The sequence below is a fragment of the Eulemur rufifrons genome, chromosome 4 (assembly GCF_041146395.1).
Source record: "Eulemur rufifrons isolate Redbay chromosome 4, OSU_ERuf_1, whole genome shotgun sequence".
NCBI lineage: Eukaryota > Metazoa > Chordata > Mammalia > Primates > Lemuridae > Eulemur > Eulemur rufifrons.
In genome coordinates, this window is record NC_090986.1 from 82,799,370 (window position 1) to 82,869,052 (window position 69,683).

General features: G+C 57.1%; 1 protein-coding gene across 1 annotated transcript; it reads left to right on the plus strand.

Moving 5' to 3' along the window:
- Positions 1 to 14,824: 14,824 nt before the first annotated feature.
- On the plus strand, positions 14,825 to 53,089 carry WNT3A (Wnt family member 3A). Its single transcript, XM_069467478.1, has 4 exons — positions 14,825 to 14,895; positions 27,503 to 27,744; positions 45,749 to 46,014; positions 52,610 to 53,089. Exons 1-4 carry the CDS (start codon positions 14,825 to 14,827, stop codon positions 53,087 to 53,089), a joined length of 1,059 nt encoding a protein of 352 aa, XP_069323579.1.
- Positions 53,090 to 69,683: the final 16,594 nt, after the last annotated feature.

Here is a 69,683-nt window from a genome sequence, read left to right on the forward strand (position 1 = left end):
GCTCCTGGGAAAGAAGGTCTTCCTGTCGGCCAGTGCCCTCTGAACTTGGCGGGGCTAGCTCTGGCACAGCGACCTGGGGCTGAGGGTCTGAGAGAGCACCTCTGGAAGGCTGGGCTGCCGTGGCGGCCGTGAATATCATCACTCAGCGACCTGGTGCAGGACGGAGGCAAATATGAAGGGTCCTTAGAGGGAAAACCGAACAGAAAACTTCCCCCCGCGATGGTCTGGTCACTCCGTGGGCTGGCTGACCCTGCCTCTCTGTGAAGGCCTGGCCAGGCGGGCCACCCACCGTGAGCACACCCTGTCCTGCCAGGTGAGCTCGGGCTGGGTGTGGGGTGGGCAGGAGAACGGGCCTGGGCAGATCACTTCCTCTCTGGGCCTCGGTTTCCCCATCTGAGACCCACCCAACTGCAGTGTGTGGTGGCTTCTTTCTAAGCTGTAATGTCACACTAGGGGTCCCCCAGCCTGTGATTCTGCTTTACCATCGGGTATGACCACTCCTGGGACATGCTCCTGTGGAGAGGGGGTCTCCTTTGTCCCCCTCTGCTCATATCCTGCTGGGCCATCGCCCCCGACCCCCCCAACCCCACACAAAAGGCTGGAAGGCAGCCCAGCCCACCCACGCTGTGGGGGCTTCCGGGGAGGGCCGCCCACCCCACTACTGTGGGCTTCAGTGCAGCCCCCACGGCCTGGGTCCAGCACCCGGGAAATGAGAGGCGGCGGAGGTCGGGGGAGGTAGGGGACAGGAGCCCCAGAGTGATGACATGTTTAAAGGCATGGAGATTGCCTCCAAGAAAAATGATGTGTGAGATTGTAAATGTGTGTCGAAAGGCGCAGCAGGCATTACAAAGCTCCCTTCCACTGGGAGCGGAGCGCCGTCGCTGCTCAGCTCAGCGTGTCCCTGAGGAAGGAGGCAGCTGGCTGGCCGCCAAGAGGCAGAGGGCTCTGGTCCCAGCACTGGACTCCTGGGGCCAATTTGGTGAAGAGGGGCCGGATGAGGATGAGCCACCATTCGTGGACTCAGGAAGGGTCCTGCTTTTTCCTCGGAGGAGAGGGGGCTGTGGGCTCACCGAGTGGCCCCTCCAAACCCCCACTTGAAGCCCTGGACCAGATCCAGTCAGGAACTATCAGAAAGCCTGGTGGCCCTGGGCATGTAGGTGGCCGGACCCAGTGCCCGGTGCAGGGTAACGCCAGAGATACTCTTGACGGTCTGGGAGGGCCACTCATCCCAAATGGCAGGATTCACCCACCCAAGGGCACGTGGCAAGCTAGGGGACCAAACGCCTGTCCCCACCTCCTGATGTTTCCCGCGGAGCCGCATCTGGACAACCTTGGGCACAGCGTGAGGAGGGAAGCATTTTCCAGCGGGGGAGACTGTTCGTGCTCTGGCCGATGGCACAGCAGTCCCCGTGTTTCGGGCTTCAGGCTTTCCTGGTGGAAGGTACATTGTCCCCAAGCACGGCCACCTAGGCCTGAGAAGCCATCCAGGGAGGGGGAGGCAGGTGGGTGGGCAGGACAAGCCGTCACTGGCTCCACGGTCATGTTAACAAGAATCTGTCTCGAGTAACAGAGTCAAGGCCCCCCAATCAGTTCCCAGGCTTGAGCCATTTTGCAGAACCCCTTAAATGAAGGGGAGGCCAGGTCCCCTTGAGGAAGGACCCTGCTACACAGCCCAAACCTTACCTTGTTAATCTTTCTCCCGGCCTTCCACCCGGGTAACTGTGCACTGGGGAAAAGGAACTAATCAAAACCTTTCAGGGACGACAGGACACTTGCTCTGAACTGACCCTGATTCTGGGAAAGTGGCTGCAGGTGGGCGGAGCGCGGTCTTGTGGGGATCAGGTGATCCGTGGAGTTGCGGCTCTGGCAGCCCCTGGAGCCCATCCAGTGGCTGCTCCTCCAGCTCCAGATGCAGAACTGGAATGGACACGCTCAACAGCTGGCAGGATCCCCGAGGGCGCGAGGGAGAGCGGAAGTGGTTAGGGCCAGGCCCTACACACCCAGGGCTCGCGACGCTTTCCAAGGGGCGTGGGCTCTGGGAGGAGTCCCACCGCCGGAAGGGAACCCCTGCCCCGCACACCGCCAGGATCACCCCATGTGAGGAAGGCCGGGGGGCGATGGCCTGGGTTTCAGCAGATCATCAAATTGTACGAGCTCCTGCAGCATCGTCGGGCTGCCCACCTCCCTAGGCCAGGCCCACCTGATGTCTCTTTCAGAATTGGGCCGGTGGGGGCCGTGTGGGACTCGGAGGGCTCTGGACTCTCGCACTCCCAGTGGTGGGGCCCCTCTGCAGAGCCAGGGTGCCCCTGCCAGACGGAACCAGCCTTCATGTCCTTGATGTCACTCTACTGTCCCTGCGAGTAGGCAGGGACAAGAGCTTGTTCCCTGAAGCCTTGAAGGAAAATCAGAAAGCTCTGGGTGCAGGACTCTCAGGGAACTGAGCAAAGCCCCCTCCCCGGGGCTCCTGCTGCAGCCCCACCCTGCACGGCAGCAGGGTCGGGCACCAGGATCAGAGGGGACTCCCACTCCCTCCTCACTCCTGGTACAACTGTCCGGTCCAGCATTGGACCTCAGTCCCTTGCGCCATGGGACAGAGTCAGAGACAGAGAGAGATGGGGAGAGCGAGAATGGATGGGAGAGGGCGATGGAGAGAGAATGAGAGCGGTGATGAATGAGAGGTGGAGAGAGACAAAATGAAGGAGAGAGAGAAGGAATGACAGAGATGGAGAGAGAGGCAGAGAGAGAGAATAAAAGCATGTCTGAAAGAGACAGGGAGAGAGCATGAGTGAGAGAGATTGAGAGGCAGAGAGAGATGTGGAGAGGCAGAGGTATGGAGAGGCAGAGACAGAGAAGGAGCAGACAGGGCGCCCAGGGATGGGTTTGCGGAGGCTCCCTGCTCTCGCTCTGGGAGGCTGCCGGCTGTTACCCGGGCGGGGGAGCTGCTCTCTCGGGTGGTCTGGGAGGAGTGGGGCGAGAGCCCGCTTATTAGGAAACGCTGCCTCCTTGGGAAGGTGTACGAGGCCAGGAAGGGGGTCTCCCTGGGGGAGAAGGCAAGAGCCACTCATGAGTCATTTGAAACAGCCGGACAAAGAGCTCAAGCAGAAGTGATCCCACCCAGACTGCCAGCCGTGGGCAGAATGAGCTCATGGGCTGCGGGGCGTGTGTGTGTGTGTGTGTGTGTGTGTGTGTGTGAGAGAGAGAGAACCCCAGGGCTCCCACCGCCAGGCCTGGGGAAGCTGAGCCCAGCCAAGTAGCCTGTGCAGAGCCCCAGTCACTGCGTGGCCAGGCTGCCCCCTGCAGGCCAGCCAGAGGAGAGGCTGGCAGCCCAGCCAGCAGCCCACCAGAGTCCCCACTCTGTCCCGCCAGCACACACAGCCCTCCTGGGCAGCATGCAGCATGGGGCCTGTCCTGGGACATTTGCCAGATACACGTGGAGCTTTTCATTCAGGGTGGGGCAGCACGTGTCCTCTGTGTGATGCCTGCGGCAGGCCTGTATGGAGTTGGTGCAGAAGACCCCTGGTGTCCTTCACTGGGCTTCCCCCCGTGGTAACGTCTTGCAAATCTGTAGGGCAATACGGCCGCCGGGAAGTGGACGTGGATAGGCTCGATCAACCTTGTTACACACACTCATTTGTGTGTGTGCGTGTGTGTGTGTGTTCTGTGCAATTTCTTCATGCGTGCAGCTTCATGTGGTGTCCACCACCAAGGCTGAGATACTGCACACGTCCATCAGCACAGGCTCCCGCGCGCTGCCATTTCATAGCCACAGTCCAGCCCCAGGAACCTGCTAATCTGCATTCTCTCCCCGTCTTTCTCTCATTTTGGCACTTCAAGGATGCTGTCTATCTACATGGAATTCTACAGTAGGTAACCTTTCGGGATTTGCTTTTTCACTTAGCAATATTCCCACAAAATCGAGTCAAATTGCTGCACGTACGAGTAGTTCGTGACTTTTCGTTGCCGCGTAGTATTCCTCTCTGTGGATGTACCACCGCCTGCTTAACCATCCACCTGCAGGTGCACTCTGGGCTGTTCCCAGTTTCTGGCTATTACAAATGAAACTGTTGTAAGCATTGATGCCCAGGCTTTGTGTGGACATACATTTCATTTCTCTGGGATAAATGCCCCAGAAAGCAAAGGCTGGGTCATATGGTAATTGCACGTTTGGTCTCGTAAGAACTTTGGTAAGTCTTCCAGAGGGTCTGTGCCACCAGGCACATTTTAATTCCCACCAGCAATGAATGAGAGATCCCGTTTCTCTGCATCCTCACCAGCATTTGTGGTTGTCACTGTTTTGTTTTGTTTTTTAACTTTAGCCATTCTGGTAGGCGTACAGTGATGTGCCATTGTGGCTTTAATTTGCATTTCCCTAATGGCTAATGATGTTGAACATTAATGATTTTGGGTTGCCATCTGTGTATCCTCTTTGGGGAAATGTCTGTCTTTTGCCCATTTTCTAACTGGATTTTTCAATGCCAAGTTTTGAAAGCTCTTTACATGTTTTAGGTATAATTCCTTTGCAGATATGCCCGCCAGTCTGCAGCTTGTCTTTTATTCCTCTTAACACGGTCTTTTGCAGAGAAGAACTTTTTCACTTGATGAAGTTCTGTTTTCCTATATTTCCTTTTATGGAACGTGTTTTTGGTATCAAGTTTAAGAACTCTTGACCTAGCCATAGATTCTGAAGTTTTTCTCCTATATTTTATAAAAGGTTTGTAGTTTTACAGTTTACATTTAAGTCCGTGATCCATTTTAATTTATTTTTTGTATAAGGAATGAAATTGTCCAGTTGTTCTGGCACCATTTTTTTTTTTTTTTTTTGAGACAGAGTCTCAACAGTGCAATAGTACAGCCTCTCCCTGGTGCACCTTCCTGGGCTGCGCTTGGCCTCGTGGGAGCCTCACACTCATCTTCCATTCCCACCATCCCGCGCCACAGGCTTCCAAGCCAACAGCTTCCTAGGGGTAGCGTAACCACTTCCAAAATGGCATGAGGTCAAATCTCTGTCATTAACACATACCTACGTATCTCCAAGCAGTTTACTTCTCCCATCAAACCCTGACTGATACCTCCCATCATACCCCTGGGGTGTGATGACTACGATGCTCTCAGGTGTGACTTAGCTTTGCAGCAGGCAAAGGTGCCATTCTAGGGTTAGTTCATTCGAGAGAGGTGCTGGTGTCAGTAGCAATATCACTGTAGCAAGGTGGTCAGGATAAAACTGGTCAATTCCAGGGCTCTGATACAACAGTCCATCCCAGGCAGTCTCTCTCCCCAGCCAGGTGGGACCCCAGGCCCAGAAGCCAGGGTTACACTTGTCATGTGTCTCCCTCCTGAGGACCTGGGTCCAGCCCCCAGCCCCATGTGAAGATGGCAAACGTTCAACAGGGCTGTGCTGATGGAAAACCATTTTGAAGAGAACAAATTATCTGTTTCCAAGAGAAAAATAAAGCCATGCCCTAGCTTATGCCATAAAGAATTTTCAGATGGATTAAAGAGACTTTAAAATCATTGAAATATAGGAGAACTTTTCATTTATTGCTGGGCAAGAAAGCCCTTTGTAAGTGTAAGAAAACTTTGGTAGCTGGGTAGAATGATACAGGTTTTTTTTTTGTTTTTTTTTTTTTTGGTGGCCATCTGGCTATACACTACAGATGTTTTAATTTTGTCAAGGCTTTGACCCAGTCTCCAAACATTTATGCTAGAAAAGTAACAGAGATGCACAAAACATTCTGGACACAGACAGTGATCAAAGCATTATTTATAATAGTAAAAAGTTACCAGCATTATAAATGTCCTCCATGAGAACATCTGCTTTCAAATAATGCTTCCAAGAAAATTTAACTGTTCAAAGACACAAGGGAATATATCTGGTGAAAGAGGGTGGTTTAACCCACACTCAGATTTCTTCTTCCTCCCGAGATCTCACTAAAATAATCATAAATGAATAAAAAAAGATGTAGGGCCCATGGGGACAAGGTGATCAGCAGAGGCTCACAAGAGATTACAACAAATTTTTGAAAGCAGGAAAACAAATAGATAAGGTGATTTGGCAGGGCAGAAAAAGCTCCAGCCAGAAGGCTGGCAGGTTCTCTGGGCAGCACCCTGGGAAAATTCCAAGTGTGCCCAAGGCTGGAATGGGGATGGAGGGAAAAACTAGAAGACGGGTTAAACGCCTATATTGGGAGATGTCTACTTCCAGACAAAATAAAGTAACAGGGACCAGATCTAGCCTCCCTGCCAAAATGACCAAAAAATAAACTAGACAAAATTTATGGAACAACAATTTCCAACATTGGAAAACAGCAGCACAGGACGGCAATCCCTGAGAGGGGAAAAAGTGAGGTGAATCCTGGGAGAGTCCAGCAGGCTGTTCTGGGCTGGGTTGCGACCCTTCGCCACTCCACAGTGTTCATATGTGGGGGCCCTAACCCTCAGGACCTCAGAATGTGACTGCATTTGGAGATGGGGGGGGTCTTTAAAGGGGTGACTAAGTTAAAATGGGGCTGTTAAGGTGGGCCCCAGTCCAATCTGACGGCTGTCCTGAGAGAAAGAGGAAAGTTGGACACACAGAGGGACATAGAGGAAAGGCCACGTGGGGACACAGCAAGACAGTGGCCGTCTGCAAGCCCAGAGGGGAGGCCTCACAAGAAGCCAACCCTGCCAACACCTTGATCTCAAAACTCTGGCCTCCAGAGCTACGAGAAAATAAATGTCTGTTGTTTAAGCCCCCCAGCCTGTGGCATTTTGTTATGACAGCCTGAGCAAACCAATACAGGGGCCAAGCTGGCTGGAGTTCACAGGGAAGAGCGGTCAGAAAGAAGGGAGAAGCTCCAGAGATGCGCAGAGCATCCTCCTCGAGTCTTTAGCTCGGCACTGAGCAGTGTGCGCATGCGAGAAAACTGCCTAGGTCTGGGAAAGAACCACCAGAAATGAACACAGGGGCTTACACAGGACCGGGAGCAGGGCGCTAACATCCGTGTCAGAAAACCTCACAACACACTGGGCATTGGGAAGGACACAGAGGTGGCCACAGGGGCCCTTGACTATAGGTCACTGTGTTCTTGCAGAACAACACTTAAAAGTTGAAAGGGTCAAACTGCATCTCAAAACAAAGCTCAAAAACATTTAAAGAGACAACTACAACAAAACCCAGCACTCAACAGAGTGAAATTCACAGCACCAGACGTCCAATCAAACATAACCAAGCCATGCAAGGCAGAAGAAAACTGTGACATCCACATCTCCCATGGTCTCAGAGATCAAGCTAGGTCACGCAGACCCCTGTACATATGTATCAAGCAGGGCTTGTGGTCACCACCATTCCCATGACATGTGTCATCCCCATGATGTAAAATTCCATTCAGGCCGCAGGGATGCCCAGGGCTTGCTTTCTCCCCCCACAACCTTGCCCAGAAGGGGCACGGTCTCCCGGTGAATGGGGACCCCCGAACGCCACTTTGCTCCAGCATTTCCACATGGTGGCAGTATTGGCCCAGAAGCAGAACTCTGGCAGGTGGCCACTTGAACACAAATGGCCCCTGTCAGCCGCTGTTGCAACAACATTTAACCCTTTTGACGGAAAACCCTGGGGGGTCTAACACCCTCACTTCACAGGGCAGCCAGGATTCCGGACAACTAGTCTCTAGATCCTAACGGTCTATGAGTGGAGTCTAGGATTCTAGAATTCCATAAAGCTGTGATTTTTTTTTTTTCCTCAAATTCTATTTTCTTACAGTTCCAAGACTCTCCATCTATGGCTCTCCTACCTGGAGAATCATAAGATTCCAAGCTCAGAGGGTTCTGCTTATTCATTTGATCTGGGTCCTATGATTTCTATGATCAGGTGATTCCAGCATTTCATGAACATTTCACGTGATTGACCACGATTTACCACGTAGGGAGTGAGTCAGAAGCCAATGGCTCTGCTTCTGTGACTCTTGGATTTGGATTTTTTTTTTTTTTTTTTCATGCAGAGATCCAAAATTCTCCCACACATCACCAGGTCACCTCCAAAGAGAGCAGATTCAGGAATAAAGCAACTGAAGATGAGAATGAGATTGTACATGCCTGCTATGTGGCTGTGGCTGTGCCCCAAAGGAAGAGATGAGGGCTTGGAGTGGGGGGGGGGCGGGGGGGCAGGGTTGGAAGGTGGGAGGGGTCGACTAAGAAAGACACACCTGTTGGAATCCAGACTTGTCTCCAGAGCAACCAAGAGTCGCCACGTGAGCTCAAGAGTTGCCCACCTGAGAACACATCCATAGTTTCGGTTTATGAATGGGTGTTCACTCAGTAAGTCTTTGTTGGCAACCTCTTAGGTGACACCGGAGGCACAGACTGGGCATAGGACAACTCTGAGTTGACAGATATTCTTGAAAGGAAGACAGTGTCAGGGGCAGGGAAGGATTCCTGGAAGCTGGGTTCCAGAGGCCGGGGTCTACCTCACCGGCCCCTCAGTCTTTCCACTTTGCCCTCAGTCTAGTTTCTCCATACAGGAGGGAGCTAACCTAAGTTTCTGAATGCTTCCATCGGATCAAATCTGATAAAAGGCCAAAATGGAATTCTAAGGGGGTAGGTAGTTTGAAGAGGTGACCACTGGAGGAGACAGCCCACCCACAGGGAGGGGAGATATCTTAAGACAGACAATTTGTTCACAAGCCCCCAACCTCTGCAAATACTCTGTCCAGGTCTGGGTCTGGGTGGCTTGAAGCCCACATCCTTCCCATCACCCCTCACGGCCCAGGCTCATGGGTTCTGGACTTGCTCATCACCAGGGACTCCCTTCCACTCTGGTTCACTCCTGGCCTCACCTTTGAAGATCCTGAGCTCCGGGGACATGGTGGGGTTCTCAGAGCCTGAGGGAACCCAGCTGGCTGACCTCTCACACCTCCCTGGGCATCCCACAGGCCACAGCTCAGAAAGCCAAGCACATACCAAGGGCAGGCACGTGTCAGCTCACCCCCCCTCCTCTGCCCTCAAAGACTTGCGTGCACACCATCTCCATCCTGGCACGGTCTCCCACCCAGGGCCTGCAGAAGGACTGGCCTTCTGAATTCGAAATCCTACAACAGGTCTTTGGGTCCTGGAGGGACTTGCTCTTGTGGGAAACACATAGTCCACAAAGAGCACGAGTCTCACAGAGACAAGAACCCAATCCTGTTCTGCCGCAGGGAAGCTGGGGATGGTGGCATCGCCTCACTTGGCCTACTCTGGCATTTCACCAGAACGTGGTGAAGTCTGCTTCCCTCTGGCACACAGCGGCCACCCAAAGCCCCAGTGGTGGTTGCCGCTGTCACTCCGCTCTGAGGGCCTTGAAGAAGCCATCTCATCCAACAACACACCTTTACCATAAGAACCTTCCAGAAAACCAAAGGAAGGTAGAAATTTGACAAGGGATCTAGATGGGAGAGGTGGAGAGACTTTTAAAGTATTAAGACAACTACAAACTGAGAAAGAAAGATATGGACCAACAGCAAGAAGCAGATGAACACGTAACCAGATCAGAGGATGGGGAGAAACACTGAGACCACCCAGTGGGGTGATGTGCGGCCACGAGGGCAGTGACCGGGGAGGCAGAGGGGCCGAGGTGGCTGGCGTGCATGGCAGGGCAGGCAGAGCAGCAGCCCTCGGCTGGTACCTGCCCTGAACAGGGGCCAGACTGCAAGTGAAAGGGCCTGGTCTGAACAAATGCCTGGTAGCAACTAGGAACGGCCATGCAGCCCGCTGGAAATAGAGCCGCAGACACACAAACCACAGAGCAGCCTCCCACGGGAAGACAGCAGCCCCGAGCTGGAGGCGGTGCTTGCAAAGGCCCTGCCAGGACACACCCATATCACCGATGCCCATGGAGACAGATGTGCTGATGGCACCACGGAAGTAATACTTCACACAGTCCCTGAGCTGACTGACACCAACAAAGGTGGCCACATCATTTTCCTTGAGTTAGTTCTGCTGCAGGGCTGGTCGATTTGGAGCTGAAGTTCCCAAACTGTGTTCCAAAGCACCCTGGGGTGCCCGAGGAATTTGCAGGCCAGACACCTAACTGGCTAAAGGTAGCTGAGTTTCAGCTTGGATGGTACTATATTCTTTCAAAGATATCATACCTTTATGAAGCTGGGTTTGGGGGCCATTGCTCCTAGGATCAAAAGCAAGTACAGGTGACACTTGGGATTTTGACTGCCAACCTCCCCATAGTCAAAAAGCCAAGCATAACTTTTGACTCCCCCCAAATTTTTTTTTTTTTTGAGACAGAGTCTCGCTCTGTTGCCCGGGCTAGAGTGAGTGCCGTGGCATCAGTCTAGCTCACAGCAACCTCAAACTCCTGGGCTTAAGCGATCCTACTGCCTCAGCCTCCCGAGTAGCTGGGACTACAGGCATGCGCCACCATGCCCGGCTAATTTTTTTTTGTATATATATATTTTAGTTGTCCATATAATTTCTTTCTATTTTTAGTAGAGACGGGGTCTCGCTCTTGCTCAGGCTGGTCTCGAACTCCTGACCTCGAGCGATCCACCCGCCTCGGCCTCCCAGAGTGCTAGGATTACAGGCGTGAGCCACCGCGCCCGGCCTTCCCCCAAAACTTAACTACTAATAGCCTACTGTTGACTGGAAGCCTTGCTGATAACATAAACAGTTAACACATTTTTGTATGTTATATGTATTATATATTATCTTCTTATAATAAAGTAAGCTAGAGAAAAGAAAATGTTATTAAGAAAATCATTAGGAAGAGAAAATACATTTCCTATTCCTTAAGCAGAAGTGGATCATCATAAAGGTCTTCCTCCTCCCCGTCCTCACACTGAGCAGCCAGAAGAGGAGGAGGAAGAGGAAGGCTTGGTCCTGTGGTCTCAGGTGCGGCAGAGGCGGAAGAAGATCCCCATGTAAGTGGACCCGTGAAGTTCAAACCCATGTTATCTGAAGGTCAGCTGCACTGCGTGGACATCAACATGGAACAAGAAGTGGGGGTGTCCCGAGGGCACGTAACTGCAGTCATTTGAGAATGAAATAAAAATGTTATTTATTTCTTTGAACTGACGTGAATTTTTTCCCAAATAGCTACCAAATATTATAAGTTCTTTGGACCTAATTACTTAACAAACAAAGCCCTTAGGTATTTCTTTTAGCCCTTAGGAGCTAGGGAGAAAAATTACAGGAAGTTTTGAGCTTAAAGGATCCCATCCGGTGTGGAGACAGTGTCCGGAGAGTGACCTCCCACATGGAGGGTCAGGGAAGCTTCTAGAAGGAACTAAGCACTCAGTGGGTCCAGGGTGTGAGGGTGGAGGGAGCTCTTCCTCCTCTGACCCGAGACCCCCACCCTGTCCTGCTGGCTGTCCCCTCTGGTATCCCTCAGCCACGAAGATCCCCGGGCCCCAAACTCTCACCTGCCCAACTCCCTTCCCTGAATTCCTCCAACTTCTTTTTTGCTCAAAGGAGGGAAGAGAAAGAAACACAAGATAAATCTGTTAGTGTCTGAAATCCTGGCTCACCCCACTCATAATAGGGACTTGGACCCGCCATAGAAGGGGAGCTCACTGCCTCGCAAGGCAAACTGTCCATCAGAGACGCATTCTCCCATCCTGCCGCCCTCCTGCCCTCACCCCAAGTAGGGGTCTTCCAAAGGTCCCAGGGCGGGAGGTGCCTTCTCTCCCCTGGGGGCCTGTTCTGGAAGGGACTTGCCCCCAGGGCCCTCCAGCGGGCCGAAAATGATCCTTCGCCAGGACCATCCCCAAATGGGGAGTTTTGTTCCATCACACCCGGGGCTGATCCCTCAAGGCTCAGCTCCAAAGCCACCCCTGTGTCAGCTTCTCCTATGCTCCCTCCCCTGGTGCTGGCTTCTGAGGTCTCACCCACCTGCCTGTCCCGCTGGGTGGGAATATGGGTCTGTGGGAAGATCCCCGGGGACACAGCCAGGGCTCAGTCACCTTGCAGCGTCCACCCCGTGCACACCAAGCACGTGCCCCGTGCTGGTCCCTGTGCCCAGGGCCCAACTCCCCGCCCCCAACTGCCGTGGTCTGTTGGGGACACTGACCACGGCAGGTCGGTCTGGGACAGCCCCTCCGTGTAACGGCAGAGGGCGCTCCCGGGGAGGCCCCTGACCCTCGGCAGCTGCGCGGGACAGCGAGGGACCCGCAGCACCGCAGGTGAAGACGCTCGGGTCGGCCGGGCTCTATCCTGAACGCGGGTCGCGGAACTCCCAGCGTCAAGTTAAGGAGGGAAGGAACCCCGGGCGCTCGGGTGCGATAGAAATCTCCCTCTCCCGCGCGGGGGTGGCTCCAGCCCCCAGCTCCAGGGCTGCCAGCTCGGCCGGGACGGGGCGCCACCTCGCCCTGTGCCATCGGACCCCAGGGGCTCAGAGCGGACTCGGGAGATGGAGTGCGCAGGACTGTCCCCCGCACGTCGCGGTGGGCGTCGGCGGCCTCGGTGTGAGCCTGCCCCGTCCGCGGACGGCCGCAGCCCCTGTCTCCTTACCCGTCTGGGGGTGCCACCCTCACCCTGCCTCCTCTCTGCTCTCCGTTTCATCCCCCCGGCCCGCGCCGGGCGTCCCGGGGCCAAGGATCTCACACGGATCGCAGGGGACCTGGGCGGTCCCCCACACGGCACGCGAGTGCGGAAAGAGCTGGTCCGGAGGCCCCAAGCCCAGCTCCGCCACCCGGCCCGCCCGGGCCCTGCATCCCCGTCCCGAAGGCGCGCTGTGACCCCCTCGGCCTTCAGGGAAAGGGAGCCCTCGCCCGGGAGCCGGCGCGGGGCAGGGGCGGGGGCAGGACCCGGGAGACGGCGCCCACCTGCCCCGGTCGTGGCACCGCCGAGGCCTGTCCTGCCGGTGGGCACCGCCGCCCTCCTTTGTGTGTGTGGAGCCAGCAGCCTGGGGGGGTCTAATCCCGGGGCCCAGAGCTGGGGAGGCGGAGGCTGGGAGAGCCCAGGTTCCCCCCAGTAATGCGATAATTGGGTGGGATTTTCGCTGAGAGAGGGAAAGTCCAGAGGACCAGCCAGCTCCCTCCCCTCCCTCCCCACCCCTGCTTCATTCCAGAAGTCTTCCCTCCTTCCCTGGGAGGGTAGGGGGTGTGGAGGGGCTCGGAGCAGGGGTGGGCAGGCTGGGCATGCGCAGACAGAACTGGATCCCAAGGAAAGGGAGCTTTCCTTCTAAGAGAATGGCTGTCACTCCTCATTCAGGCAGGGGCTCCCCAGGTGACCCCTGGGGACGGCGTCCCCAGCCCCACGGGCTCCCTTTGCAGATGGGGAAACCAAGGCACGGCAGTGGGATGCGGGCTGCCTCCTGTTCTCCAGCCAGCACTAACCCCAAGTGGACGTCCTAGCCCTCCCCTCCCCGGAGAGGCTGCACACAAGTGGCCACAGCCCCGGCCCCCCGGCCTCTCCCGTGCCCCCCCCCCCCACATTCTGCAGGGCACACAATGGGGAGTGGACGGTCCACAGAAGAGACATCATTTCCTAGCCTGCAGTTGTTGTTGCTAGCTCTCGGAAGCTCCCCAGAGCCTGTCCCTGAATTCCACAACGGTGACAAGAATTCCTACCTAAGCTTACCTCACGGTGTTGCTGCGGAGGGGACGGCTGCCGGTGGGGAGGGTGCTTCTTAAAAGTTCCTGTTATCAGGTGCCCCAGGGGGAAGCTGGGGACGCGTCTCCTCCCCAAATTACAAAATTCCCCAGGTGTCTCCCTGGGCTACAAAGGAATATGCAAATGGCTGAGAGCTAGGGAATTGGTCAGTCACCGTGTGTGACCTTGGATAAGTCACTTTCCCTCTCTGGTCTTCCCTTCCCAGCAGGAAAATCATATGCCTTACCTAAAATGTCAGAATTTCCTCCAGCAGGACAGGCTAGGCAGCCCTGGGCAGACGCGGAGATCGGGGGTCCCCGCACCGCCCCCGCGGCTTCAGGGGCGTCCACTGTCTTCTTCCCTAGTGCGGCGTGGGGGAGAAAGTAGAGGGTTAACCCCTGCGTCATGGATAGAGCCCCACTCGTTCCCAGCGGTAACCTGCAGCCTCTGTCCCCAGGGCAGGCCGCGCCCACCCCGGCTCCTCTCTGTCCGCCAGTCTCTCGGGCAGCCCTGGACCCAACCGAGAGGGTTCGGCCGGAGGGACCCGCCTCGGACAGAAGTCCCCCCTGCCATGGACTGGGTGATGGATAGTCCAGCCATCTCGAGGGCAAGAGTCAGAGCGCGCGACAGAGCAGGAACAGGAGCGAGAGGGGGACTTCGAGTCCCACCAGGAGCGCAGAGCGCGCGGGGCTCCAAACCCAGGAGTCCCGAGGGGCGCAGCCCGGGAGCTCCGAGAGGGCGCCTTCAGACCGCGCAGCCCTGGGTCCCCCACAGCCGCACAGCTGCCTGCAGGTCTGGCGCGGCGCCGCGCACACCTGGACACCCACGCCCCCGACAGACCTCGCGCACCCGCGCACCCTTAAGCGCACGAGCACCCTGCACACACCCGCACACCCTCGCGCACCCACAGCCGCAGGAGGGGCCAAAGCCGCCGCCGCTCCAGCTCCCAGGGCCCCGCCCGCCCCCGCCTGCCCCGCCCGGGCCCGGGCCCCGGCGGGCGCCCCCCGCGGCGCTGCCCCGCCCCCGCCGCCCAGCACAGCCCTGGGCCTCGGCCCGCCGCCCGGCCGCCGGCCCACCTGGCGCAGCGCCGCCCTCGGAGGCCGCGCACACCCGCGCACACCCGCGCACCCGCGCACCCCGCGCACCCCGCGCACCCAGCGGCCACAGGAGGGCCCAGCGCCGCCGCCGCGCCAGCTCCCAGGGCCCGGCCCGCCCCGGCGCTCACGCTCTCCGGGTGGACTCCCGGCCCTCCGCGCTCTCCCGCCCGGCGATGGCCCCGCTCGGATACTTCTTATTCCTCTGCAGCCTGAGGCAGGCGCTGGGCAGCTACCCGATCTGGTGGTGAGTGAGCCTACCCGCGGTCGCCCCTGCCCCTGTGCGCCGCCCCACCACCACCGCCCAGCCAACAGACGTCCCCTCCGGCATCGACCCCGCAGTGGCCCGGAGCTCGCGTCCGGCGCCTTCCGCTCGGCGTGCCGCAGGCGGCTGGTTTTCCTGGACGGCTACTTGCGACCTGTTCGGGCCTCGGCCGGGGCGCGAGTGGCAGAGCTTCCGGGGAAATTGATTCCCGGGCCTGGGTTTGGGCGGGGGTGGGGTGACGGTGAAGGTCTCAGCTGCCCCCGGCGTCGGACAGGGCGAGCAGTGGGCTGTGGACAGGCGCGAAGGGGGTCGGCCCGCACTAATGCCAAGGACACAGGCAGCTCGAGGCCGAGGGACAGGCGAGAGTGGAGGACAAGCTGGAGGGAGATTCACCGGAGACTTTCCTTAAGGACCATATCTTACACACACACACACACACACACACACACGCTTTAAAACAAAGTCGGTGAGACAAGACCGAACAGCTCGGAGTAGCGCAGTTACGTAAAGACAGCTGGGACCGGGCGGGGAGTGGCGGAGAGCCGGCGGCAGGGCGCACTGGGGCCAGCTCCCGGCCCTGCACGCCTCCCCGCCGCAGTGAGGGCGCGGGGGTGCCCAGGGGCCCCCCTCTGCAAGCCCCCTGCCTGGATCTGCCTGGCAAGGAGGGGCTGCTCTAGAGAGAGGTAAGGTCAGAGTTAGGCAAGGGGTTTGAGGGCTCCTGAGCGAGGGGCTCTGGGACCCGCGTCCGAGAGACGCGGCACGCTGCGGTGAGACCCTCCTCACTCTGGCAAGCAAGTTCCGCTAAGCAGGAGGAAGAGTTCCCAAGGGCCTCGCGCCTCCACCGGCCAGAGCCTGGGGAAGGGAGAGTCAGGGTGACCCTTCCTCGAGGGTGCGTGGCTCTGCGGAGCCCCCACAGGAAGGAGTCTCCCCAGCCCCGACCTGAGGGCGCGCCGAGGTGTCCGAGGTTAGATGAACGCAAGCTGGAGGAAAGTGGGCGCCGAGAGGCCGGGGCGCACCGCCTCTGGTGGAGACCCGCAGTTGGAGAGAAGCCTCCCGACAAGCATGCACACTCCCCCCGCCCCAGGAACCGTCTCCGACGGCTTGCCTGGAATTATAATAATTACGCCGAGGGGAAGGGGGGAGACAGAGCGAGCCGAAGTACATCTAATCCGATAATAATTTTTCTCTTCGAGATGGTTCAGGAGCGGGGGCTGCCGGGGTAGGGGCGCAGCCGGGCGGGTCGGGGCGGGTCGCGGAGCCTGGGAGAGGCGGGGAGGCGTCGGGGACCGAGTGCTCCGGTTCCCCGGCGGCACCCGCAAGGCGCAGGGTGGCCTACCTGAGCGCCAGCGGGGGCAGCGAGCCCCGGGGCGCGGGGGACCCTGACGCGCGTCCCGCGGGCCGCAGGGAGCCGGGGGCAGCGCGTCCGAGGGAGCACCGAGGGCTGCCAGCTCCGCCAGGCTTCTAATTAGAACCCGCCGCCGCCGCATTCCTGGGCGCAAAAGGAAGCGCCTTCGCCCCCGCGCTCCGCCCTTAAAGGTCACCAGCTTCCTGGCTGCCCGGAGCCCCGGGACCTTTGTCCTTTTGCCCCTGAGGGTCCACCCGCGAGGCGTGTGTACCGCGCTTTCACCTGGACCACAGGTGTTCCATCCTGAATGGACCCCGGGACAGCCTCGGGTACCACCGGGCGTCCCCAGGTGAAGAGGGAAGAAGAGTCCCGCCTCCCTCGACCCCTTCCCGTCAAGAGTCCCCGCAGCCCTGTGGCCTGGGGAGAAGGGGAACCGCACCTAATGCTGACGGGGTGGGTGTGGCAAAGACCACCCTCCACCCGTCCACACCCCACTTTGCTCTGTGGGCTTCTCACACTTAGGGATTCTCTGCGCCGCTAGGTCGGGAGCCGGTGCTCTGCAGACCAGGGGGCTTCCCTCCGGCCTCCTTGATGCCCTTTCTGCCCTCCGCAGACTGGACGGGAGGAGGGGTGTGCTGTCCCCATGGCACAGGCAGGTTAAAGGGGAAGGAGACTGTCACAGAGCCCCCTGGCTTGCCACGTTACACAGCTGGGAAGGGGAAACTTTCTCTCTCCCCACACAGCTTCTGCCTGGCAGAGCTGGGGGCGTCTCCCCCTTTCTCCTGCTCCTCCCTGCCTGGGCCGCCCCCCCCCCCCATTAAGCATCACCCTGTGGGGGGAAGAGAAGGACCTTGGCCCCGGCGGGGTGGGCTCCCTCCGGGGCGCACAGCAGGCCTGTGGGAGGGGGTCTCTTTATAGCTTCTCACCCTCATCCTCAGCCTCCCTAATTGGCCGGTTTGTTCCACCCTCCTTCTCTGTAAAGCAAAGCCGATTGCCCTGTCCCCAAACACATCCCTTGCATAAGAAAGTGAAAGTGGAGACAGGCAACCTCCTCACCTGGAGAAACAAAACCAGGAAACAGCCCAAATTGGGAGTCGAGTCATTAGGCTTTTGAAGTGGGCCTTGGTGGGAGGGTGGAAGGTGTTGCCTCGGCAGCTGGCGGCCCTGCCCGCCACAGCAGCACCCTGTGGGAACGGCCGCCCGGAGGTGTCTTTAACCCACCCTGCCTGCCAGTGCTCCCAGCGGCAGAGAGACACCGGCCTGAGATCAGAAGGGTCCATGGCCACACAGACCTCTGGGAGGGTCTGTTCTGGGCTCCTCCTGTGACAGAGGGAGCTGGGCATGGGGCCGGGAGGGGCAACCGGACCAAGGCCTGGGTACTTGACCAGCCACGGGGCCACGGCCCCCACCCCTGCAGTCCCCTTGTCCCAGCTGAGTTCTGGTAGGATTAGAATTGATGGAAGAGCCGTGAGAACAGAGGACCAGGCCCCTGGCTGAAAGGAGTCCCACGTCTCATGAGACAGTGCTCCCCACGGGCACCAAGCACTCCCTCCTCCTTCCCGGGGTCGGGTTGATGGCATCTTGGAATCTCCCCAGTGCCCTAGCCAGGCCCTAGAGGTCAGCCTGTGTTTCCCCCTCCCCATGGCCCAAGCCAACTGCAGGGCCTGGCGCGACGGAGGCCACCACCACCTCGCAGCCCAGGGCAAGCTCCCGCACCTGCCCGTCCCTGCTGCGCCCATGGGCTCCCCGGGCACAAAGGCTGGGCCAGGGTAGTGCCATGTGGGGCTGTGCGTGGCCTTCTGCCTGCCGCTGGGTCAGCTCCATGGCCTTGGACATGCTTCCTCCCAGGGTCCCCTGGTGTCCCTCCAAGCCGTGTGCCCGAGTCCCTGGGATGGGAGCAATCAGTGAACCCATATCTGTAGGGCCAGCTGCACGTTTCTCTGCTGGGCACATGGGACCCTTCATGGTCTCTCACCAGCCTGCCCGCCCTCCCTCTTGGGCACAACCAGCCTCCTGGGAGTTAGTGCTAACCTTTCTTCCCTCCCTGCTTGGTCTGGAGGGAGACCCTCACCCCCAAAGGCCCTGCTGAGACATCACCTGCCCCCCACTTTCTGCATCCTCCTTGCCTCCCCAGCGTAGGGCACAGGGCACAGCTGTGCCCCGAGGGCCCTCACACTCGTGTCTTGCAGGTCCTGCTTGGCCTCACTGCAGTAGGGAGCGGGGTGGGGGTGGGGAGGGTGGGCGAGAACCCACAGAGGGGGTGCCAGGGAAGGAAAGGGGTCAGGCTGGGGCACTGGACATACCAGGCAGGGAGTGGGCTGTGGCGTGGCTGAGCGGGGGCCGAAAGAGCCCAGCCTGGCAGGGCAGGGACGGACGGCACGACCCTCACTCCCTCCTCTTCCTCCTCCTCCCTTCTCTCCGAACCCATCTGTCTTTTTCTTTCTCTGGGTCTCTGTCTCCATGTTCTGTCTCTCTCAGTCTCAGTCTGTTTCTGTTTCTGCCTCTGTCTCTCTGTCTCCCTCTGTCTCTGTGTCTCTGTCTCTCAGTCTGTCTCTATCTCTCCATCTCTGTCTCTCTCAGTCTCTGTCCCTCTCTGTCTCTATCAGTCTGTCTCTCTCTGTGTCTCTCAGTCTCTGTCTCTCGGTCTCTGTCCCCCTGGGACTGGGGACAGCAGTAACTACCTCATAAAACGAGAGGAGTGGAGACCCCAGGCTGACTCCTTCTGGTGGGGTGGAATCTTGGGGTGCTGGGGGCAACATTGCATCTTCAGAACCCCCAACACCATAGCCTTTCCCAAGGGGCCAGATCAGAAGTGGCCACACGCCCAGCATCTGCAATCGGACGGCCTGTCCCACACGATGACCAGGATCAATATCGGATATCGATCCGCCGCACGCCCTTCCAGGGCGCCAGGCCTGCGCTTGGTGCCCTGGGGGCCCTGTCCGCCCGGGGCTCGGGTTCTCCCGCCAGGTCATTGGGCTGGTTGCCCTTTTCCTTTTTTAAAGATTTTGTTTTCTCTGCATAAACCTCCTAGAGTCCTTTGTAGCAGGAAGAACAGGATGAATAGATACAGTCCCAATGAGTGTGATCTTAGGGGTGGTGACCACTTGGTGACCGCTTCTTCTGCTGAGTCCCTCATGCCAACCTCCGGCCCGCGGGATTGGAAAGCTCCATTCTCCCGGCTCAGACTTGCCGTCTCAGTCCAGAAAACCCGATGGGTACTTCGCAACACGTGGCCGACGGCCCAGAGCCCATCTGTGAACGCTTGGTCGCCTGTCCATGAAGAAATAAGAATGGAAATTGGAAAAAAAGGGTTTTTTTTAAATTTATTTTTATTTACTTATTTTTTTTGAGACAGAGTCTCGCTCTGCTGCCCAGGCCAGAGTGCCGTGGCGTCAGCCTAGCTCACAGCAACCTCAAACTCCTGGGCTCAAGCGATCCTCCTGCCTCAGCCTCCCGAGTAGCTGGGACTACAGGCATGCACCACTATGCCTGGCTAACTTTTTCTATATATATTGTTTTAGCTGTACAAATCATTTCTTTCTATTTTTTAGTAGAGACGGGGTCTCGCTCTTGCTCAGGCTGGTCTCGAACTCCTGACTTCGAGCGATCCTCCTGCCTCGGCCTCCCAGAGTGCTAGGGGGAAAAAAAGTTTAAAAGTGCTTGGTAACCTTACAGCAGTTTGACAGTGGGGCAACACTTTTTGTGTATTTTATAATAATGGATTGGAAGTTAAAAAACAAACCAACCAAGACTGTATTTGCCCCCTTTGGTAGTTGAAGGATTGGAGTGGCGGCTGCGGTGATGGTCAGGGGACCCGCCTGGTGTGTCGCGGTGGTGGCCGGGTGGGGAAGGGGGCTGAGACCTCGGTGCGGCTCCACAGGGGTCGGCTGGGCGCACAGGCTGCAGGTGCCAAGGAGGCAGATCTTGGCTCAGGGTGAGAAAAGGCTTCCTAAGGAGGTGGGCCGGTGCCAGTAGCAGGCCCTGGGAGGAAGTGAGGCTGGCTGAGAGAAAGGGATCCCTTAGACACCACTCACAAGGGACAGCTGGACGGTCCCCAGTCACTCGGGCAGCTGACAGTCCTCCGGTACATCCCACAAAACCCCCAACCCCACAAGGTGCAGTCTGAGGAAACAGAGTTCAGTGTGAGAGCACTGGGCTCAGTCTCGCAGGGAAGGCTTGGGTCCCCGGTACACAGAGGGCCCCGACGTGGCTCTGCCCACCTGGGCTTGCCTCCCGAATCCTGCCGTGTCCCCTCCCACCTCACTCAGCCGGGGCCCAGGCTCCGGCCCGGCGTGGCACAGAGAGGCCGTCAGGCTGTGGAGAACGGCTCCAGCCCTCGCCTGCCGTCTGTTCAAAGGGGGACCTGTCCCGCCCTTTGCGATTAGGCACCTGTGTCGCTGGGGCTGGCCTTCCTCTGGGTCCCCCATTGCCGTTCGGTGAGGTTGTGTCGAGCAAACGAATGAATAAATGAACAAAGAGAACCTCGATGAAAAACAGACCTTGGTCTAAGCAGCCTGAGCTCGGGGGACAGGAGGCCCCGATTCAGTATGTCCTGACAGCCCTGAAGCTGGAGCACAGGGACGCTGCCTCTGCCTCAGTCTCTCTCCCGGCCTCCCCAGGTGACACCCTGGAGGTGTCTCTCACGTTGGTGCTTCCACATTCCTGCCCCGCGGAACGTGCTGCCGCCGCCCAGGAAAAGCTGGCAAAGGCATGGCCGCGGGCACGGGAGCCCCTGCCGCCTGCCAGGACTCGCTCGAAGTATGTGTCAGTAATCCCAGCCCGGCCGGCAGGGCAGGAGGAGGCGCGGCTGGGAGAGCTCCAGGCAGGGCCCTGCAGCCCGAGACGGGGTCGGGAGGCCCCCCCACACTGACACCCGGGAAGGACCTGGGGACCCGAGGTCTTGGGGACGCTGCCTCAGCTCAGGAGGGGCTCCGGCACCTGGCGGTGGTCTTCCTGGCTGCTCCCCTTCCTGGGCGCCCCCCCAAGAGGGCGTGAAGGGAAGCCAGAACCCCGGCTGGGGGTCTCTCAGGCAGGTCTGCACCCTGGACAGCGTTCCAGAGAGGCGAGCTGAGGGGATGTTACCACTGATGGGCGAACACCCCAAGCCCAGGGTCTGAGGACAGAAGGCTCGTCCCTGGCCGCGGTGAAGCCCTGATTTTAGAAGGCAAAGATTCAGGACAGGATGTTTCCTCCAGAGGCTTTGAGAAGGAGAGACCCCCCAACCCAACCAAGACCTTCCGTGTGTGGCAGAGACCCCAGCCGCACACGTCCTTCTCGCCCCCTGGCTCCCACCTCTGTGCTCTGGAAGGAAAAGACGGGGCCCTCGGCCTCAGGAGATGGATCCCCCTGCCCCAGACCCGAGAGGACAGTGCAGGAGGAGGTGAGCAAGTGCCAGGGGGGTCCCGGGAAGGTGGCTGGCTGAGCAAGACGAGGGGCACAGATCCGTCACTAAAGGGGGCAGGCCTGGGCCGTGCCAGCCCCTCTAGGTGGAGCCCTGGGAGCCGCCCCCGTCCGTTCCATCCACTACTGCCCTCCTCTCTCAGAGCTTTGGGAAAAGGTGCAACCACTTCATTTGACAGACGGGGTAAACTGAGGCCCAGGAGGGGAGGGAGAAAGAAGAAACAAACAAGTGAATATCAGAGCTGGAGCTGGAGCCCACATCTTGAATTCCAGGCCCAGCGGATGCCATGGGCTTCAGCACCCCTGCAGGGCCCCTCCCTGCAGAGCCCCCTCTCCCTGCCTGGATATACGCGCACGTGGAGAACTGCTGTTACATCCCCTGCTCGCTGCCGGAGTCCCCGTCTCCCCAAGAAAACATGCAGGCTATGCCCCTGATGCATAATGCTCTGAGTCTGCAGAATTCTACTGCAAAGAGAAACGGAGCCAGGACTGAGAAACCTCAGAGCCTGCCGGCCCCAGGAAGACTTGCAAGGGAATGGTGGAAACGGATCCAGTGGGCTCTCGGGACACCCACGGCGACAGGGGAGAGCTCTGTGCCTGCCTCACCGGGGCCCCTGCCTTCTCCCTGAGCTGCCATCCTCAGGAGTAGCTAATATCCCGCAGTGCCAGCACCCAAGGACAGGGAAATGCACGTGGAACCAAAGAGAGGCCGAGGCCATCGTGATGGGGAGGACAGCGTGGCCCAGGCTGGGAGGGCCTGCCGCCCGCCTCCTAGTCCTGGGCCAGCCTCTTTCCTGGCCTGCATGTCACAGCCAGCGTCTCTGCTGTGTATATCCCTGGCGAGGCGCCCGGCCTTTCAACAGGAGCGAGGGAGGGAGGAAGAAAAACCATTAGCGCTTGCGGGCTGCGGGCGTGGCTCCCACGGGCTCTGGCCACGGGCCGGCTCCGTGGGTCTGGAGACCACTGGGGCACTTTCCAAACTGCATCCACACGTGTTCTGAATCAAAGACCATGAATGGCCTCCCCTTCGAAACAAAGTATTATTGAGGGTAAAAAATAACTAATAGCAATAATGAAAACATGGAAGCAAAGACAAGCCCATGATCTTAGCTACTTTTCCCGTTTTTTGTAAGGATCAAAACAGCTTGTGTTCTGCTTTTTGAAATTTGCTAACCATCTTCTGCATTTCTGGGACCGTCCAGACAGTTCTGTGAGGCTCTGTGGCACTGAAGCGCTATAATCCACCAGCCAGCCGAACCCCGCCGTTGGCCTCTTTCTGCTGAGCGGAAGTTCCCTCCGGAGCTGGGATTCCTGGGGAAAGGCACAAAGCGAGAGATGGTGGGGTAGCTCCGGAGGGCAGGGGTGCATTCCCTGGGGACACTGATTTTGCAGGGCCAGAGGGACACCAGGTGTGACATTCGCCGGGCAGTTAAAATTCTAGCTGCTCAGCCGGGTGGCGGCTGAACATGGGATGTGGACAGTTCCTGGGACACCGGCCCCACCATGGAGCTGGCAGCCGCAGGGGGGGTGGAATGTATTCCTCACCGGGTGAATCACAGGCGCGGTGCGGGCAATGGGTGCAGGAGGGCGGGCGGCCTCAGCCCCTCCCTGGGGACCGGGCAGGGCCCACCCACCGCCCTGAGGCAGGGTCCAGACCTCACTGCAACCCGGACAGATGGCATCCAGGGAGTGAACGGGGATGGGGACATAACTGATTAGAAGCTCCTCCTGTTCCCCACGCTTGCCTGAGCCTGAACCAGGACACCCTGGCCCGTTGTGTGAGTGACCCCAAGGATCGCCCCTCCACCCCAGCAAGCGGGGCCCGGGCAATGATGCCGGGGACATGGTGGAGAAATACCGGCTTCAGCAAGACGCCCTTTCAAGGGCACAGGTGCCAGAGTGGTGGGAGGCAGGTGGAGAGAGAAAGAGGGACGGGCTCTCTGAAGGCCGCGATGAGGACCCGGTGGCAGGCGGCTGTGGCTCTGGCTCGGATCCCGGAGCTTGCGCCGCAAGGTGTCTGAGGTGGTGGCATCCACCTAACGTCCCTTTCTGTCTCTCTGGGCCCAGGACGGTGTTGGGACTCAGAGGAAGCCGAGGAAATCTGTTGTAAGCGGAGGGAAGGGAGATGGCGAATCCTTAACTCCCAGCGGGCGCTGCGTGGCAGGCGGCCGCACCCCGAGGGGCTCCCACAGCTCCCAGCCCTGCAGGCGGCAAGTCTGGGTGGGCTCCCTGTGTTTCCTGCCCGGGGTCTTGCAAGGCCAAGAGGCTGAGGAAGAGCCTGCCGCCGGCCCCATCCAGATCACCAAGGGCCAGTTCCTTGGGGCTGTGTGTAGGCCCAGGTCCCCGAGCACCAGCTGGATGTCGCCGGGGGGTTCTCAGCTCCGGGGCTGCGCTCTGGTCCTCGGTGGTGCCTGTCCTCCTCAGAGCCTGCAGAATCCCCAGGCTTTGGGCCTGGCCGACTTCCGAAAGCACACGTGTGACTGGACGGGCACAGGTCGTCTGCCCTCGGATGTGAAGGGCGCCCGTCACTCGCACAGTCCTGGGCCTCGGGGAGGGGCTTGGGGGCCCATCAGAATTCTGGGCTTGGAGAGGCTCAGGGGACAGAACGCGGGGTGAGGCAGGGAACAGTCTCCTCACCCGGCGAGCGGCCACCGCCGCCTTCTCCGCTCACCCCGCCCGGCCGCCGGCCAGCAAGCCCGGGTGCAGCCGGCGCACCTGGCGTCACACGGGTGCTCCTGAGCCGCCTCCGGTCACAGCTCCCACCTGGCGTTTTGAAAGACGACAGGAACATCACCTGTGTCCACCGGCCCCTGCCAGCAGTGGGGCTGTGCCCTGTCCAGGAGTGGAGGGGACACACTGAAGCAGCAGCCGTAGTTTCTGGGACGTTGTCGCTGGGAGAAACTCTCGCCTCGGTATCGGTTGGTGTGGAGATGACACAATGTGGTCTCTGCTCTCAGGATACCCAGAAACTGCCGTGTGGCGGGAGCATGAAACACACACACTCACGTGCTAGAAGCTCGGCGCAGCTGTGTGTCAGCCTCCTGCTTCCTCGGAACCATGGCTTTCCTCTCCGCTCTGTCCCTTGTAACAATTTCTTTCTGCTTCCCTTGTCCCAGGGAGGGTGACCCAGGAGGGTGTGGGAGGAAGAGGCTATGGGTCATGGTTTTCCAACCATTCATACATTCTGGGGCACCTAAGTTCTCCTTGGATGAGAAATTTGGATCTTGGAGGCTTTCTGGGGACGAAATGGGGGGAGGATAGTACATGCCCAGTTTGGCCTTTTTTTTTTTTTTTTTTTGAGACAGGGTCTCATTCTGTTACCCAGGCTGCAGTGCAGTGGTGTCATCACAGCTCACAGCAGCCTCAACTCCTGGGCTCAAGCGATCCTCCTGCCTCAGCCTCCTGAGTAGCTGGGACTACAACCACACACCACCATGCCCAGCTAATTTTTTTGTAGAGATGGGGTCTTGCTGTGTTGCCCAGGCTGGTCTCAGACTCCTGGCCTTATGCGACCCTCCTGCCTCAGCCTCCCAAAATGTTGGGATTACAGGAGTGAGCCACCGTACCCAGCCTGGACTTTTTATATGATTTTCTTTAAATAACCCAAGTGATTCTTCAAGGCCCCGCTCCCTCACCCAGCAGCGTGCCCCAGCTTTCTGCCCTCCCCGGGCAGGGCCCGCATGGTGCATTGCCAGGCCTTCTAGGGGGCCAGGCTCTCTGTCAGATGGAGAAACGGTTCAGGAAGCAATTCCAGGAACTCGAGAGGTGCTGGGGTCTGGAGAACGCAGGGGAAGCCCACCGCCCGCCCCAGTCCAGGAGGGCGCGGGCAGCAGGGACCCAGTCAGAGCTGCGGGAGAAGGGGAGCCGCACCTGGGCCGGCCATGCTCTCCCAGGGCCGCAAGCCAGGGCCTGCCCAGGAGGAGGGCGGGGCAGGGGACAGAGCCCGCTGACTCAGCATCGCCCCAGGAAGGAGGCTGGGCAAGGATGCGCCCGAGACCCCTCTCCGCTTTCCCCAGAGGCCACCCCACTGTGCCCCACAGGCAGGGAGGGAACCGAGGTGTCCCCTGGCTCTGAGCTCTCTGTGGAGGTTGTAGGGTTCTGGGGGTGGGCAGAGAGCCCTCTGCCTCTGCCCCCACCACAGACAGCCCCCAGAACGGATCCCTTGGAACTGGCCACGTCCCCTGAGGCAGTTCCTATTCACAGACAGAGACTCCTCTTTTTCTTTCTATCTGAACAGACTCCTTTGCTTTCCACTCATTCTAAGTCTCAAGTAAACAAACACATTCAACACATGGCGTTTTCCTTCCTATGGACAGACACCTTTGCCCCTCGCCAGCTGTGACCTGGGACCAGCCCTGCTCAGATGCACTCCCAGACCCAGCTGTGATGCTCAGATCTTTGTCCCCACGACATTCCAACCGGAAAATTTTCAAACACACATAAATGATGCAGCACTTGGACAGCAAATCCCCGCGGACCCACAACTCACACCTGGGGTGACCAACTGGTCCCGGCTTAAACACAGAAGCCCCAGCAGGGCACAGTGGCTGCACCTGTGGTCCCAGCCACTGGGGAGGCTGAGGTGGGAGGATCGCTTGGGCCCTGGAGCTCGAGGCTGCAGTGAGCTATGATGACACCACGGCACTCTAGCCTGGGTGACAGAGTGAGACTCTGTCTCTAAATAAATAAGTAAATACATTGATGTGCGATTTTGTACAGAAAAATGCAGGAGCCTAGGAGTGTGGTTCAGTTCGTTTTGATGTGAAACGCCAACAGCCCAATTAAACACAAAAACACTTGGGCCCATTGGAGCAGGGTGGCCCTGCGGAACCTCCCCGATGACGGGAACATTTCCTGCCTATCGGTCCTCTATGGGGTAGCCACGGCTCACACCCGAAGTGTGGAGCAGGGCTGGTGCCGCCAAGAGACTGTCTCTTACAGTTTTGGTATTGTAATTACTTTAAAACTTAACTACACTAATTTCACAGGCACAGGTAGAGGGCTGATGCCTTTTGCAAAAGCAGAGTGCAGCCTGGGAGCTGTTCCCTCCCCACCTGCAAAAACGAGGAAGCGAGGCAGCTGCTGTCCCGACTCTTCCCCGCAGGCATGAGTTTTGCCTGGCCTGGGTCTCACGTGGAGGGTGGCGGAGGGCCCTGTCTCGGCATCCCGCGGCTGGGACCCGTACCCCCCACTGTGGATCTGCGTCCCATTTTTCTTAACCTCCGTGCAGTGTGGCACGGCAGAGGCAAAGCACTGTTGCTCCTCCACTCTCCTATGGACGGATGCGTGGGTAGCTTCCAAGTTCTCGCCCTCACGTCTGAAGCCCGGGGAAGATTCTGGAACATGTCTTACCGTGGACCTGTGTGCTGCTGTCTCTGGGGTAGACAGCCAAAACCGTGCTCTTGGGCTCTCGTGGTGGGTAAGAGTCCGGCAGTGATTTTTGCCCCCGGGTTGTGCCCACCACGCCAGGAACCCCAGATCCAGTGCGTCTATCCTCGGGGCGCCCCCTTCACCTGTGCCAGCCCTGCGGTCCCCAAGTTCTTGGGTCTCTGAGCTCACAGTGGCTTCCGGCGCAGCCCCTGCGCGAGCAGGTTCCCTGCAGCCCAGCAGAGCGGGAGCCTGGGGCTGTCCCACTTCATGCTGCAAATCTTGACAGTTTGTGTTTTGAGCCAAGCATCGGGTACAGGGGAGAGCAGAGTTCGGCCTCTTGTTAAAATCGGGTTTCCTTCCGGGTGGAAGCCCCACCTTGCCCCTCTGAATGCACTCGAGTCCCTAAAGCAACGGGTCTGTCCACCCGCCCTGGGCAGGGCTGGCGCGTCACTGTCTCACCCTCCCCTGCAGGTCCCTGGCCGTCGGGCCCCAGTACTCCTCCCTGGGCACCCAGCCCATCCTGTGCGCCAGCATCCCGGGCCTGGTACCCAAGCAGCTGCGCTTCTGCCGGAACTACGTGGAGATCATGCCCAGCGTGGCCGAGGGCATCAAGATGGGCATCCAGGAGTGCCAGCACCAGTTCCGCGGCCGCCGCTGGAACTGCACCACCGTCAACAACAGCCTGGCCATCTTCGGGCCCGTGCTGGACAAAGGTACGGGAGGGGCCGAGCAGGAGGGTGCGGGGAATGCGTCTCCTTCTGCCTCTGCCCAGCCTTCCGTCTGCCGGGAGGCTGCAGGTGGCACCCCAAGCAGGGGGGCGTCACCGAGCGGCCTTCCCCAGCCCACCCAAGGTGGGGGATGTCTGGAGCTTGGGGTGACTTGGCCCCGTGGGATCATTTGGGGATCCTGCCTCCTTCCCCTCCCCCAAAAGGAAAGTGGACGACAGTCCTAGGATGCTCAGACCGAGGCTGGTCTGGACGGCTTCTTGCCAGAGCCAGGGTCTTGCAGAGAAAATTCAAACCTGAAAAACACCACGAGAACGGAGAGGTTTGGAGGCCTCTCAGGGAGAGACAGGGAGACAGAGACAGAGAGAGAGATGGAGAGACAGAGAAAAAGAAGAGAGACACAAAGAGAGACTGAGAGACAGAGAAAGAAATACTGAGAGAGACACAGAGACAGAGAGAGACACAGAAAGATAGAGACAGAGAAAGACTAAGAGAGACAGAGATACTGAGAGAGACACAGAGACAGAGACACAAAGATACAGAGACAGAGACAGATTGCCATACACAGAATGGCAATCTTAGCGCCTTTGTTAAAGAAAAATTGAGGTGAAATTCACACAACACAAAAGTAGCCATTTGAAAGCACACAGTCCCGTAGCATTTGTGCATTCACAGAATGGCACAACCATCGCCACTGTCTGGTTCCAAAATATTCTCGTCCCCCGAGGAGACCCGTACCCATGAAGCCGTCACTCCCCTCCCCCTGCAGCCCCTGGCGGCACCGCTCTGCTATCTACGCCTGTGGCTTTGCCTTCTGGGGACATTTAGTGGGAATGGAACCACTCATGATGTGTCCTTTTGCGTCTGGCTTCTCTTACTGGCCACACTGTCGAGGGCCGTGGATGCTGTCGTGGTTCCAACACCTCATGCCCTCTGCCGGCTGAATAACGTTCCACTGTGGGACGGGCCACATGTGCCTATCCATGCTTCAGGCGATGCACACGCACGTTTTCCCACCTCTCAGCCACGGTGCATATGCTGCCATGAATGTTCTTGGGCGAGCGTGTGTTTAGACACCTGTTTTCAAGTCTTTGGGGGTGAATATCCAGGAGTGGAATTGCTGGGTGGCAGGGTGATTCTGTGTTTAGCTTTCTGAGGAGCCGTCACACGGCCTCCCACCGTGGCAGCACCACTGTACATTCCCACCAGCAGTGTACGAGGGTTCCAGTTTCTCCACATACTGTATTTCTCCATGTACTATTTTCTGTTTTGTTTTGTTTTAAATTTTAGCCATCCCGTGGTGTGTGAAGTGGTACCTCCTTGTGGTTTTAATTTGCATTTCCCTGATGGCTAAGGATGGTGAATATCTTTTCATGGGCTTTTTGGCCATTTGTATATCTTCTTTGAAATGTCTCCAAGTCCTTTGCCCATTTTTAAAATTGGATTACTTGTCTTTTGTTGTTGTTGAGTTGTAAGAGTTCCTTAGAAATTCTGGATACTAGATACTTACCACACATGTGATCTGCAAATATTTTCTTCCATTGTGTAGGTTCTCTTTTCGCTTTTGTGAGAATGTCCTTTGATACACAAAAGTTTTTAATTTCGGTGAAGTCCAATCTTTTTAGATGTCATATTGAAGTAAACACCACCCTATCTAAAGTTGCAAAGATTTGCACCTATGTTTTCTTCTAAGAGTTTAATAGTTTTTCTCTTACATTTAGGTGTTTGATCTATTTTGAGTTCATCTTTGTATATGGTGTGGGGTTGGGATCAAACCACATTCTGTTGCATGTGCAAATCCAGTTATTCCAGTACATCTGTTGAAAAGACTATGCTTCTTCCCATTGAATGGTCTTGGCACCCTTGTTGAAAATCAGTTGGCCATAGATGTGTGTGTTTATTTCTGGACTCTCAATTTCATTCTATTGGGCTATATGTCTACCCTTTTGCCAATACCACACTATTTAGATTGTTGCAATTTTGCAGTATGTTTTGAAATTGGGAAGACTGGGTCTTCCAACTTTGTTTTTTCCTTTCAAGATTGTTTTTGCTATTGGGGGTCCCTTGCAACTTTATATAAATTTTAGGATCAGCTTTTCCATTACTGCCAAAAAGAAAAGCTATTAGGATTTTGATGGGGATTGCATTGCTTCTGTAGGTTGCTTTAGAAAGTATTGCCACCTTAATATTAAGTCTTCTAATATAGGAACATAGAATGTCTTTCCGTTTATTTAGGTCTTCTTTAATGTCTTTCAGCAATGTTTTGTAGTTTTCAGGATATGAGTCTTGTACCTCCTTGGTTAATGTATTCCTAAGTACTTTTTTCTTTTTGATGCTATTATACAATAAACCTGGGAAGACCACGGTGCTGGGGGAAGGCTGCTTGGGCAGAGGCAGGGAAGCTCATGTTGAGAAAGTCCTGCCCAGGACTCTGCAGTCCTGGGGGTGCTGGGCCTCATCCCCAACGTGATGATCTTAGGAGGTGGGGCCTCTGGAAGGTGATGAAGTCATGAGGGTGGAGCCTCATGGATGGAATTAGTGTCCTTATGAAAGGGACCCCAGAGAGACCCTCACCCCTTCTGCCATGTGAGGACCCAGTGAGAAGGCACCACCTGTAAACCAGAACGTGAGGCCTCACCAGACACAGACTCTGCCATGCTGTGAGCTTGGACTTCCAGCCTCCAGAACTGAGCAGTAAATTTCTGCTGTGTATAAGCCGCCCAGGCTATGGTATTGTGCTAAGACAGCCTGCACAGACGAAGACACTCCCTGTCCCCATCTCCAGCCCACTGCTGCCCACCGTCTCCTGGCTGCTTCTCAAACATGGATCATGGTCCAACCTCCGAGGCCTTTGCACTTGCAGGTCCCTCTGCCAGGAGCACCCTTTCCCCTGCTGTCTGTGACTCCCACCCGGTTCCCTTAGGCCTCTGTGCTCACACCTCGAATAATGTGGCAGCCCGCCCAGACCCCCTCGCCAGGCTTCGCAGCCTCCCCCCACCCAGCCTGGTGATACCCGAGGAAGGAAGGAACGGCCTGTTCAGACCCAGCGGCTGGAATGTGAAGGAAGGAAGGAGGGCAGGAGGCCAAGAGAAAGTTTCCAAGGCACAAGTCAGGGGTCCTCGTAGGGAAAGAAGCTGGAGCTGAGGGAAGCCGAGTGGTGGCTTCGCTGTGACCTTGAATGAGAGTCAGCTCACTTCCTGGAACATCAGCGTCCCCATCCATAAAATGGAAGAATAATTGCAGTGTGGCTGACTTCACAGAGCTGTTGGTTGGGGCAACTACATGGCGTGGCTCCCCTGGGGGACGGCCACCTCTGTGCACACAAGCAGTGAGGTCCCAGGGTGGTGTGGCTCATGGAGTGTGTCGGGGATGTGTGTGGGGGCTGTGGTGCACTGTATGTGTGCATGGATGTGTTGTGGTGTAATATGCGTGCATGTGTGTACATGTATATGTGGTTTGGTGTGTGCACATGCATGTGGATGTTGCGTGGTGTTTGTGTACATGTGTATATGACATGTGTGTGCGTGTGTGTGTGTGTGTGTGTGTGGTGTACTTGCCACATGGGCATATATCAGAACTTCCTTTGTTTTTAAAGCTGAGTAATATTCCATTATGGATAAACTACATTTTGTTTATCCATTCTTTTGTTGATGGACATTTGGGTTGTTTTTACTACTTTTTTTTTTTGAGACAGAGTCTTGCACTGTTGCCAGGGCTAGAGTGCAGTGGTGTAATCACAGCTCACTGCAACCTCAGACTCCTGGGCTCAAGTGATCCTCCAGCCTCAGCCTCCCGAGTAGCTGGGACTACAGGTGAACCACCACGCCCGGCTAATTTTTTCTATTTTTAGTAGAGACGGGGTCTCACTCTTGCTCAGGCTAGTCTCAAACTCCTGACCTCAAGCAATCCTCCCGCCTCAGCCTCCCAGAATGCTAGGATTACAGACATGAGCCACTGCACTCAGCCTGTTTTTACATGTTGACTATTAAAAATAATACTGCTTTTTGTGTGGACACGTATTTTCAATTTTCTTAGGTATATACCTAGGAGTAGAATTGGTGAGGGGTAGAGGAACTGCCAAACATTTACAAAGTGGCTGCAACATTTTCCATTGCCACCAGCAGGGTATGAGGGCTCTGATTTCCACATCCTCACATACTTGTTATTTTCTGTTTGTTTGTTTTATTCTAGCCATCCTAGGGGGTATGAAGTGCATTTCCCTGATGGCTAATGATGTTGAGCATCATTTCATGTGTATCCTTTCAGGAGAAGTGTCTATTCAGGTCTTCTGTCTACATTTAATTATTTGTCTTTGTGTTGTTGAGTTGTAAGAGTTCTTTATAAAATCTGCATACAAGTCCCTTATCCAGTATGTGATTTGCAATTACTGTCTCCCATCCTGTCGGTTGTCTTTTCACTCTCTTTATAGCGTCCTATGATGCACAAAAGGTTTTAATTTGGGGGAAGTCCAATCTATTTTTTTTTCCTTGGTTACTTGACTTTTGATACCATATCTAAGAAACAACTGCCTAACCCAAGGTCATAAGGATTTACTCCTATTAATTTCTCTTGTAAGAGTTTTATAGTTTAGCTCTTACATTTAGGCCTTTGATCTATTTTGAGTTAATGTTTGTATATAATGTGAGTCAGAGGTCCAGTCATGTTCTTTTGCATGTGGAAATCCAGTTATTCTAGTACCATCTATTGCAAAAACTATTCTTTCCCCATTGAATGGTCTTGGTACCCTTGTTGAAAATCAACTGGCCCTAAATGAATGGGTTTCTTTCCAGGCTCTCTGTTCTATTCCATTGGTCTATATGCTTGTTTTCATGCCAGTGCCGTACTTTTTTGATTACTGTAGCCTAGTAGTATGTTTTGAAATCAGAAAATGTGAGTCCTCCAGCTTTGTTCTTCTTTTTCAAGGTTATTTTGACTATTTGGAGAGCATTACAGTTCCATATGAATTTTAGGATTAGTCTGTCTATTTCTGAAAAAAAAGGGAGGTGGGTGCTTGGATTTTTAGCAATTGTGTTGAATCTGCTGATCAATCAATTTGGGGAATAGTTTTCTATAAACAATATTATGTCTTCTGATCCATGAACATGGGATATCTTTCCATTTATTTTAATTTCTTCCAAAGACATTTTGTAGTTTTCAGTGTACAAATCTTGCACTTCTTTTGTTAAATGTATTTCCAAGTATTTTATTCTCTCTGATGCTATTGTAAATGGAATTGTTTCATTAATCTCATTTTTGGATTGTTCATTGCTAGTGTGTAGAAACACAACTGATTTTTAATATGGCTCTTGTGTTCTGTCACCTTGCTGAAGTCACCTATCAGTTCTAATAGATTTTTTGCGGATTTGTTAGGGCTTTCTACATGTCAGATAGTTTTACTTTTCCTTCCCAGATGCCTTTTATTTTGTTTCCTTTCTTAATTGCCCTGGCCAGAGCTTCCAGTATCATGTGAATGGGAGAGTTGCAAGCGGCCTTCCCTGTTTTCTTTCTAATCTTAGAGAAACAGATATCAGTCTTTCCCCATTGGGTGTGATGTTAGCTGAGGCCCCCTCTTGTTTTTTGAACTCTATATATCCAGATGTAAAAAATCTGGTTGGCATAAACAAATAGGTTAAATGGAAGAGCTGCATTATTATGTGTCTCTCAATTCTTTGATTTTTTTTTTCAGAGTTGTATGTGCCAAAAACCACACCATGACCTATCATCAAAACATTTTAAAAGTCTGTCAGCACATGACTCTATTAGGTCCTCCTTAAATTTTGTGGAAAACAGGGGATTGGACACACCTGATTTTCAGAAGTCCCAGTTATAATTGATGGCTGCCTCTCTTGATTTCTGGGACGAGCTCCCCAGGGCTGGGCATGCTCCAGGAAGATCCAGGAGTCTCCTAGAATGAGAGCTGGGATCCTCGAGGGTCTCCCAGGGCTCTGGTGTGTGACAGCATCCTTCTATCTCATGCCATTTGTGACACATGTGTGGACAGCACAGCGGTGTGCTCTGGCACACAGCAGGTGCTTAGTAAAGATGTGCTGCGTGAGTGGCCTAGGACAGGAGTGCATGCCTGGGGGGATCCCGGGAGGATTTCCCAGGGTAGGTGGCACTTGGGCTGTATCCTGAAGGATTTTCTTTCCTTCTTTCTTTAAAACACAAGTATCTAGTGCTTCCCAGGCACTAAGTGTTCAACATGCAGTGGTCAGTTGAATCCTAATTACACCCAACGCGGCTGCACTGACCCTGTTTCACAAATGAGGAAACTAAGGCACCATGGCAAAATGGTGACTCCAGCCTTGGCAGCCCGGCTCCAACGTCCGTAGGCAGAGGGCAGGTCAGACCACGGGTGGGGTTGAGGTGGGGGGGTCCCAGGGATTGGGGGGTGAGCAGAAACCCCAGGTGGGGCCCAGCAGTAACATGGCCAGGAGCCTGCAGGGAGGGCAGGTCCTCTGCTCCTCTGTAGGGGGCCCCCTCACTTCCTGAAAGCCACCTGCAGGCTGGAACCTGGACTGTGCAACCTCAGCATCCCAGTTCCTAGGTGGACGCTCTCCAGCACCTGGCATTGCCTGCGCTGGCCCCTCTGCAGAGGTCTGTTCCCCACCCCATCCTACCCACCTCCCCTGGGCTCTCTCTGGCTCCCTCCCCTCCACCTGCTCTCCCCTTTTCCCCTTCTGTTCCAATACTCCCACTTCTTTCCACTGGATGAATGTGGTCTTGGACCCCTCCCACCTCCTCTGGCTGATTTGATTTAAATAGTAAGGGGCAAGCCCCAGCCTCCCCCCCAACTGCCTGCCGGGGGACTCAGAAATGGTTGGAGTCCTGGTGGCCAGGGGAGGAGGAAGGGGCCACCAGGCACCCCAGAGAGAGGCCTGCTCTGCCCCAGCCTGCCCCCGGCCATGCTCTCCGTAATCAATCTGATTGGATTAGGGTCAGGGCAACCCTAATCGTGTCAAAGGTCATCCCAGGCTTTGTGGCAAGGACCACGGGGTGCCTGGCCACCCCTGCTGAGTCGGCCTCGTTGAACAGAGTTTAACATGGCTGGAGCAGAGAGGCCCAGGCTGCTGTGTGTGCGTGCGTGTGAGTGTACTTCTCAGTGTATGCATCGTGTGGGTGCATGTGTGTGCAAGTGCACCTGTATGTGAGTGTGCATGTGTGTATGCATGTGCCTGTGTGCAAGTGTGTGTATGTATGTGCATATATGCACCTACATGTGAGTGTGCATGTGAGTGTGTATGTATGTGCATGTGTGCACGTGTGTGCATACATGCATCTGCATGTGAGTGTGCAAGTGTGTGCCTGTGTGCATGTGTGTGCATACATGCATCTGTATGTGAGGGTGCATGTGTGTATGAAAGTATGTTTGTGTGTTGTGTGTGCACATGTCTCTGCACATGTGTGTGTGTGCACTGTGTGAACATGTGCATGTGGGGCATGTGAGGACATAAAGGAAGGAGCGCATGCTCACACCTCCTGCTTCCAGGCCGATCACCATCCACCTGGCCTGGGGCTGGAGGCCAAGTCCACGGGGCTGAATCTGGGAGAAGCCGCCAGCCCTTGGACCGTGGGGTTTGGCCACAGAAGCTGAGCCCAGGCTCCAAAGAGCTCTCTCCTCTTGGGTCCACAGGTAGCAGGACTCTTCAACCTGCCTGGGGCAGAAAGCATTTGAGGAATTTTGAGTGTGCGGAGACTGGGCATACAGTGCAGCTTATCTGGCCCCTGGGGCAGGCCCCGGGCACCTGGAGGGCCTGCTTTCCCTGCAGAGCTGGAGAGGCCCCCTCTTGACCTCTGGCAAGGTGAGGCTGTGGGAGGACACAGGCACAGAGGTTGGGCAGGGCCAGCCAGCCACGCCTGGGAGGCAGCGATACCAGGAGGACACCTAGCTAGAGGCGAGCACAGTGGACACAGTGGCCCAGCGCCAGGCCACTCGTGGCTTTGCAGGGAACCAGGCTTGCTGGAGGCCAGCTGGGGCCTGTTCTCCTTAGAGAAGTGGACAGGGGCCCTGAGGGGGTGAGGGCCAGAGCCCAGGGACTCCCGATGCTGGAGCCTCCACCTGTGCCCACACACTCAATGCCCTCTGTCCCCCGTGGGCCCCAGTGCCGGGGTCAGGAGCCTCCCCTGTTGCAAGAGGATGCAGCTCCCACGGACACCTCCCAGAGAAGCAGGGCTGGCCTCTCTGCACCCCGGGCGGGTGGGGCCTGCAGGCGCACGGCTGTGCGATGGCCGGGCTCTTTCTGGCCATGGGGTCCCCGTGGAGACCTCACTCACCTGGGTGGCCTCTGCTGCAGCCCCTGACCCCGCCCTGGGCTGAGCTGGGCTGTCGTCCCTCCCCTGTGAACGCCAGGCAGACCCCACTCAAAGCACACGGTGGCCAAAGCCCAGGTCGGTGCCCTAGGACCCCCTGAGCACCAAGGTTAAGGGGCGGCGGGACTTACGGGCTCCAGGTTCTCAGAAAGCGTGTGCCATGTGCTAAGACAAGCCCCCAGGTCTCCCCGACTTCCCTGTTAACCTTGCTGGGTCGGGGAGCCTCGTCCTCTCCCCGCAGCGTCCCGGGAGTCCTCAGGGGGTGGTCCCCCGCCTCCCGCCTGGCACCGGGGTGGTGCGCGCGCGCCAGGACATCGCCCGAGAGGGCAGCTCTTTAGGGGATCGGCGTCCCCAAATCCAGGTTGCGACCCCTGACCGCCCCCCCAGCGGAAAGTGTTGCCGTTTCAGACGCTTTGCGGGGCTGGTGGCGGGCTCCCCTGGCCCGGCGGCCTCCCCTCTCCGGTATATCATTAACTCCCCGCAGCGGGAGGGGGGACCCCGGCCGACGCCCCGCTGCGTCCGGCTGGGAGCACAATATCCCGGCGACGACGACAAGATTAAGCACCAGGGGAAAGCGAAAATGCTGTTGGCGATTCACACGCCCTTCGGGGTGTTGAATTAAAGCGTCTGAATAGGGATTTCCCCTCGCGCCCGATGGCCTGGCGGGCGGCGCATACTTCCAGGTTGCTATGACTGGCCTTCGAGCGCCTAATCACCGACCAGGGGGAAATTCATATAAAATATCGCCGGCCATTGTGGGCCTAACTCGGCGTGACAGTGGCGCACAAAGCCGGATTCCTCCGCCCCAGCTGGTGCGCCCGGCGCCCGACCGCGCGGGCCGCCCGGCGGTGTCAGGGGCCGCGGCCGCCGAGGGGCGCGGGCCGCATTCCGCTCTCAGGTGGCTCCGGGGCCTTTTGTGCAGGACGCCGCCGCCGCGTGATTACCAAATGCCACCGCGACACCCCCTCCCGGCCGCCTGGCTCCTCCGCGGCCTGCACGGGGCCGCGGGAACTGGACGCGGACAGCGCGGTCGCAGGGGAGGCGCCGGGGCGTCGCGCGCCCCCAAACGCACGGCCGCGGTGGAGGCGGGGTGGGGGGCTCCGGCGGAGGAGGCTCGCGTCCCTCTGTCCGGAGGCGGAGGCGGCTTCTCGTCTCCCCCGGCCCAGCCGCAAGGTTGGGGACCCACCCACTGGAAGCCGGGTGAGGAAGGATTGAGTTTGTCCTTTGGCACAGGCGGTGGTCCCCACGTGACTGTGAGGTCGGGAGCGCCCACCGTGACCCACAGGTCCCTGACCCATTTGAGCAGGTGGCCGTGGCCAGGCTCCAAGGCTCAGTCCCCTCCGCAGCCTGCCTTGGTCTCTCACCCGAGGTACGGGGTGGGCAGGCAGGAGACTGGAACACCCAGGGAGGGAGGGTCTGTCTCCCGCGTGGCCTGTGTGTCCCAGGTGTGGCCAGGATGCAGCATGTGAGGGGACCTGCGTTGTCCCAGACCCTCCCAAACTCCCGGAGGCCAGTCTCTGGGCACCAGCAGCTATGACAGGGAGAGGTGCTCCTTGCTGGACACGTCCAGGGGAGGGCTGCGACAGGACTCATAGACCAGGCTAGGGCCTGGCCTGTGGGGCGTGGGATTTGCCCTGCAGACCTGGGCCAGAGAAGCCAGCAGGGGCGACAGCAGCAGCAGGCCCTGCTTCTGGAGCAGAAGGCATTTGCTATGGGTGATGGGGATGCACAAGTTCCAGGTGGGGAGTGAGCAGAGATCCCCTGCTGGGTGGTAGAGCAATGCTGGGGGTGGGGGGTAGCCCAACGGACTGGCCGTCATGGTTGTCCCGTGTGCCCCTGCAGGAGCTGGGGGTGTCAGCACTGCCGCAGGAGAGCTGCAGGAGCTGCAGGGCCTGAGGGGAAGGGCTGGGAGAGTGTGGGCCAGCACCGGGGAGAATGCTGTGCACAAGCAGTGCCCTGAGCTCCAAGGGAAGGTGGTCAGCTGTCCCAGGACAGGGCCAGGGAGGCAGATCCACGCTCCCCCTTCCAGGGCTGAGCCCCAGCCTGGCCACCAGCTGCCAGCAGCCAGGGCCCTGAGCCCCAGCGCCTGCAACCGAGGGACCCACCTTCAGGTAGGTCAGGCTTCAGCGTATCACGGACCCCCACTATGGTCAGCCCCCCTGCTCTCCTGGCAGGATCCTGTCCAGCCCTTACAAAGTCCTGGCCATGTTGTCCGTGGCCTCCCATCTATCTGGTCACAGTCCAGAGGAGGGAGGTCAGAACAGGACGGAGTCTGAGCCTGCGGGCTCTCAGCCTGGGCAATGTAACAGAATCCCATGGGGACCCTTTCACAGATGGAGGTGTGCCCCCCTACCCCACTGAGAACTGCTGAGCCCGAGTCCCCAGGGGGCCCTGCAGAGACGCACTGCCCTCCAGGTGACCATTACTGGGCAGCCCCAGGCCCAGTTCCCTGTTGGGCTTCCCCGAGGTGCCAGCCTGGGTGAGCCCCTACAGAGTTCCCTGCCTCCCCAAGGAGCCCGATTGCCTGGTCTAGTGGTCGCATTGGAACAACAATCCTCTTCCCTGGAACCTTCTCTTAGGGAACCCCTTGGAGGCTGACAGGCATGTCCCAGGAGTCCCAGGCTGTCCCTCTCCCCTCCCCAGTTTCAGCCCTCACAGCCATCCCCTCCCAGGAGAGTGCAGACAGCGTCTGCGCCTTGGCCGTGGGACGTGGGGCTGAACCAGGCGGGTGGACTCCCCACCCCCTCAAGGCTGCAGCCATGGAAACACCCCGTGGAGCTGCAGGAGCCCAGGCTGGTGGGTGTAGGAACCTCTCTTGGGACCCCTCTGTTGGGGCTCTGCTATGTAGCCTGGTGCCCATGGCTGACCCTCTGTGAGCCTTCTTCCTTCCGGGCCTGTTCTCTCATTGGTAGATGAGAGGTTTGCCTGGATCCAGTCTTCCCACTGCTGTCCCCAGGCAGGACAGCACCTTCCGTCTGAGCACACATCCGTCCCTGCTGAAATGGCTTCTTGGGTTACCTCCCAGTGGGAATGTCAGCTCCCTGGGGACAGAGGCTGCAGCCTTCTTGTCTACTTAGAGCACAGTCAGTGCTCAGCAAATAGTGGCCAAAAACCAGCCTCATGGTGAAATATGAAAGGCAAGGACCTTGGAAGGATTTGTGCAAATATGCTTCAGCATATAAGAGTTTTGCAAATACATCTTCCCTGTTTGGTGTTAAAAGGTTCCTCTTCTGAAATTATGATGATAGTTATTTATTATATGTCTTAGCCTCTCTCAACAAAATAAAAACATTTGGCAGTCCTCTGTCAGTCCCCAAATGATCTCTGATACTTGACAAGCCCATGAAATTCAAATCTAGAAACAAGATGTTTGTTAAAATCCCACTAGTCCAAAAGTTCTGAGACCCAGAGAGGTAAACTAACCATCAAAGCCCATCTCATGGTTCCCTGTATCTGAGAACTGCACTGCCCTCAGGGGTGATGGAGCCCTGCTGGGCAGTTCTTCTGCCCTCTGGCAGATGCCCATCTGTCACCACACAGAACTCCCTCAAGTGCCCAGACTCCTTCCATCCATCCACCATCAACCATTCACCCATCCGTCCATCATCCACCCATCCATCCATCAACCCGTCATCCATCCACCCACCCACCCACCCATCCACCATTCATGAACCCATTATCCATCCATCCACCCACTCATCCATCCATCCATCAACCCATCATCCACCATCTACTCATCCATCTGCCATCTATCAACCCATCATCCATCCATCCAACTATCCACCCAGTCATCCAGCCAGACACCAGCCATCATCCACCCATCCCAGGCCTGCCCCAGAGCTAATGTTGGCAAGGCTTGCTGTGTGTCCTTGTCCCCCCTAGTCTTTCTTTCGTGACTTATAAGCTCCCAAAGCCAGGTGGTTCAGCACAGCCAAGGCAAAGAACCTGACTTACAATGCAGAGCCTCCCACTGGAGATAGGGAAGGCTTCTCCTGGTTCATTCTCCTTCCCAGGACAGAGATTGCCTCCTCCTGATGGGGGGTCATCGAGCCCCTCCTTATTTCCCACCAGGAAAGGAAGCTCCTTCAACTTTAGAAAGCCTGGGCTGTTAGAAATTGCATCATATTGAGCAGCAATCCACTTTCTTAAACATTTCTTATCATGGTTCTTGAAAGTGGCTCTTATTCCCAGGTCTGAGCCTAGTGCCTGGCTCATTATAGACTCTCAGATCCTGAATGGATAGATGAAAGATGCATGGATGGATGGATGGATAGATAATGGTTGAATGGATAAATGGTGGATGGATGGATGAATAAGTGGATGGACAGATGGATGGATGGATAATGGATGGATGGATGGTAGATGAATGGATAGATAATGGTTGAATGATTAGATGGTGGATAGATGGATGAATGGGTGGGTGGATGGATGACGGATGGCTGGATGGATAATAGATGGATGGATGGTAGATGAATGGATAGATAATGGTTGAATGGTTAGATGGTGGGTGGATGGATGAATGGGTGGGTGGATGGATGGATAGTAGATGAATGGGTAGATAATGGTTGAATGGATAGATGATGGAAGGATGGATGGATGGGTGGGTGTATGGATGATGGATGGATGGATGATGGATGGATGGATGGGTGGATGGATGAATGAATACAAGGAAGGAAGAAAAGGTAGGTAATTAAGACTTTGCAAGAGCTCAGTAAACAACTGCTAAATGAGACCACAGCAAGTTTCTGGGGAAGCCAGTTTTCCCAGGTGGAAGATACTTCCCTTACAGAACAATTTTGTTATGTGATTTCCTTTCTTCTTCCTTTCCCCACACCTGATCACAGTGTTAGAATAAAAGTCTTGGGCCTGAACAGGGCATCCACACTCCGCCCCAGGCAACTTGGCCAAATTGGCGGCATTTGTCTCCAAGCATCCCATGTTACTGCTGACCGAGAAGATTCTCTTGCTTTCTGGGGTGGCTGGTGCTTCCCACGGGCAGGATGCCTCCCTTCCAGCTCTGTCCCTAGCTGCCTCTGTTGTGTCAACAAAAGCAGAAACCTCTGACAAAGGTGTTGTTTGTGGCAGAGAACTTGGCTGTGATTGAGGCTGGCTGCCAGGAGGCCAGACCGTGGGTGTGAGTCCTGCCTGTGCCTCCCCCACCAGGACCTCACAGGAGCCTCAGCCCCAGCTCCCCCGTAGACAGAGATGAGCGACCCTTGGGCTGCAGGTCACAACCTGATTGTTTCAAACCCCTGTGGAAATCTGATAAAAGCAATGAATTCTCTCTGGAAAGATGCACGCGGCTCCCAGTCATACCCCATCATTTGTGCTCACGATTTTGGGGGGTAATGAACCCCCTAAAACCTGCCCGTGGAACTCTGGGTAGAATCCATCCTACTGGTAGTAAAGCCTCCTGCTGCTGTGGGATGGCCCTGGCCACTCTGGGGGTCTTTCTCCAAGGTTGTCTCAGGGCGTTATTTAACTTTTTAGTTGGGAATAATTTCAGACTTACAGGAACATTGCCTCAGTGGTGCTGGGCCCTTCACCGGCCTCCCACACTGCTGACGTGGTACCTGGCCACGCCACGTCGATCAAAACTAAGCGTGCATTCTATTACCTAACTTCAGACTTAACTCGATGGCACTCGTGTTTCTGCCCATAGCCCTTGTCTGTCCCAGAATCCCATCCAGGTCCGTCTTTGCTCTTGCTCGCCGTACGCCTCGGCCTTCTGGCCTTGTCTGGTCCCTCGAGCCCCTGAGACCTCTGAGAAACGTGCTCAGGCATTTCGTAGATGGCCCTCAATCCGAGTGGGTCCGCTGTCTCCTGATTAGACGCAGGCTACACGTTTTTGGCAAGAACATCTCGAAGGCAATGTGTGTCCTTTGTGGATCAAGAGGCCACCGTGTCTGTGTCATCCCAGGGGTGTTAGCCTCCATCCTAGGTTAAGGCGCTGTTGGCCAGGTTGGTCTGGGGCACAGTTAGGGTTTCCCTTGGTGACTCATTGATTTCTCAGGGACCTGCTTGGAGACCTGGTAGCTGCAGCCTGGAAACAGACTCTGCCAGAACACGCCGGCTCCCAGGTTTCCGGCCTGCTGGTTCTGCCACGGCCTCACCAGCGCAGTGGCAGCTTTCTGGCCTGGTGATCTGAGCATCTCTGTGGAGATGTCTTGTCATCCGGCAGAAGGGGAAACTGAACCCCAACAGGGAGGGAGAACAGCCCAGCTAGCTGGTGACAGAGGCTTTTCTCTCCAGTGGAAGCCCTGAGCCCTTCCCCTCAAGTGTGTCTGGCGGCCCTGGGCTGTTTGCCTGAGTCCTGATAAGCAGAGATCTCCAAGCCCTTGTCCTGGGCAGGGTGTGGAGGCCAGAGAGCCCTGGCTCCAGGCTCTGGCTGTCCCCTTATCTCTCAGGGTGGCCTTGGGGGCAGACTCCTGTAGGAGCCAGGTGGAAGTCTGAACTGGGGTAGGGTATTCAGGGTTTGGGGTGCCCGGCCTTGAGAGGGGCCTCGGAGGACGGCCCTGGCCTGCTGGGAGAGGGCGTGCAGGCAGGGAAGGAAGGCTGGGTGCCGCGGGTTCCAGAGCGCCCAGGACACTGCCCAGCCCTGGGCAGGCTCTTGGGGTGGGAGGGGGCCAGGAGCTGGGCCCATCCCTGAAGAGCAGACATGGGGGGGGGGCTCCCAAAAGGAGGCATGGGAGCATTTGGTCCAGCAAAATGCGCCCCAGGCGTGTTTGCACACCCAACAGCTGTGTTAGGAAAGCAAAACAGGCTGGGGGCGGGGCTTCAAGCATCAGAGAGGTGGCGGGGGGCAGCTGCCTAGCTGCTTATTTTGGGGTGCTGTCCTGGGTCCATCCAAGGGTGCACATGGCATGCTGGGCCTGGGTCCCCTGGAGGGCAGGGTGGGCCTGCTGAGGACAGGCTCAGACCTTCTTGGCTTCTGCCCCACCCTGCGCTCCTGCTTCCTCCTCTGTCTCCAAAACACCTGTGGGGCAGGCCCTGTGTCCAGGTTGGAAATAAAAGGTGAATAAGACACAGTCGTTTCCGCCCTCCCCTGACCCCCGACCCCCCGCATCAGGGCTGGGGAAGGAGTCATGTGGCAAACCGTGGACACCACCCCGGCCTCTGGCTGCTGCATGAGCCCAGGAAGGAGCCAGAAAGAGCCAGATGGGAGGACAGAGGGCTGAGTGTGGCTGGAGGCCAGGGAGTCAGGCAAGGAGATAGGCTTTGAGAATTTGGGAAGGGGCCTGGCATGGCCGGACTGGCATCAGGCAAGGAGCTCAGGCTGCAGAGCGTGTGCACGCGTGTGTGAGTGTGCACGCATTAGTGTGCACGCGGGTGCGGGAGGCTGGAGGCTGGGGCCCATCCCTACTAGGATCCTCTTCAGGTCCAGGTGGGAGGTGCACCCACAGAGAAGGGTGGAGAGTGACAGAATGGGCTGGGAGATCCCGGGGCCACCTCGAGAGGCTGGAACAGCCAGTGGGGTCAAGGCCGAGTTTCAGATGTGGCGTGAACAGTCTCTGGCAGAGCCCTTCCCTAAGCCGGTGGTGGCCAGTGGACACAGAAGAAATGGAGAGCGCCCTTCTGGCTCATGGCTGGGTGCAGCAGATGTCCCTGCCCACCTTGGGCAGGACCCCAGGGAGGGGGTGGGGCAGCTGGGGCCTGCAGAGGGCGTCAGGGAAGTGTTGGCAAATCCATGGAGACAGTCACCAGAAGCAGGCCAGAGGGGCTCCGGGGGGCCCTTGCCAGCCACCAGGTTGGGGGACGGGAGGAAGAGAAGCCAGCACAAGGCCACAACCACAAACACATTCTGCTTTGTATGTTCTTGGAATGGGAGGAAATGCATTTTTGGTGACAGCGTGTGTGGGTGTGTCTGAGTGTGCCCACTCACTTGCATGGCCCCTGCCCCTGCCCTGCCTGCCTGGGCTGTGGGGCACACACAGGCCCCCAGGGCTCTCCCAGGCCAGCCTGCAACCCACCTGCCTGCCCTTCACCACCCGCCGGGATGAAAGCTCCCCGGGCATCCAAGTCGGGTGAGGAGGTCACACGCCCCTTGTGATGACCGTCTGGTAACCCCGAGTGGCCCACTGGAGCCTCTGCCCAGGGGGAGGTGAAGGACACAGCAGGGCACACCCCCTGTCCCCCTGCCTTGCTCCACAGGAGGCTCCTGGCTCTGAGAGAACCTCCTGTCCGCAAGGAGAGAAAGAAGCTCTGAGACAAGGGGCTCAGGACCCCCGTGACAGCCTCAGAGGCATCGAGGAAACTGCCCAAGGCTACACCAGTCCCCAGAGGCCAAGCCAAGGCTCAGACCCAGGCCTGCAAGCTCCAAAGCCCAGAGCATTTTTTTCCAGCTAGGTTTGTAAAATCCCTGCTAACCAGTAGGTCAGATTCTTGCCCACCTTGCTGTTGCTTCCTGGCTCCGAATGCAGTGCCTGGCACACAGCAGGGGCTCTGCTCACCCGTGTTGGGTGACGGGCCCTCCCCTCGCCCCCCTGCCCACCCACAGCAGACTGACCCTCCGGGGGTGCAGAAGCGTTTGCACACACCCAGGAGAGGCAGGGTGCGTTAGCCAGCCCGTCTGGAGAAGCCCAGGCTGCCCTGCAGGCCCAAGCTCGGGGCGGGGGCATGTCCTGGGCACGCAGGGCTGGCTCTGAGGAAGGTGGGTGCTGGGGGCCCCCTGTCTGGGGAAGACCCCAGAAGAGTCAAAACCAAAGGAGGCGCCACCTAACACCCACTGGGACAGCCAGAATCAAAACGCTGGGGAGTAGCAAGTGTTGGCAAGGACGTGGAAACATCGGGACCCTGGGCTGTGCCTGGTGCTTGGGGTGGAGGAGGGGAGTGGCCTGGGCCACTGCAGAGGGGGCAGCGTGTGGGGCCTGAGCCGCACTCTGGGGTCTCCACTCCGGCCAGCCAGGGTGCCAGGGGGAGGTGGCTCTCTTTTGTCTGATTTTTGCTGTGTTTTTTTAAAGTCAGTGTGATGACTTGAGATCCATCCGTGCTATTTTTTCCTGTTATTGCTAAATCGAATGCCTGAGGGACATGCCGCAGCTTCCCGACATGTCCTGTGGGTGGGTATCTGGGTGCGTCCCGTTTGGAGCTCTTGTGAGTGTTTGTTTCTGAGTCGTTCTGTGGACGTGGGTTTCCTGCGGGGCAAACCCAGGGGGTGATGGCTGCGGTGTGTCTAACTTTTGAGGAAGCTGCCCAAGTGCCTTCCGAGGGGACCGCGCCGTTTCCCCACCCAGACACAGGCCAGGGTCCCGGTTTCTCCGTGTCCTTGCCAGCACCTGCTGCTCCCTGACACTGTGACTCCGGCCGTCCCGGTGGCTGTGAGCGATGCCGCCTTCGGTTTTGATTTTCATTCCCCTCGAAGAGTGAGGTCAAACATCTTTCCAGGTGCACACTGGCCCTCTGTGTACTTTTTATTTTTTAGAGACAGGGTCTTGCTGTCACCCCAGGCTGGAGTGCAGTGACATCATCATAGCTCGCTGCAGCCTCACACTCCTAGGCTCAAGCCATCCTCCTGCCTCAGCCTCCCAAAGCGCTAGGACTATGGGCCTGAGCCACGGTGCGCGGCCGACTTTCTTCAGGGAAGTTCTCTGTCTCCTCACCTGCCCGCTTAGGGCACCCACCCTGCCCCCGGCAGCCGCCGGAGCCCAGCCGAGCTAACCCTGCGTCTCTACTTTCTCCACAGCCACCCGGGAGTCGGCCTTTGTCCATGCCATCGCCTCAGCTGGCGTGGCCTTCGCGGTGACGCGCTCGTGTGCAGAGGGCGCGGCGGCCATCTGCGGCTGCAGCAGCCGCCATCAGGGCTCGCCGGGCGAGGGCTGGAAGTGGGGCGGCTGCAGCGAGGACATCGAGTTTGGCGGGATGGTGTCTCGGGAGTTCGCAGATGCCCGGGAGAACCGGCCGGACGCCCGCTCTGCCATGAACCGCCACAACAACGAGGCCGGACGCCAGGTAGGTCCGCGGCTGGTGCCTTCCTAGGGGACAGCAGCCAGGAAGGAAGCACAGGGAAGAGGACTGGCCCGCAGGAGCTGCTGCGCAGTCCGGGAGGGACGTCAGGGTGACTGCAGAAATCCTGAGAAGTTCTGCAATGAGGAAATGCACGTGAGCATTTGACCAGGTGCGCGTGACGGACGCCAAGGGCTGGCAGGTATTCAGGTGGGGAGGGGCCGGCAGAGGCCCCAGGCAGCCCAGCGGGGAAAGGCCGGAAGCGGTTTAGTCTGGACAGATCATGGATGCAGAGGGAGGAAGGAGGTTTTGATGTGGAGAGACTGGCAGGGACCAACCTGTGCAGGACATCGTGACCCTTGTGTCTCGGTCTGTTTATGCTGCTATAACAAAATACCTTAGACTGGATCATTAATTTACAAACAGTGGAAGTTGATTGCTCACAGTTCTGGAGGCTGGAAGTCCAAGATCAAGGCACGGCAGAGGCCTGGATTCCTGGTTCACAGATGGTGCCTCCTTGCTGTGTCCCCACATGGCAGATGGGGTCAGGTTCTCCCGGGGGTCCCTGTTATAAGCCAATAATCCTACTCATGAGGTCTCCACTCTTATCACCTCATCACCTCCCAAAGACCCCACCTCCTAGTCCCATCATCTTGAAGGTGTTTCAACCTGTAAATTTTGGGGGGACACAAACATTCAGACCATAACCGCTTGTTAGGAAGGACTTGGTCAGAAGGCCAGTGGGGGACCAAGAGAGAGATGACTGCTGAGGCCGGCGACAGGTGTAAGGACCCAGGGCGTGCAGTGTTTGTGGCACCACAGCGATGGCGGCTGGCCTGGGCCAGTGGCATCCGGGGATTGCAGAGAGCTGAAGCGTGACTAGGGGATGTTTACCTTCCGACAATGAGGGACTAGAGAACTTGGACCGGTGTTGGGAGGTGCTTAGGTCGGGAGGGCTTTGCTGCTGCGACGGGATTGATGCTGCCATAGAAAGGCTTTGGGAGTGGGTCTCTCCACCTCCAACCCCCCGACGTGTGAGGACACGGTGTTTCTTCCCTCTGGGGGACTTGGTGTGCGAGGCATCATCTTGGAAGCAGAGAAATCAGGCCCTAACCTGCCGCCATGTTGATCTCGAACTTCCCAGCCTCCCGAACTGTGGGAGAATAAATGTACAGATTACCCAGTCGCAGGTATCGCGTTTCAGCAGCACAGGACAGACCACGACAGATAGCAGCACGGGAAAACATTAGCCTAGATCTCTCTGTGTCTCACGGTCTACAAAACTCCATTCCACATCCAAATGGGAAAGGTAAAATAATAAAACCTTTACAAGAAAACATAGGAGAACATCTTTGTGACCTTGGAGGAGGCAAAGATGTCTTGAACAGGCAAAAAAATTAAAAAAATGCATTCACAGTGACAGGGAAGCAGATTGATATGGACTGTATTCAAATGAAGAACTTTAATTAATAAAAAGACACTAGTGTGGTACTGAAACGGCAACCGTATAGGAGAGCATGTGCATACACATATCCAACAAATATATAGAAGCTGGAATATAAAAAGAACTGCACAAGTTGAGGAGAAAAAGATAGACAACCCAATAGAAAAATTGGCTAAAAAATTGAAAGCCACTTTGTGAAAGAAAACATAGAAATGGCCATAATATTGTGGCTCAGTATTATGAGTCATCAAGAAAATGCTGTTAGAATCCATGCCCCAGAGAGGGAGAGAGGAGGACGGGAGTTCTGAGCAGCTGGTGTTCTGGGCCAGATCGTTTGTGATATTTCGCATGTTTTGCACTTCAGACATATGTATGGTTCAGTACGTACATTATACCTCTATGAGATGATTTTTAGGTGTGAAATAACTCTCACTGTCTAGTGAAGAATTAGCTAGATTCTCCTAATCCAGGAAAAGACAGGATGCTGAGTCTGGTACCTGGGGCAGCTTTTGTCCAGGGGCCATTTGCTCGTCTGGAAGAGACGGCAAAGGTTGAGCTACAATTCTGGCAGATTCAGAGAGCTAAGAGGCCCACCACGGGCGTGACCTCTGCTAAATCTCTCCCTGGTGTGAGCTGGAACCCTGGGGAGGGAAAGAAAACTGAAGTCGCCCAGCCTTTGTGCACATGTGCAGGCTAGAAACACCTCAAGACCTGAGCCTGGATTCAGGTGATCCCAAACCGCTGGTATCCCCGTGCGCCTGGAACACGCAGACAAAATCCTCTTTGGAGGAGGATGTAACCTTTTTCTAGGCCTGATCATTTTTCTGTAAGAATTTTGCAAACACAGTGTCCAGCACACAATTAAAGATAACCTTTCACATGATCTGATGACACAATGAATTTTAATCAGCGAAACAACAGAAACAAACCCATACAGATTCCAGATACTAGATTTATTAGGCACAGATTATCAGGGGAAAAAGGCTTACTTATGTTCACAAAGCTAAAATGCAAATGTGAACATTTCAACAGGGAACTAGAAACTATTAAAAAAAGAATACAATAGATTTGGAAAAGAATACTATAAAAATTGCAGAACTGCAGAATGAATGGGGACTTCCAGTTTGCGATGACAGGCTGAACATAAACATTTCCCTCTGCACCCTCCTGGAACCCCACTAGAATGACAATAAATTAATTTTTAAATAAATAGATATATAGAGATAGGTAGATATAAGCAGAGAGAGAGATGGATGGGATCTATAGATAGTAGCTACAGGTGATGGGGAGACATAGGATAGATTCACTATAGATGGAAGAGATAGTAGGTGGACGGATGGATATTAATGGGCAGATGATGGATGGGTAGAGGAAATGGGTAGATGGAGACACAGACACACATGAGAATATGGAAAACAGGAAAAGGGAGAATGGTAACGAAACTTTGAAAGCTAAAAAGGAGATAGATGCATCAAGCAGACCCAAGAAAACGAAGGCTTGAGCCAGTAGAGAAGCAATCTGAGAACCAGTCCAGGAATTCCTCGTGTCAAGCATCTTGAGAAGTAGAGATCAAGATGGGGTTGAAAACAGAAAGATTGGCTGAAAGTTTATTTTAAGAGCACGTAACAACCCATCCACTCCTCTGCCCCCTCCTCGTCGCCAGGCAGCAGCCTCTCCCTTTCCCACGGCACAAGTCTGGGGGTCTGTTCTCTGAAAAGGGTAAAGCAGAGGTCTCTGGTCTGAGGGACACCAAACACACCTGAGGGTGAGCCTGCCAGTGTGAAAATAGCCTCTCTACAGATGGAAGCTCATGCCATTATCTCTCTTCTTGATTCCCTAATCCTAGCAGCAAACCCTGATTATTAATATCCTCCAAGCAGGAGAATGGAAGATTCTCCTCTGGGCAATCTGATCGACTCAAATGAAGAGGCTTCAAGATACTGACTTGGAGGGTCCCCAGTAAAATAATGCAGCTAGATCACTCTATAGTGAGGATCAAAGTTGACAAGTCCCTCCCATGCACAGGAACTTCCAATGAGATTTTTAGTGCAGCCGGGCATGGTGACACACAGCTGTAGTCCCAGCTACTCAGGAGGCTGAGGAAGGAGAATCGTTTGAGCCCAGGAGCTGGAGGTTGCAATGAGCTATGATGATGCCATTGCACTCTAGCCTGGGAAATACAGTGAGACCCTGTCTCAAAAAAAAAAAAAAAAAAAATTGTAGTGCCCCACTTTTAAATATGAGCAGATAGCCAAGGGTCACCAGACCTCTGAGGAAAGCTTCTAATAGATATAGATGCTAAAGATCAAAACAAACAACAACAACAAAAATATTTATGCAAGAACACATTGTAAAAAAAGATGAAACTTAAAAACTATCATTAATATCCCCAAAGAGATAAAACATGGATACAGTTATCCATGAAATTAGAACAGGATGTTAATTGTAAAGAACATTCAGAGAAAAAAAGAGCCCTTAGAAATTAAAAATATGATAACAGAAAGAAAATCTCAGCAGAAGGGCTGGAAGATAGTTGAGACACCCTCTCCCAAAGAAGAGAAAAGGACAAAGAAATGGAAAAATAGAAGAAAACAGAATATTTGGAAGATATGTCCAAGAAAGACAATGATGAATGCAAAGAAGAGGAAATCAGATAAGAAACAATCAGGAATTTTCCCCGGAACTGAGCACAGATTTCAGACCAAACAGGCCCAGTAAGTGACACATAAGTGTCACTTTGTGAACATAAATTAATTCTTGGACAGAGGGAAAAGACCTACATCAAAACACACTGTTGTGAAAATCAGAGGCTATGACATAGAAGAGCCCTCCAAGCTTCAAAGGAGAATATTGGGCTTCAGGAGCAGGAATCCAAATGGCATCAGACTTTTCAGGAACCACAATGAAAGCTAGAAGAAAATGGAGTAGTACTTTCAGAATTCTAAAAGGTAAAAATGATTTCAGGCCAAGAATTTTATACCCTGCTAAAGTATCAATTAAATGGGCTAGTAGAAAAGATGTGTTTTCAGATGTGCATATTTCACAAAATTTATAAGACCTTTTCTGATAAAAACATGTCTCCAAGAAGATGAAGTTGATATAAAGCCTGATGTTTGAACATCTTGAAGAGGATATTTAGACAATTAAGGGAGAATTGGGGGCTGAATCGGTCATAGGTACATTAACAACAGCAACAACAAAAGGTCACGTAAGAAAGGAAAAGTCATCATAATATAATACTTGGCTCAGTGGAGTATGGCATTTAATATAGTCCCAATACCATCAGCAGTGAATATTGATCTGAAATTACACTCGGTTTTAGAGTAGGAGGGCGTGGTGGCTGGGAAGTGTTCATCCAAGTGCTGGGGTGGTGAGAGAGAGCTAAACTCCCATCCTTCATGGTGAGAGGGCAACAGATAATGCCTAATGCTGAAAAATCAAGAAGTGGCAAGACAAGTGTTATCAGAGCCATAGGCATTACAAGGGGCAGCATATGGGACCAGGATTCCTGTTCTACTTAATAGGTCCTAGAAACTATTGAACTTTTAAAAGTATGCACCTATATAATATTGACCAAAAGTAAAACTAGGGCTGGGTGCAGTGGTACAAACCTGTAATCCCAGCACTTTGGAAGGCCAAGGTGGGAAGATTGCTTGAGGCCAGGAGTTTGAGACCAGCCTGGGCAACAGAGCAAGACCCCATCTCAAAAAAAAAAAAAAAAAAGTAAAACTAAAACAAAAGAGAAGAAAATGGATATTAGACAATGGGACTGGGCAGGGTAGGGGAGCGTGTTCCTCTACAGATGTCAGTTGGAAAGGCACAATATGAAAGGGATGGGCTCAAGAGATAGTTGGGAGAGGGGGACAGGATAGAGGCAGGATCTGAACTCAGAGCCCCATCAAAGCCTTAGACCAGGTCTGCCCAATATACGTATAATGGGAGCCACAAATGGCACCCACACAGGCCATTATACATTTTCTAGTAGCCACATTTAAAGAGTACACAGGTGAAATGAGTTTTAATGCTCAACCCCCTTTAACCCAATATAGCCAACATTGCTATCGTTTTAATAATGTGTGCAATATTAAAATTATGAACGAGATATGTAATATCCTTTTCTCACACTCAGTCTTGGGAATCCAGCATGTAGTTTGCACCTATGGCGTTTCTGAATTTGGATCGGCCATGTCTCCTGGGCTCATGTGTGGCCAGTGCTGCCATAGGCAGTTCTGTATGTCCCCTCGCCCAAACTCCACCCCTTCCCCTAAAGAAAAAAGGGAAGAGAAGCTGATTCCCCACTGCCCATAGGGAAAACCACACACTCCCAAAGCCTATGTCCCAGCACTGCCTCCCCGTTCCCCTGTAGTCCCCATAAAAGGACCAGCTTCCTGGGCGACTTCCATTGCCCATGACAAGCCTTTCCACCCAGCCCACAGACACCTCCTCTGAGCAGCCTGCCTGGGTTCTCCCGGTCATAACCAAGGTCGTCCCTGCTGCATCCTTGCACGCTTATGCACTGCCACTGCTATTTGGCACTTTTAGTGTCTACCATCCCACATTACAGTTCCTTCCTTCCTTCCCTCCATCACAGATTTTTTTTTTTTTTTCCTGTTTTTAGAGACAGGGTCTCACTCTGTCTCCCAGGCTGGAGTGCAGTGGTGTGATCACAGCTCACTGTACCCTCAAACTGCTTGGCTCAAGTGATGCTCCTGCCTCAGCCTCCCGACTAGCTGGGATTAGAGGCATCCATTGCCAGGCTTGGCTAATTTTTAAATTTTTTGTAGAGATGGAGTCTTGTTATGTAGTCCAGGCTGGTCTCCAACTCCTGGCCTCCAGCCATCCCTCCTCAGCCTCCCAAAGTGCTAGAATTCCAGGCGTGAGCCACTGTGCCCGGCCTATCCTAGATACTGTAGAAGTTCTCACCCGGGGATGGATAAGGGTGGCCTTGGGTCTGGCAAGGGAGACGCACAGCCCAAGAATCTGCACCCTAGGGAAGTGGGTGACGCTGGGGTCCTGCGCAGAGGGCACTGCTGCGCCTGGGAGCCCGAGCTCTGCAGGGGGCTTTCTGGATCGGGTGGGCCGCGGGCAGTGGGCAGGGCCCTCTGGGGAGACGCACCAGAGGCCGCCCTGACCTTGCCCCTGACGCGTGCCCCGCAGGCCATCGCCAGCCACATGCACCTCAAGTGCAAGTGCCACGGGCTGTCGGGCAGCTGCGAGGTGAAGACCTGCTGGTGGTCGCAGCCCGACTTCCGCGCCATCGGCGACTTCCTCAAGGACAAGTACGACAGCGCCTCGGAGATGGTGGTGGAGAAGCACCGGGAGTCCCGCGGGTGGGTGGAGACGCTGCGGCCGCGCTACACCTACTTCAAGGCGCCCACGGAGCGCGACCTGGTCTACTACGAGGCGTCGCCCAACTTCTGCGAACCCAACCCGGAGACCGGCTCCTTCGGCACGCGCGACCGCACGTGCAACGTGAGCTCGCACGGCATCGACGGCTGCGACCTGCTGTGCTGCGGCCGCGGCCACAACGCGCGCACGGAGCAGCGCCGGGAGAAGTGTCGCTGCGTGTTCCACTGGTGCTGCTACGTCAGCTGCCAGGAGTGCACGCGCGTCTACGACGTGCACACCTGCAAGTAGGCGGCGGGGGCGCGGCCGCCCCTGACCCGGCGGGCTCCTCCCTGGACGCAGGGCTCCTGCTTGCCGGCGGGGTCCCCTCGCTTTGGGTGGGGGCTCTGGGCGTGGCAGCCTCCGGGCGGGCTCCTCCCTGGACGCAGGGCTCCTCCGGAAGGGGATGGGGTTCCGGATGGGGGCGGGGCTCTGGGTAGGCTCTTTTGTGAGGGCGGGGGCCCTTCTCTGGGGGCGGGGCCTGAGAGGGCAGCCCTCCTGGGTGGGACGTGGCTCCTGTTCCTCCTCCCCGCAACCAGGTCCCATCCACCCCCCTTTTCTGCGTAGAGACGTGGGGACCGGACGGAGCGTCATAAGGTCCCCCAGCCCCTCCCCCATGCCGCTGGGATCCTGGGCCCCCTGTCTTCAAGCCCCTGCCTCTGGGATGAGCCACGGGTGGGGGAGGGGAGGCCTGTACCACCCTCCCTCAGCCTGGGGTTTGCCCACCCTCCAGACCAGGATCCCTGCTGAGAAAAGCCTGCAGCGCCCTCCAGCCCCCGACCAGCCCCAAGGACACAGCTCGGTCCAGGGAGAAGGGGAAGGGGCTTCACTGAGGGAAGAAATCCTGGGTCTCTGCCCGGCCGTCCACACCCAGGGGGCCTTCCCAGGGCATGCTCCTGCTGCTCCCCAGGAACTGGCTGGCGACAGCTCTCTGCAGCTGCCCAGCCCCCTCCTCCCTGTCCTGGGGCCTCCCCACCTGCACCCCATCCCAGCTACGGGAGAGAGTGAAGCCTCCTGGCCAGTCCTTCCCTGGCCTCCCGCCATCCGCAGCCCATGGGAAGGGACAGGCAGAAAGAGAGGCCAGCCCCCAAGGCTGGCCTCGTTTGGGGGTTGTTTGGGAGGTCTGGGGCACATCAGCCCCACCGTGGTGTGGCTGGGGGACCCACAGCCTGGAGGCAAGGTGGCTCCTTCCCAGCCCCTGTGGCCAGGACCGACTCCCCAGGTCCTGCTGCCCAGGTGACAGTCGCCAGAGCTGTGTCCTGTGGCCACTGTTCCGGAGCTTCTGGCTGGCCACTGGGCCCTCCCCTTCTGACTTGTCCTCCCCACATGGGAGGCCACTGGCCCCGTCTGGCTGATGCCCACGGGCCCCCGTCAGCCTCTGCCACTGTGAACGGTCTCCCACGCTTGAGGCAGCGGGAGGAGACATGGCCGGGCGGGGCACCCCGAGAGCCTAGAAGAGGGGACACCACAGTCCTCTGCCTCGAGTTCTGCATTTTTGTGATTTTAATTTTATTTCCGATGCTGCTATATCCACCATACACTGGAGTTAGATGAACAGATTTTTTTTTTCTTTTCTTTCTATGAAAGAAATTATCTTAGTCATAGCTTATGAATTTCAAACAATGGGGAAAGTAAAAAAAAAAAAAAAAAAAGGAAGCAAACAAAAAACAAAACAAGCCTGTGGTCTTGCTGGATTTTTGGTGGCGGGTTGGCATGGGGTTGAAGAATTGGCACAGTAAGCCCGGGCCCTGGAGGGAATGTCATCTAAGTCACTTCCCCGAAAGTGCATATTCACTCAGCTGACGTCCCAGCACCAGCTACAATGTGCCTGAACCCTCTGGGTTTGGAGACAGTGGCCTGGTAGCTGGTGGCCTCTAAGTGAAGGCTCAGCTGAATCCTGCTGGGACCTGGGGATGGGGCCAGCCACCAGGAGCCCCTCTGGGACCCCCACCCATGGGCGGAGCCCTCCTGGGGCTGTGGACCACAGGGGGTGGGGGTGGCTCTGCCCGTGGGAGCCCCTACCTACCTTTCTGGGTGGCCTGGGGCCTCACCCAGGCCAGGCAGGCAGAGCCCCCAGACCAAGCAGGCCACCCTCACTTGGGGTGCACCTCTGGAAACTGAGGCAACAGGAGCCAGAGGGCTCTCTCTCTCAAGGCCACACCGCCTCCTGTCCAAACCCCACTGGGCTCTGTGCTCCTGCTCTGTGTCCTCACCCCTGGGCCCTGCCCAGTGTCCAGCCGGGGGGTGAGAGCAGCGCCCAGCCCCACCCTCCCGAGGGCCCAGGCCCGCACAGCCATGCGCACACAGCTGGGAGGCAAGGTCCCTGCAGGAGAGCAGGAGGGCTGGGCCGAGCTCCTGGGTGTCACTTGCTATAATGATTCACCAGTTCACCCCGGAACTGGAAGCCCACACAGGGTGGAGGGAGGGAGGGAGCACAGCCTTTCTGGGGACAGGTGGGAGGAGGTTCCAGCAGCCCTGGGAGTGGGGAGTGGGAAGTTGGCACTGCCACCCTCTGCCTGGAACAGATGGGGACACAACCCCCAGGCCCTGAGAGCCAGCAGGATGTGTGCTCTGGGCCACACTGGGCCTCTTGCTCCTTGCCTTTGTGGTGGGGGCCACAGGGGAACCCCTTAACCCTCCTCCCCCTCAAACATCCACAGGCAGCCCTGCCCCCCACACCGGCCACCTGGGCCCCCACACCCTACCCATCCAGCCCCAGCAGCCATGTGGCCCCCACTGACCAGAGGCTCCCACACGGGGTAGCCAGGGAGGCAAGTCCCAGGCGGGGAAGAGGGCTGGGGGCTGGCCGTGGGGGGTGGGGACTGGTCCTGGGGAACGGGTGCCTCAGCAGAGCCCCCCAGCTGCTCAACAACAGAGCTGGCTGGGGCCTGTCAGGGCGCAGGGGGGAGAAGGAACCAGGTCCAGGGCTCCGGACTTCCAGCCCCTCCCCGCCGCTTCCCAAAACCATGCATCAGTCCGCTTGCACCTTGCGTCTTGCACCCCATGGTCTGGGGGCACCCCAGTCTCACTCTCCAGCCCATGGCCTTGCTGCCTTGGGGCCTTGGGGCCCACTGCATCCCCAGTAGGGTCCATTCCAGGCGCATCGCCCACTCCCCGGGGCCGCAGGTGTCTGCAGGGCCTGCCCTGACCCACCACGGGCAGGCGGGACGGAGCAACGCCCAGGTGGGGCCTGGGGCTCGGCGGGGCCAGACAGGCTGCCACGTATGCAGAGGAGCCGGTGACTAAGGGCACGGGGCCCCACCAAGGACCAAGGACAGATGCCCGTTCTCCCTGTGGGCGAGTGAGTCACCCGGTGGGAGGGGACCCCGAGCCCACTCAACCCACCAGGCCATCCTGGGCAAGAGCCCTAAAGGGGTCGGTCCCTGGAGGAGTGACGGGTGCTCCACAGGAGCCCTTGGTCAGCCCTGTCCGACAGGCAAGGGGCACCAGCGCCTCTGAGTCAGGGCCTGGGCAGGAGCCGCCCTAATTGGCACCTGTTGGGGCCCGGGTGCCGGGGGCATAAGAGATGAAAGACATGGACCCGACCAGGAGGCGGCTGGGCAGGCAGGAGGGGGTGTGGGCACAGCCACCAGGTCATAGGGACCTGAAGAGCCAGAGCGTGCCGTGGGGGCGAGATGCTGGAGAGGGTGGCCACGCTCAGCGGGGCTTCAGGGAGGGGCCTGGCGGGTAGAGCCCACGCAGGCACCCAGACACAGGACGGGGCCACCCCCGGGGTCGAAGCAGAGATGGGGCCGCCTGTCCTGTCCAGCACAAAGGCCCCAGACTCCAGGCTCTGTCTGTGCCGCTGGGGCCCAGAGAGGGGCTGCTCTGGGCTGAGGACACACAGCATGCCAGGGAGCGGGAAGCCCTGGCACCCGGGTGCGGGCCCAGCGCGAGGGAGCACCGTGAAGATGGTCTCAGCTGCCCTCATCCGCGCCGCCGTGGCCTCCGAGATACCCCCTAATTATCTTGTATTCTTGTGGGATACCCCACAAGAAGAGGGCCTCAGTGGATGTGTCTCTGAGGACTGGGGGTGTCTGCAGTCCGTGGGGCCACAGGACAGACCCCAGGTTACAGGCAAGAGTGGGTGGGAGTCAAACCCAGGACTCGCTGCGGGTCAGGAGAAAACCTTGCCCCTCCCGGCCTCAGTGTCCCTTCTGAGCAAAAGGAAGTGGGATGAGGGAGTCCGGGGGCTTTTCCCACCTGGACTGCTTCACCCCGCACCCCGCTGGAGGCTGGCCCCGCTCACCTGCCAAGACCTGGGCAGCAACATCTCCCCGGCCCCGGCCCCACCCCCACCCCCCAGGTGGGGCCCTCAGAAGTGGCCTCTGCCACTCCGGGAGTTTACAGCGAGGGAGGAAATGGCCTGGTGGGCCTGTTCGCAGGTAGTTGAGACAGGACAGGGAATAACCATATAAAAGGCCCGGAGGCTGTGGGGCCCCACCCCGCCGGGGCTCCCCACGGCCCAGGCCCCTGCAAATCTCACCCTCTGGCTTTGAAGTCCTGGAGGGGGTGGAACCGGCCCCACCTTTGGCCCCCCCAGCAGCCCTCTCTCTCTGTGACACCCCCTCCCCTGGACCCCCACTTTCTGGGTCCTCCCTCCAGGGACAACACCCCCGCAACCCCCCACCTCCCGCAGGCTGCTGTCATTCTGGCCTCCCCCAGGATGCCTGGGGCCCTCCTGTGCTGGGACCAATGGTGGCAGGCGCAGAGCTGGCTCAGGGTCCCCACGCCAGGCACGCCTGGCACCTGGGCCTCTGCCCCGCAGCAGATGAGCCTGGGCTGGGCATGTTCCCATGTCCCGCCAGCACTGGCCCTTGCCCCTGCCCAGCCGTGGGAGGGGGGGCAGGACGCAGTGGTCAGAGCGGGGCTGAGAGGCCAGTGGAGCCCCCCGAGCCGGCGCTGGGCCCGTCCGCTCCCAGGGGCTCAGCTGCCGTGAGATGGCTTGGCCCAAAAGCTGACCAAGGTCCAAGGCTTGGGGGCACTGTCACAGCCTCCAGGGACCCCAGGAGATGGAAGGAGCAGACAGGAGGGAACTCAGGGCTGTTCTTTCCTGGGGAGGTGACCTTCTGGAAGGTTATTGCTGAGTGGCGTGGGAGGCCTGGGGGACACCCCTGAGGAGAGAGAGAAGCTGGGACTTGGGGGAACCGCTCCCCCCAGATACCCCCTCCAAGGACAAGGTGTTGCAGAGACGACGCTGGGCCCAGCTCGCCATCCGGGCCTCGGTTTGCCCCTCTGTGTGTGGGGTCCAGCGTCTGAGAAGTTGTCAGACCCCCCCGAGTGCTGGCAAGGGTGGCCTGCCCACAAGGATCCACCGAGAAAGTGATCCTGGAGCCATCCTCCAGCTGGCCAGGCCCCCAAAGTCCCTCTGGCCCTGTCCCCTGCAGATAGAATCTTGCCAGGAGTAGCATTTGTCTCCAAATGGCAGTCCCAGGGCTCAGCCAGGCATTGTCAGAGCGGGGGGCTCCTGGCTCCCAGAGTGTCAGGGTGGGGCTTGGCCGGGGGACTGTCCATCCTGGGCCAAAGCCTGCAGCCGAGATGCCACAGAGCGGGTGTACCCGAGACAGTCCGGAGAGAGCCAGAGGGAGGACGTCCTCTGACCTCCGCCCTCGCCCTCTGCCAGGCTCTGTCCCTGGTGCCTGCCCTTCCTGGCTGTTTGTCCACAGTTGGAGAGGAGCTCCCAGTGAGCCCCAGAGAGCCCTGGGCCCAGGGCCAGTGTATGACAAGGGCTGACCTTCAGCTGGGACTGGTCTGTGGGGACAGCCCCATCCTGGAGTCTGGGGGCATGGCCCTGTCCAGGGTCTGAAGTCCTGAGGGGCACAACCTTGGGGTGGCACCCAAGACTCCAGGGACTGGGTCTGGTTGGCCCTTTAGCTGTCTGCCGAATCCCCTGGGAGGGCTTCCAGGAGGAGGTGAGCATGAGGGTTGTCTTTCCGGGGCTCCTGCAATGCTGAGATTCCATCCCTGCCAACCGAATGGCACAACCAACAAGGGGCAGGGGCAGGGGTGGGGGGGAGACAAGGTGGGGTGCCCGTGGGGGCAGGGGAAGCCCAGGGGAGGGACGGCCCCTCCTGCCCCGCCAGGACAGGAGCTCCGCCAGGACAGGAGCTCCGAGCTCCTCCGAAGGTGCTAATTGCTGTTTAGCTCAAGCCAGCTCCTTGCGCTCTCTTTCTCTCTCTCTCTCCCTCTTTCTCTTTTTTATACTTGAGCCTCTAGAGCACACAGTAAACAGTCATTTGGCTCTCAGGGCCCTGCAAATTGGTGTTTATGGTGCGAGGACGACCCAAACACAGGCTGGCTGAGAAGGAGGGAGGTGCTGGCTGGGCAGGCAGGGATGGGGTGCCCTGTCGAGGCCCAGCTCTGGGTGCATCTGTCCCTCTGTCTAGGGGAGGAGCCCAGCCTGGTCTGACAGGCTGGGGATTGTGGTTAATCCAGGTGGGCTTCTAGGAAGAAGTGAGGCTTCTGTGGCAGGGAAGACTCCTGCAGAGAGAAGCTGCTAAGACTCGCCGCAGGTGTCCTGGGGGTGTTCTGTGTTCCAGCCCCAGCTGGGATCCAGGCTCAGCTGGTTCCCCTCTCGTGCCAGGCCTCGATTTCCCTCCAACGATGACGGCACAAGCACCCCCCAGCCCAGTGGCCAGAGCAGTATAGCAGATAGGGGCGTGACTGGCGGACTTCCAGGCTGGGCAGACAGTGCGGGGAGGTCTTGCTGGGAGAAGGGGGCTTCCCTGGCTGACAACCACCTTGCCCGCCCCGCCCGATGCCAGGGTGGTCCCGCCCTCCCACCTCCGGTGCGCCGGTGCCAGCCCGTGTCCAGCGGGCTCAGCCCCGCCAGGCCTGCAGCCCGCAGCAGCAACGCCGGGAACCCAGGGAAGCGACCGGATGTCTGGAGATGGGAATGAGCCCTGGAGGTGACATGAGCTTCCTCCCCAGATGTGAGCCTCACTGCCCAGGCCTGGGTCAGGGCTCTGCAGAGGACACAGGCCAGGCAGTCTTGCCTGTGACACAGCCCTGAGCCCACCCCTCCTTTGCTCAAGAACCTTCCGTGGTTCCCAGGCCTCATGGGATGGAGTTTGAGTGTCACAGCTGGTGTCCCCCACAATCTGGTGTGACTCTGGCTGTAGGGGAACTCCGATCTATGGAGCAAAAACTGACCTGCTGCAGTGGACCCCCGCCTCAGCCCCTCAGCCCCAGAACCCCCTCTGCCACTCCACAACGGCCTTCTCACACCCCCAACAGGGGGCTGCATGCTCTGACCCTGTTTCTCCCACACCTGCTCTATGAACCTCAGTGGCTCCCACTGACCCCAGGACTAACTCCAGCTCCACAGCTGGCCCGGCCCACTGACTGCTGCCCGGCACGTCCCCCAGACGCACCGATGGACCTGTGCACGGCCCCACAGGGGGTTCTGACTAGGCGTCCCCCAACCCTGGCCGTCCCCAGGGGCTGTTGGCCAGAGTGAGCTTGGGGGCTCTGCCTGGCAGGACCCACCAAGGTCTCTGCCACCACTCCCGGCTGCCAGCAGTTCGCTCCCCACTCCCAGCCATGGGCAGGCCCCGCACAGGGCGCCCTGAGAGGGGAAAGAGGTGTGAGTGAGGCCACCTGCAAAGGCTCCCCACGGCCAACCAGGTGAGGACAGCGCAGTGGGGACAGTGTGGGTGGGGACAGTGCAGGGGACAGTGCAGGGGGACAGTGCAGGGGGACAGTGCAGGTGGGGACAGTGCAGGGGACAGTGCAGGTGGGGACAGTGCAGGGGACAGTGCAGGTGGGGACGGTGCAGGTGGGGATGGTGCAGGTGGGGACAGTGCAGGTGGGGACAGTGCAGGTGGGGACAGTGCAGGTGGGGACAGTGCGGGTGGGGACAGTGCAGGTGGGGACAGTGCAGGTGGGGACGGTGCAGGTGGGGATGGTGCAGGTGGGGACAGTGCAGGTGGGGACGGTGCAGGTGGGGACAGTGCAGGTGGGGACAGTGCGGGTGGGGACAGTGCAGGTGGGGACAGTGCAGGTGGGGACAGTGCAGGTGGGGACAGTGTAGGGGACAGTGCAGGTGGGGACAGTGTAGGTGGGGAGGGTTCAGGTTTTCGCTGCACGGGTGAGGCTGCTCTCTGCATGGCTTATTCAGGTGGGGACACCGCAGACACAGGTCTTGGTCATCTTCCTTGCCTGTCACATGTCTGGCTGGACTCCAGGAACGGGGTTTTCTCATCAGCGCGGCTCTAGCTGCCCCCACATTGCACTAACCCTGGCTAGGCCTGACCCGGGTCTTCCTGACGCGGCACTGGCTGAGACGTGGGACAGAGCCCTGCGCACTTGCCTTTGCGTCTGTGCGGTCAGGTGCGGCGCAGGGGGTGGTCTCCTGCTCCCTGGGCCTCGGCCCTCGGCCACTGGCAGGGGGGTGTGTTAGGTGTTCATCACCTGTTGGCCAGGGTTCCTGTCTCCGCAGGATGAGAAGCATCCGGGACCAGCCTGGCCCGCGCTCTCCTCTGGGCCTGGACTGCGGCCCTGAGATGCCCAAGTGGGAGCCCCGGCTGTCCTGCAGGCCGAGACATGGTGCTGTGTGTCCCCTCCTGCTGGCCGCGGAACCAGACCCCTGTGCCTCCTGCTGGAGTCCTCCCTGTGCCCCCTCCTCCTCCAAACAGTCTCCCTCCCTGCTCCACGCCCGGAGATGTGAGGTCCCCAGGCTCGCAGACCCTGTACCCCTGGCCTCCCCGCTGGTGGGCAGTGTGGCTACCCTCCCCTCCTCTTCCCGCCAGCCTCCCTCCCGGGCCACCCACGCCCTGCATGCACCTGCAGCCCGGGCACCCTCGGCCGCCCCGTCCCTGGCAGCCCTAACTGGCTGAAGACGCCCTCCTGAGACAGGGGCTCCCAGGTGTGGCTGCCCAGCTGGGCTTGCGGGTGGAGGGCTGGGGAGCTGTAGGCAGCACCCAGACGCCGGGGTGGGAGTCAGGACCTGGCACAGGCAGGCTGGCCCCTTCCAGAGCCTCCTGATGTCCCGGGAGCCAGTCCTGCCCTCCCGTGGCGGGGACATTGAGGTGCATCAGAACTTCAGGGTACCTTATTAAGACCAGAGAGGGTAGCTCCCCTAGGGACACCCAGCAAAGAGCGTGGAGCTGGCCCCCCACCCAGGCTGGCTCCAGGTTGCGGTGACAGGCAGGCTGGGCAGTTGGTGGCAGCCCCTGGGTCACAGTGTTGCCCGTGCCCCCTGCCTAGACCCTGGACTCAGAGGCAGGGGGTGGGGAGAAGGCTGGCAGGTGCTGGCGGCAGGTGCAGGGGAGACCACGATGCCTTCAGCTGGGCTTTTTAATTAACCTCAGCGGCCGCTCCGAAGGGCCCCAATTAAGTGAAGAATGCGACTGCAGAGTGGGGTCAAACAGAGGGGCGGGTTTTAATTAAAGCACGGTGGCCTGGGCAGGAGCGCCCCCACCCGACTGCCTCCTCCCTAAAGCTTGCGCCACATGGTGGTCACTTGCCTCAGCAGGGCCGTGACAGAGAGTCCCGGCCTGCCCGCCGCCCTCTGCTGGGCCTGGAGGGGCAGAGCCTTCTCTCTGTCTGTGTGGCCCAGACCAGGCAGCCCCTCTCTGAGCCACTGTCCCCTCCAGCCCCTGCCCTGGAATAATCCCGTCTACCTGCTACGTCAACAAGTATTTGCTGGGTGTCTATGGTATGTCCACTGCCAAGGCAGACAAAACCATGAAACAAATACATCTATCAAATATGCATGTTCGAAGGAAGAAAGTGGAGTGAGGGGAGGAGAGCAGCAGAGAGGGCTGCTCTAGCCATTGCAGGAGAGAGGGAGGGAGCTGACCTGCAGGAGGGACAGCCAGTGCAAAGGCCCTGGGGCAGGAGCCTGGGTCCAGCAGAGGAGCTGAGGGGTCTCGTGGGGCTGAAACCAGCAAGTAAGAATGAGAAGGAAGATAGACATTTCTCCAAAGAAGACACATACACGGCCAAAAAGCACATGAAAAGATTCTCAATGTGACCGGCCATTAGGGACCACAGAAATACCAGCTCATACCCATTAGTATGGCTGTTATGGAAACAAACAGAAAAAAATGTCGCTGGGTGCAGTGGTACACCCACCTGTAGCCCCAGCTACTCAGGAGGCTGAGGCAGGAGGATCACTCAAGGTCAGGAGTTTGAGGCCAGCCTGGCCAACATAGTGAGACCCTGTCTCAAAAAAAAAAAAATCAAGAAATAAAATACTAGTGAGTAGATTCATTAAAAAAAAAAAAGTCACAAGTGTTCGTGAGGATGTGGAGAAATTGGAACCCATGCACATTGGTGGGAATCTAAAATAGTGCAGCCATCATGAAAAATGGCATAGAGATTCCTCCGCAGATTAAAAATTCAATTGCCATGTGATCTAGCAATTCCACTTGTGTGTATATATCCAGAGGGAAACTGAAGAGATATTTGCACACAGACGTTCACAACAGCCAAGAGCTGGGAACCACCCAGCTGTCCACTGACGGGTGAACAGACACAATGTGGTCTATCCATGCAGTATTATTCGGTCCTAAAAAAGAAGGAAATTCTGCCACATGCTACCTCGTGGATGAACCTTGGGGATATGACTATGCTCAGTGAAATAAGCCAGTCACAAAAGGACAAATCCTAGAGGATTCCACGGATAGGAGATACCCACTGTTGTCGGATTCATAGAGACAGAAGCTAGAATGGTGGGTGCCAGGGGCTGTGGTGGAGAAATTGAGGAATTTGTGTTTTTGTTTGTTTCCTTGCTTGTTTTGAGACAGGGTCTCATTCTGTCACCCAGGCTGGAGTGCAGTGGCATCATCATAGCTCACTGCAGCCTCAAAGTTCTGGGTCCAGGCCATCCTCCTGTATCAGCCTCCCAAGAAGCTGGGACTGCAGGCATGCGTCACCGTGCCTAGATAATTTTTCTATTTTTTGTAGAGATAGGGTCTTGCTATGTTGTCCAGGCTGGTCTCAAACTCCTGGCTTCAAGTGATCCTCCCACTGTGGCCTCCCAGAGTGCTAGGATTACAGGCGTGAGCCTCCGCACCCGGCTCTAGTTAGTGTTTAACGGGGATGGAGTTTCAGGTTGCTGCTGAAACCGGACACTGAAAAATGGTTACAATGGTAAATTTTATGTTATGGGTATTTTTCCACAATTTTTTTTAAATGAGAAAAAAAAAAAAAAGAATTAGAGGAGATCCCAGATGGCGGAGGGCTGTGGGCACTGGTATTTCCAGCCTCACTTGGACCAACAGGGGTCTGCACGGGGCATCTGAGCAGAGACGACTGCCAGGGGCCCGGGACCCCTGAGCCCTCCTGGCCTTGTGTGGTGGGATGTGTCCCAGGACTTCAGGTCAGACATTCATGGGTCCCCGAACAAGAGAGTCCGGCGTCCTGACCGGGCCTGCGACCAAAGGCTGTGGCGGGGTGGGCGGGGTCCGCTCAGGCACTTGCGTCCTGCCCCATGGCCACGGGCTTTGCTCAGGGCAGCTTTGCAGGAGCCACCATGGTAGGGCCGACATTCCCCTGGCCCGGCTTCCTCCGGACACGCGCCCGCCTGGCTTTGGGGCAAGACGATTGCAGGAGGGGGGGTCTCCTCCAGGCCACCGCGAGCCTCCCGCCTGCCCAAGAGAGCCCGTCTCCCTGCCCAGCCCTGACTCTGCCCCAAACCTGAGTACCCATCCCCAGAAGCCTCATGCGGGGGCCCCCCTGGGTTCTGTTGGGGCCTCCAGGTAGGGTGTGCCCAGGAGAGGACAACTCTGATCCCAAAAGCTGAGTCACCATGGCAACAGGCATGTTCCAGAGCGGAGCAGTCCTGAGCCTCACACGGGACCGGCTGCCCAAACCTGCAGGAGGTCTGGCGACCCTGTGGCCACTGTGTGGTGCGGACACCATGTGGAGAGGCCCAGAGCGGAGTGTCCAAGGGGTCCCCACCCTTTTGTCTCCCAGACGCTGGGGTGTCCCAGACGTGTGAATGGAGAAGGCTGCACTGGCTGCTGAAACACGTTCCCACTAACCAGGTGGCTTAAAACAACAGGCAGCTGTTCCTGCCTACGTCTGGAGGCCAGAAGTCCGTAACCACGGTGTCCAAGCCTGTGCCCCTGAGAGGGCTCTAGAGGAGGACCCAGCATGGCCTCTTCCAGCTCCAGGAGGCTCCAGGCATTTCGGGGCATGTGGCCTCTGGTCCCGTCGTCCAAGCTCCCCTCTAAAGAAACGCTTGTCATTGGATTCAGGGCCCACCCTAATCCAGGATGATCTCATCATTTTTTTTTTGTTTGTTTTAGAGATGGGGGTCTCATTCTGTTGCCCAAGCTGGAGTGCAGTGGCAAGATCATAGCTTATTGCAACTTCTAACTCCTGGGCTCAAGTAATCCTCCTGCCTCTGCCTCCCAAGTAGCTGGGACTACAGGTGTGTACCACCACGCCCAGCTAATTTTTTTATTTTTTGTAGAGACAGGGTCTTGCTATGTTGCTCAGGCTGGTCTGGAACTCCTAACCTCAAGTGATCCTCCTGCCTCAGCCTCCCAAAACACTGGGATCACAGATGTGAGCCACCACACCCAACATTACAAGATCTTTTTTTGATTTTAAATGTCCTTCTATGGTGTGGTCAAAAGCTGTATTGAGATGTCACTGGTCCGTGAGGCCCCCAGCTTGAGGAGGCTCCTGTCTGGGGAGGTCACACACAGAGTGAGTCCATAGGCAACTCCAGGACCTGGTCTCCAGCCCGGGAGGTGTGGCTCCTCCCTCCCACTGTCCTCTGCCTGGGGGCTTGGAAAGTGGAGAAGGGCCTGAGAGAGGAGCACAGACACGAGCCTCCCCTCAAACCTGCAGGGGGGTCCGAAGAAAACAGCTTCATCCAGGGGGAGCCCAGCATAGCACCCCTTGCAGTTGGCCCTCTCCCCTACTCCTATGGGTTTCATCCAGATGAGACCCCTGCCCCTTTGCGTACAAGGCCCCCTCTCCAAACAGGGCGCATCCAGCCCTTCTCTAAGGACAAAAGAAGGCCCCCCACCCTGACTCCAGCTGTCCTCATCAACATATCTCTCCCATTTCTGACTCTCTGCCACACAAGAAATGAGGGACTTTCAGCGCTATGTGTACCTTGAGCAAGCCATACCTGATGCCAACATCCCCTGACTGGTGTAGCCTGCTGTTTAAAGTCCATGTAGCCTCTCGCATGCCCACAGCAATGGTAGGTGTCTCCACATATGGAGCTACAATCTGTTCTGTGGTGGCCCCTGCCACTGGCCTGGCTGTGCCCCCGGCTATGACCCGAGCAGGCCCTAGGACAAAGTAGCTTCCCACCCTCAGCTGTGTCCCCTCAAAGGCCCTGGGGCAGCACATGGCTGGTTCCCAGGGGCTCTGACCTCAGACACAGGCCCTGCGGATGGCCGAGGGATACTCAAACAGGCCCTGTGCTGTGGCTCCAGTTGGTTTCTTTGCAAAACCCCAGGTCCTGACGCCCAGCTTGGAAAGAGACTGGGGAGGCCTCTCTCCCCTCTCCCCATAGGACCCCAAGGGCTCAGGCCTCTGTGCTGGCCCACCCTGGTCCACCCAGAATGGGAATGTCCTCTACTGCAGGACAGAGGGCAGAGGGCAGGAACCGTCTGCCCCTCACAAGGTAATTAAGGACAGGAAGCAGGGTCCCCTGTGGACGGCGGGGCCAAGGATCTGTGTGTGCCGCATGGAAGCTTGCAGAACAGGGGCTGCAGGTGATGGAGATGTTCTGAGTCTTTGGGGTGTGGGTTACACAGATATATACATTTTCCAAAGCTCGTTGGATCCCACACTTAACATATGATAACATGTACATGTATAGGTGTGTGCCAGTGCATGCAAATTACACCTCCCTATAGAATGGGAGTTACGATGGTCTCTCCTAGGACCTGGGCTCTCAGAGCGGTGGGGCTGGGTGCCCAGTGGACGGGTCCCCAGGGCAGAGGGCAGTGACCAGCCCAAAGAGTGCTGGCCACTGTCTGTGGGTGGGTGGGAGCTGGTCTTTCCAAGGCAGTGCCCACGCCTGCGTCTCCTCTGCCAGCCAGTGTAGCCCAAGAATCCTAGAGCCACCAGGCTGCAAGAGGCTGGTCACTCACCACTCTGGGCCAGTGGCATCCACATTGTCATGAGAACATGTTAGAAATGTAGTTTTCAGATGGACACAGTGGCTCATACCTGTGATCCCAGCACTTTGGGAAGCCGAGGCAGGAGGATCACTTGTGGCCAGGAGTTCCAGACCAGCCTGGGCAACATAGTAAGACCCCCATCTCTACAAAAATTTAAAAATTAGCCAGGTGTGTTGGTGCATGCCTGTAGTCCCAGCTACTTGGAAGGCTGAGGCAGGAGGATTGCTTGGGCCCAGGAGTTGGAGGCTGCAGTGAGCTGTGATTGTACCACTGTGCTCCAGCCTGGGCGACAGAGCAAGATCCTATCTCTAAAAAACGTAAAAAGAAATGCAGATTCCATGCCCCAACCCAGACCCACTAAATGGGAAACTCCAGGAGAGGGGCCCAGAGGTTCAGCAACCTTCAGGTGACTCAGACACACACTGGTTTGGGACCCATTTGCCCAGACACAGCCTGGGAGGTCAGAATCCGTCCGTCGCACTGGCCCACACCATCAGCAGCTCCAGCCTCTGCCCCGCCTCCCGGTTTCCCCGTGGCTCAGGCAAACATTCTTTTCTCTGGCAGATCTAAATCCTCCTGGCTGCAGATTCAGCCCCTTCCTACCAGCAGGGCTGGATCAATCCAGCAGATACATCTGTGGCTGGCTGTTTCCTGTTGTCCCCTCCCCAGAGACCCCAACAAACCACCACCATGGGGTCCGGAGGGGCGGCCGGCAGGTGGACAACTTGCCAAGGTTCCCTGGGCAGGAGGGGGTGTCTGAAACTGGGCAGGCGGCCCACGGCTGGGGAGGAGGCGCATGTGCGCTCGGTGGGGACCGCGTTGGTTAGCCAACTGGTGAGGTTTCAATAATGTCTATGAGAAATGACACAATATGACAGAAGAAACAGAGACCGTTATCAAATGCTTTAAGACATGTGGCAGGCACATCACTTTCGGGGTGACGGGTATTTTATTATTGGCGAAGCAGATCGGTACATGGACACGGACGTTGGAACTTCTTTTGTTCTTAGTACCTGAAGTGAAAAGACCGGGCCACCTTCCTAATTTCAGTTGAGCAGGGCGCATACACGATCTTTCCAGATTTCCTGCAACAGCTGTGACTGAGATGAAAAGGTCTGAGGTTTCTATTGGCCACAAAAATCATAGGTCCTGCCAACACTGCTGCATTCAGAAGGGGAGGAAATGCTAAATGCCAGTCAGAGGTTAATACAAGCCGAAGGAATGCTTCCGGGCACCCTGGCGACGGGCGCTCACCTCGCAGGCTCCAGGTCTGCCCGCCCAGGTGTGAGGTGAGCCCAGGAGCAGACAGACAGCAGTCCTTGCACCGAGGAGCCGGCCTGCCCAGAGAAACAAAGTCCCTGAGAGCTGGGTCAGGGGAAGGGGGCAGGCACAGCTCTGGGCGTTCATCAGAGAGGAAGGGCCCGTGTGAGTTGGGGAAACTGAGGCTGGAGCAAGCATAAGGGGAAACAAGTGACTTTCTAAAGGGACCAGAGGTGGGAGAGGACCCTCGAGTTCCCGGAGCTGTACCCTGATCCTCAGGGCTGCTTGTAGTATGGGCAAGCCCACCCCCTGCTGGCCAAGGCTTCCTGAACAACCTGAGCAGCATGAGTCAAGGGCAGGCTGGCCCGACCCTGGCCAGGGCTGCCCTGCAGTAAGAACAGCCATGATTGCTGGCTCCAGGAGTGACCAGCTGGAGGGGGGGCTTTGGGGCTAGGTCTGAAGGAGGACAAGGGAACAGGCCCGGCAGAGGGAAGGTCATGGTCCTCTCCCCACCCCACCCTCCAGGAAAGTCCTTCAGGGTGTACAGCTCTCCCTGCAACCAGGTGTTGGATGTCAAGTGCTTTGGCAAAGCACTGAATACAAACAAGGATGAAATACCGGAGGCTCGGAGCCTCTGAGCCTCCTGTTGGGGAGAGTGAGCAGAGGGGTTTCGGCGGGGGCACAGTGGGGCAGGAACCCCCAGAGAGGTGGACATCCAACCCAACAGGCTGGAGCGTCTGGTGCGCTAGTGAGCTCCCCGTCACTAGTGGAACCCAAGATAACACTGCAGCCTGCAGAGGGCACCAAAGTGCCTGTCTCCCAAGAGGCCAGGGAAAGAGCAAAGTTGCCAGGAAGCAAGCAGACTGGGGGTGTATGGGGGCCTGTCAGGATCCAGAGGGGCACGATCCTAGCTGCGTGGTGTTGTGCACACGTCCAACCTCTCTGAGCACCTGTAGCCTGGCTGGAATGCCGCACACCTCATGGCCTCGCACACAGAGGACGCACAAAGTGCCTGCCAGGCCCGGGGGCAGGGTGGGGTGCTTGGGGGGCGTGAACAGCTTTCACTCCCCAGTCACTTGGCCACACCAGCTGCACGCTGGGTCTTGCCACACAGGCACCCCTACCCCTTTGCTCCAGCTAGTCTGGCTGCCCCTCCAACCAGCACACCTTGCCCCTCGATGGTCTGATCACAGGGACCTCAGAGGCGGCCCTGGGAGCACCTGGGCCTTGGTTTCCCCAGGTAACTGCCTAACACTTCCTAGCTCCACAGTGAGTCTCTTTCCAGGGGCAGGAATTAATCCCTGGACATGACTACGGGGGCTCCCCCTGCTCCTGTCTGGCCTGAGGACATTCCATTTGTCCTGGTGGCGGGGCCAAATCAGGAGCACAGAATCAGGAGGAAGGTACATTTTTTAACCCCAGGAGTGGGTACACAGGAATCTGTTTTATTATTTTTTTAAACTGTGCATCTATCTTACATACACTTC

Coding starts and splice junctions, on each gene's coding strand:
- WNT3A (XM_069467478.1), top strand. CDS start 14,825: ATGGCCCCGCTCGGATACTTCTTATTCCTCTGCAGCCTGAGGCAGGCG. Junction 14,896..27,502: donor GGCAGCTACCCGATCTGGTG/GTGAGTGAGCCT, acceptor CCTCCCCTGCAG/GTCCCTGGCCGTCGGGCCCC. Junction 46,015..52,609: donor ACAACGAGGCCGGACGCCAG/GTAGGTCCGCGG, acceptor CGTGCCCCGCAG/GCCATCGCCAGCCACATGCA.